The sequence below is a fragment of the Phaseolus vulgaris genome, chromosome 11, assembly GCF_051622355.1.
Source record: "Phaseolus vulgaris cultivar YP4 chromosome 11, ASM5162235v1, whole genome shotgun sequence".
Taxonomy (NCBI): Eukaryota; Viridiplantae; Streptophyta; class Magnoliopsida; order Fabales; family Fabaceae; genus Phaseolus; species Phaseolus vulgaris.
In genome coordinates this window covers 38,128,069-38,200,157 of record NC_143508.1, presented here as the reverse complement: position 1 = coordinate 38,200,157, position 72,089 = coordinate 38,128,069, and the positions used below count along the sequence as shown (strand labels likewise).

Here is a 72,089-nt window from a genome sequence, read left to right as displayed (position 1 = left end):
AAGTTTTACGAACCCGAACCTCCTTCCCCATTTATTAAGCCTCCGGGAGATAAAAACCTCCTTCACCCTAGCCCATTTTTGGAAGAGCTTAGCCATATCCACTTCTCCATACCCGTGGGGAAAGTTGGAAAAGAAAAAAGAGGAGAAGTTACTTTCCTGCGGTATAGCTCTATCCCTACCGATCCCGCGGTCGCCCCGTGCCTCGGCCGCCCTCATTGAGAATTAGGGTTTCAAAAGAATAAAATTATTAAATGAATTGATTTTGTTATTTTGTTCAGTTGAAATCACAGAGTCTTCGTATTTTTTTTTGTAGGTAGGGGACTATGTTTGATATCAATATGGGAGAATTTTTTCTCTAATTTGCACTTTTAAATATCTTGTAAAGTAGTAGATATTGAAACAATAACATTTTATGCCATCTGTTCCCATTTGATTGCTATTGATTCTACTCTTTTTGTTATAATATTTTAATGTACAATGTATTTAGAACTTTATTTGATATTTTGACTGAATTATTAATTCTTTTGTGTCTTGTAGAAATAATGAATCGTGTCGACCTAAAATCGACAAAATATTTAAAGCAGGTGAAACGTCAGGCTCTCAAGTGCCAAAAGGTATCACTGGAGGTACTTCGTGCAGGAACATCGTCCTCGGTCGTTGAAGTCGTGCCTCCTATGACAACCTTTCCTCTCTTTTTTTGAGGAAAGGGGTCATCCGGGCAAGACGTACTGAGTAGACACCATGTTTTAGTTAGTAGGCTTAATCATTGTATTCCTTTATTATTTCTATTTATCTCTATTTAAAGAGATCATTGTACTTGTAATTGGTGTGCAACAGGATATAATGTAAACCTAATAGTTGCCCGTGAGGATGTAGGTTGCAGTTGGCGACCGAACCACGTTAAATCTTGTGTTGTTTATTTTTTGCAGTTGATTCGTGATTGTGTGTATTGCTTTCGCGTGCATTTTTCCCATCAAGTGGTATCAAGAGCTTTGGTTCGTTTACACACTAGAGATCCAATCAGCAGAAATTAATCGACGAGACGTGAAAATTGTGGCGGCAGTAGCTGTTAGAGTTAAGTAGTGTCTAAGATCAAGAGGGGAGGGTGAATTGAGCTTATCAAATTTTCGCAAAACAATCTAATTTACTATGTAACAGAGGTGAAAAGAACAGATTGTTTTTACAGATGAATCTAGCACAATCAAAACATGATCAACACAGTTTAGATCAACCAGCGGCAATACCATAACCAAATTGATTAACTTTCTCAGTTTATAAAGTTGCAGTTTAAAGCACAAAATTAATCAATTTTTACTTAACATAAGCCATCTAGAGTAATGAACCAAATGTCACAGTTTAGTTAAAGGAACCAGTTCACCCTTCTTATCCTATTACAGATTCACACAGCAGCTTGATTTATGATTAAAGGATTGATTAACAAGTTAGAACAGCAGATTTAACCAGGTCCAGAATTAACAGATTTAGTTTCAATAGAACAGATTCCTTTCTTGACAGATTATGTGAAATTACAGAATTAAGTGCAAGGATGAGAAAAGAAACACAAGAGAATTTTTATACTGGTTCACTCATCAAGAGCTACGTCCAGTTCACCTCACTCCAAGGTGTAATTCACTAAAAACTGATACAATCAATTACAAACACACAGCAGTTCTTGAACCCTTCAAGAACTTTAACAATCAAGGCTGAAAAACACTATTCCAGCATACCTTGCACTCCAAGAAACCCTATCTAGAGTGACTAACACTCAAACCCAATACAAGAATGAATAAGGAAAAGATTACACCTGAAACTGTGTTGCAAGAACATAAACCAGTTGTTCTATTTGCTCCAGACAGTACCAACACCTTCATCCAGCACAAGGTTCTTCAAGAACAAGCTCACATGTATTTCACTTTTGAAAAACCTTTGCAAAACCTTTTCAATTCACTTTCTCACACACAAAATGTTGTATCTCTGTTAAACTGTGATTGTTCAGCATCCCTTTACGTGAGAAGGGCATTTTATTTTATAGAGACCAATTTCTAACCACTTTTTAAAAAACAGTTACAGAGCAGTTAGCAAAACAACAAATTGATTCTGAAAAACAACAGGTTAAAAGATGATAAAGCTACCAGCTCAGCTTAACTGAAATAACAGACTGAGCTGTACCTTTGGTGCCCTAACATAATTTCGAAAAGCCTTTAACAGAGAAGAAATAAACCGATTGCTTCTCAATAAAACAGATTTATTTTTGTACTGAATCAAACCATTTAAGAAAACTTTAAAAAGCTTTTCCAAAACCATTTAACCACATCATGAGCTTGATCTTACTACCTTGATTTGGCATCTATGATGGGTCATGCAGCAAAAAGCAACTTTGAATACACACAACCCTAAAGAACGAGATCATCTAAGACATATAGCAACCTACAAAGCAACCTAGCTAACATCTATATCAAACACACTAAGACTAGGTAGAAATGAGCTTCATCCATCTTCAACAGTAGTGTCCCAAAGTTAGGGTTTCGCAGAGGCGGCAGCAGCATCCCAAAGCTAGGGTTTTGCAGGGGCTGCAACAGCATCCCAAGGCTTAGGGTTTCACAGCTGTGCATGGAGAGACTCCCAGATCTGCTTCACAACAGTGGTGACCAGCGACGGTGATGGTGCGGAGCGCCAGTGCAGTGGGGACTGCGACCATGTTTGTTGGTGAGTGATTTTGGGTGGTGTAATTTTTGTGGTCTTGATTTAAAAAAAAAAGGATTGCCAAGATCTGAAATTAGTTGTACCGAGTATCTCGTCTAGTCATTTGAGATGGCAGAAGAAGGGAAGTTCCGAATTGAAAATTCGATGGTACAAATTTCAGTTGGTGGAAAATGCAAATTGAGGATTTTCGAGTTCAGTTACTGAGCACATCAATATGATCTTAGCCAGACTTATGTCAGTGGGCATTAAGTTCGATGATGAAGTTCAAGCTTTACTATTGCTATTGTCTTTGCCTGATAGTTACGGTTACAGCAGTTACCAGTTGATGTGAATGTAACTACAAGAATACATGATTCTTTGACATTCTTAGGAGCAACTTGAGCTGGTCATAAATGGCACCTTACTTTAGAATTGGATCAATGTTCTAATTCAAGAACTCACCAAGACTTAGCACCAACCAAGACTCATATGAAAGTCCATATATTGTCAAATGGAATCAAAACACAAGAAATGAAGAACAAGAATTGCAAGCTGGACAAAATTGAAATAATAAACTACTGCACCGAACAGAAACTAGAAGCAAGCTGGAAAACAGAAATTCAAACGGTAGAAATGAAAAGAAACAACAAACAAAGCTAATCTACCGAATGGAATTGAAAGAACATGAAGGAAGAACACTTATAGAAGGAGTTTGCTGGATTTTGAGAATTGGAAGAACACTTCACGCCACTTGGTTCCTTGATCCAAGATAAGTGATGGAGTGCCGCCACTTGAAGCTCACCATAGCTCACAAGATAAGGCAAAGGAAGAAGAAGACTCAAGACTCACAATTTCTCTCCAAATTTGAGTATAGTCTCTCTACTATAAAATTCCAATCTGAATTGTGAAGGACCTAAGCCCTCCTTTTATAGGAGTAAGGGCTGGTCATTTACATAGCTTATTCCCTAAGCTACCCAAAAAACTCCTAAGACCACACCCCCCTTACTAAGCTCACTCCCCAAGCTTCTAGAATTTGCTAAACTAAAGCCTAAAGATGCTTTTACAAAAGAGGTGTCTCATGTTTCCCTCTAAGCACCTTTCTAAACATTATTCTATATTATTTACAATTTAAAAGAAACTATAAAGAGAGATATTTAATATGAGGCCTATTATTTGAGAGTTTGTAGACTTCTTTATCTTTAGGCTTGATCTTCTCTTTGACTTCTTTTAATTTGTGAGAAGACTAGAAGGAAGAACTTCAAATGTGTAGGTGAAAATCCTCTTCCTTCATTAATAAAATCCTCTCCTAGTGGATATCCATCACCAGTTCAGCGGGATTTGATTGATTCACTTTTGAGAAGATTTGTGATCTCATTCTTGGCGAGGATGTCCGAAGAAGGAGTTATGGGGAATTATCTAGTGAATCGCTATATGTCATTAGAGGTAAGAGAAATATCAGAGATAGTGGGAGCAAAAACAAAAGAAGGAGTCAGTGAAAGATTCAGGATTGCTCAAGTGTAACATGTTGGAACTACAAGGAGGTGGGGCATTTCAGGAATCAATGCCCTAATGATAAATAAGTCAACATTGCAGAAGACTTCGCGGACGATGACTTTTTAGTCTGTTGCGTGGATAGCAGTGTGGATTCCTGGGTCATGGATTCTGAAGCATTGCAGAATCTTGTTATTGGAGACTTTGGAAAGGTAAGACTAGCGGACAACATAACTCTTGATGTTACGGGCATGGATGACATAGTGTTGAAGACACCAGTTGGTTTATGGACTTTGAAGGATGTCAGAGTTGTTCCAAGCTTGAGGAAAAGTTTGATTTCTGTTAGGCAGTTGGACGAATAGGGACATGAAGTGAAGTTCGGAAATCAGCAGTGGAATGTTGTCAAGGGAAATCTTGTCATGGCCTGCGGAAGAAAGAGAGGTTAGTTGTATATGGTCGGATTATCGTGTCTGAGGGAGTGACCATCCCAATTCAGAAGATAAACAAAGTCTGGTTCACAGAATCTCGTGGGCAGAAGAGGGTTGTCTTTACAAGAGAGAGACCCAGAGCCACAAGTCAGATTCAGGATGAACGAGCATGGAAAGGTTCAGGTAGACCAGTCAGAGGTACTTGTGGCAGTGCGAGCACGGGTTCTGCTTCAGCTGAGGTTCGTAGAGGACAGTGGGTTGCGAGAACCAGTATTCCAGCGGTTGAAACTTTTCCAGAAAATTTCTAGTTGAATATGGAGAGTGATTTTTCTCAGGTTGTTCTAGGATTCGGCAGTTCCTGTAAGTGGGAGTCGGTAGGAACAGAGAACGGGTCAGTGATTGACGTGTTGAAACTCTGGGGAGTTTTAACGAAGTCTTCAAAATGATTAAGAAGGCTGGTGGTAACTACAGGTGGAACATTGAGTTTCGTCGACAGATTATAGAAGTATATGTACACAGTTGAAGCGCAGGTGAACCTTGTTCCGTGACTTCAAGTGAAAGATTGTTGGGTATGAAGTCAAGACCAATTGGGTTGGGCTGACAAGACACCATGTACACAGTTGAAGCGCACAGGTGAACATTGTTCCGTGACTTCAAGTGGGAGATTGTTGGGTATGAAGTAAGGACCAATTGGGTTGGGCTGAGTAGACACCATGTTTTAGTGAGTGGGCTTAATCATTGTGTCCCTTTATTATCTCTATTTATCTCTATTTAAATAGATCATTGTACTTGTAATTGGTGTGCAACAGGATATAATGTAAACCTAATAATTGCCCGTGTGGATGTAGGTTGCAGTTGGCGACCGAACCACGTTAAATCTTGTGTTGTTTATTTTCTACAGTTGATTCGTGATTGTGTGTATTGCTTCCGCGTGCATTTTTTCCATCAAGACGTCCCAACCTAAAGCAGATACTAGGTCATCTTCCACATCCTCAATATTGGGCAGTCGTCTACATCTAGCCTATGTTGTCCAAATTAGGATGATGCCTGAAGAAGAAAGCATATTGGTCGTTATTGCGACGGATGACTTGGTAGAGGGGCTGACCGAGATGTTAAGTCGTTCCCTGGTGGTGACCCATACATTGGGCGGTGAACTAAAGAGAAACTCGGCCATTGTGGTGGCCAAGCTAAGAAAAGAATTGGTGGAGTCCTCTAGCTCTCTGAAATCTACTCTGGAGGCCAAGGGCACGTTGGAGGAAAAATGTAGCCAAATTAGTGTTGAGGCGGACGAGGCTAAGCGTAAAATCACAATGCTAGAAACCGAGCTGCAATTGGAAAAAGCTGACCAAGCAAAGGTTGAGGGGGAAAAGAAAATGGTGGCTGCAAAGTTGGAGGAATCTGAGGCTTTCCTCCTGTGCATTAGCAAAAATTGCTTTTCCAAGGTGTGCGTCAAGCTACATTTATCATGGTGTGCCAGTTGACGACGACCGATACGATGTTGACAAGGATGTAATGAACGGTAAGCTCATATCGGTCAAGGGCGACGATGAGGACGAGATTGAAGGCCAAGGCAAAAATCATGAAGATGAAGGTGAGCGCTCAATTGAATAGGTGCTTCGTTCTACTTAATGTATTTTATTCTTCTTGGAATTTTCTTGGGCCCGGGATGTGGGCATTGACCAATTTAACTTCTGCACTTTAATATATGCCTTTAACTTTTGCAACCATAACTTGAAATGGCTGTCGAGCCTTGAAGTATTTTGCAATGTTGGCTGAGTGTTATTAATAACTTGCAGATAATACATTAATAACGCTTGCCGAGCATTGAAATAGGTGGCATGGTCGTTGCCAATTGGATGGAATAATTTGAACTTGGTTAAAGACGTAATAGAAATTCCATCTAATCGATGTTTTGATTTTTGTAACTTGACGAAATTGTGGAAAACTGTCGATAATGGTTGGAGAGTGTGTTTAAAATGGACTAATGTTGTAATCAAAGTAAAAGTTCCCTCTGACTGATGGGTTGATCTTGTGCCGACCAAAATAGATGCTTCTAATTTAATAAGTAGTGTAGTATAAATATAATCAACACTAATCGGATTTATCGTTAACTGGCAAAACTACTAATCAGATTTATCGTTGTAGCATAGGCCGATGATTGTTGCTAATAATTAAGCAGCGACCTTGATCGTGTAGTGTAGTTGAGTGTTAATTGTTGCTAGTTGTTTAGCGTCTGACCTAACTGTGTAGGTGTTGCTCGATAAGGATTGTTGGTAGTTAAGAATTTTTCTCAATCGAATTGTTGATCGATAAGGATCGCTAGTAATTAAGCGGATGCCTTTATCGAGTAGTAGTCGTTTGGTCGATGAGGGTTGCTTGTAGTTAAGCAGTTGCCTCGTCCGAGCGGTTGATATAAGGGTCGCTAGTAGTTAAGCAACTGCCATTATAGAGTGATAGTTGTTCGGTCAGTGAGGGTCGTTAGTTGTTAAGCGATTGCCTCATCCGAGTGGTTTATTAGGGTCGTTAGTAGTTAAGCGGCTGCCAATATCGAGTAATACTTTGTGTTAGCGTGTAGTTTTTCGGTCGGTAAGGGTCGCTAGTAGTTGAGCGGCTTCCATTACTAAGTGGTACTTGTGTCAACAGTGTATAGAATATGCAAGATAAGAATATATAATTTTAAAGTACCTCGTTAAAACCTTCTCTGTCGAAAACCCTCAAGGATAAAACAACCGAGCGAGGAAAGAGTACACTGTCTTTATTTAGAATTATCAACTATAATAAAACTTGAGATGTGTGGCATTCCACATTCTCAGTACAGATTTACATGATAAAATTCTAAGTAATTAGCTTCGTCGGAAGAAATGTTTGAAATGTGGAAAGGACCTTCCCAAATACTTGAGAATTTGCCCTCATTTTTTCGGGCGTCGCTGTGCATTCACCAAACCAAATCTCCCTTCTGAAAACTCTGTGGTATCACCTTTTGAATTGTATTGCCTTGCTGCCCAAACCTTGCATGCTTCTTCCCTTATTCTTCTTTTATCTCTGAACTCGTTGATGAAGTCAAGGCTGACAAATAAGCTTTCTTTGTTGAGGTTGAGATCGAGTGTTTGACTTCGTAGAGAGGGTTCTCCTACTTCAACTAGGATCATAGTCTTTGTTCCATACGTCAAACTGTATGAGGTTTCCTGTGTGGTGGATTGTGGCGTACACCGATAAGCCCACAAGACCTCGAAAAGTTCTTCGGTCCACTTGCCTTTAATTGTGCTAAGTCTTTTCTTTAATTCATTGATAAATATTTTATTGGCAGCTTCGGCTTGGCCGTTAGTCTGAGGGTGCTCTACCGAACTCGTGATATGTTTAATATCGAGCTTCTCGTAAAATTCAGGAAGTCCTCGATTGAGGAATTGTCGGTCGTTGTCGGTGATGGTGACATGGGGTATCCCAAAACGGCACACAATATTTTTCCACAAGAAATTTTGAACATTTCGTGTTGTGATTGTTGCTAAGAGTTCGACCTCTATTCACTTGGTAAAGTAATCTATTCCAACTAGTAGAAATTTACATTGCCCCTTACCTGGGGTGAAAGGTTTGATGATATCCCTCAGTAAATTTGGCAATTAAAGTCTAATTCTTTTACTTCAAACTCTCATTTGAGCTGCCCGACAACGAGTTGGAAGTCACTTCTGCAAATAAGTTTTATGGCCTATATTTACTGCTAGATTGAGACCAGTTATAATAGATTCATACTCGACCTGATTATTCGATGTTTTAAAATCAAATTTTAAGGCATGATTCAAGGAGGATATCACCCAGTCCTTCGAGCTCTACTCTTGCACTGCATGACCTGCTCTTAGATGACCCATCGACATGCAAGATCTATTGAGAGTCTTCATCCTTGATCGGATGATGAGGGTTGAGCTTAACTGCAAAATTGGTCAAGGTCTGAGATTTAATTACCCCCTTGGGCTGATACTGAATCTGGTATTCGGATAGCTCAACGACCCATCCAATCATCCGGTCGGCTTCCCTAGAACCTTCATTATTGGATAGTTGGTCTTGACTATCATACGATGATTATGAAAAATACAAGTGCATCCATTGTGTTGTTATTACTGAGGCTAAGGCTACCTTTTCGGTCATCTGGTAATGTACCTTAGTACGTGGAGTACCCGACTGATAAAGTAGACTGGTCGTTCTTCCTATTCAGCCTCTTGTACCAGTGCTGCTCTGACCACATCTTCTAAGACGACGAGATAAATCATTATGGGTTTTGTAGCGTTCGAATTTTGAATAACGCGGGGAGACGCCAATAAACTTTTAATTGATGAAAAATCCCATCGCATTCTTCTGTCCATTGGAACTTAGTCACCTTGCGTAACAATTGTACGATGGGCTTGGTTTTCTTTTCCAGTATTGACACGAATCTGGAGAGAGTTGTTAGCCGCCCGATCAGTCTTTGGATTTCTTTGTCATTCTCAGGGCTATGCATCTTGGTGATTGTACTAGATTTTTCTGGGTTTGCTTCTATGCCACGGTGGGTAAGCATAAAACCCAAAAACTCTCCTTCTACCCCGAACGCACACTTATTGGGGTTAAGCCTCATGACGTGGTCTCGGAGCACTTGAAAAACTTCCTTCAGGTCTTGGACGTGCTGTTGGCATGAATTCGACTTGACTATATTGTCGTCCACATAAACCTCGACGTTTCGGCTGAGCATCCCTTTGAAGATGTAGTCCATCAAACTTTGACAGGTGGCATCTACATTTTTAAGGCCGAATGACATGACTTAATAGTAGAAATTGTCACAATCGGTCATGAACGTCGTTTTTTCCCTATCTCTTGGGTGTTGCATTTATGAGGCGATCAATTCTCGGTAGAGGGTAACAATCTTTCGGATAGGCTTTTTTCAAATCGATGTAGTCAGTGCGCATTCTCCACTTGTCGTTTGACTTTTTTACCATGACCACATTGGGCAACAAGGTGGTGTATTGTGCTTTCTTGATAAAGCCAGCTTTTACTAATTTCTCTAGGTTTTGTCGTGCGGCAACACGCTTCCCTTAGCCTATCTTTTGTTTCTTCTGGCGATAGGTTTAGCCTCCTTGTACATAGAGAGACGATGTGTGATGAAGTCCGGACTCACCCCGAGTATATCTGAAGTTGTCAAGCAAACAAGTCAACATTATCAATTAATGTTTGGCTTACCAGCTTGATGTCATCCAGTTTCAAGGATGTTCCCATATGCGTTGGATGTTCTTCATCTCGGAAGGGCAGCGGGGAAAGGTCCTCGTCAGGTTCAATGTGGGCTTCGTCGAGCCAAGGGTCAAGGTCGACAAGAGCAACCATATGTTCTCTTTTTGGAGAATCTCTTTCTCGAGATCGATCTCTGGTTGGCCCTCTAAATCCTGGTCAACATCCTCTTCTTCTAGCAGACCGTCTGCGCGCTGATGCCTTGTAAAGCAAACTGGTTGGTTCAACTTTTAAGCTTTCTACATAGCAATCGCAAGCCATCTTTTGATCTTCTTGGATCGTAACTATGTCACCCGCTGCTGATGGAAACTTCATTGCAAGGTGGGGAGTGAACACTATTGCCTTCAGGCAGTTAATGGACGATCGACCGAGCAATATATTATAAGAAGTATTTGCATTTACCATAAGATATATCATTTTTATTATTTTGCAAAGGTAGTTGCCTTCACCAAACATGGCGTACAAGTCAATGAAACCTCGCGTGTCCATTCGTTCTCCAGAAAATCCAACAATTTGGTCATCGTAGGGCTAGATTTTTTATTCTGGAATCCTTATTTTCTTGAAAGTCTTTCAGTACAGAATGTCGACTAAGCTGCCTTTATCCACCAAGACCTTGGTGATGGCAAACTTGTCAATCTCCACGGTGATGACCATGGGGTCGTCTTGAGTTGGGTCGATAGCGGTGAAGTCGTCATCTATAAAATTTATTGGCAGAATCCTCGATCGGTCCCCGGTGGTTATTGAGTTGATCGCCTAAATGGCCCGAAGGTGCTTCTTTCAGGTGAAACTAGAACATCCTCCTCCTGCGAATCCTCCAGCGATAGTGTTTATCTACCCCGCACTATGTTTGGGACTTCTGCTTTTCGCAGAAGGACTTCTACATGATTGTCCTTCCCTTTGATCGATGCTTCTGTGTGGGATCTTACCAACTATTGTGTTGATGACCTCACGGACATCGCGTCTCGAACGATCATTCCTCTAGGGCTCTCGCTCTGAGGTCAAGCCCGACGTATAGGGCTTTCGCTCCTTCTCCGTTGTTTGGTAGAGAGTTGGTCATTGTCAAAACAACGTGATCCTTCTCGTCCACGTCTTATGTATTGCTCTTTCCATTCCCTAGGAGGATACCTATCCCTTTGTGAGGACATGTATGAACTGTTGTTTGTTTGAACAAACCTTCGCAAAGTTTCTATCTTGTCCTTCAACACGTGACTTCCCTTGGTCATGTGGCCAAAGTTATGATGTTATCCATAGTGTTTAGAAATATAGATATTTCTCGAACTTTGCAATTGTTTTAAGGCCGGGAGTAGTTCGACCTGTAGGGCTTCATCCATGATTTTACACCTTGCAGCATTCAATGGGGTGTAGGTATGGAACCAAGGAACTCAGATTTCCCAGAACCTGTTAGACCGATAAGATATGGATCGGGTTCCCCTGTCTTTCTCCTTTCCTTTATCTCATCCGTTTTTTAGCCGAACACTTTTGTAGAAGTCACGCAATTCCTCAATCTGCATGAACTTAGTGGCCTGGTTCCGCAATTCATCAAGATTTTTGGTCGATCTCTTTATTAGATTGTCAGTGAATTGGTCGGGTCAGAGTATTGAGACCAAGTGATGCATGGCTATCTCTGGCATGAGGTTTCTGATGCTTAGAGAGACTTTAACGAATCACTCCATGAACGGACGCAAGGATTCCCCCTTTTCTTGTCGGATGTTAAGGAGGGCTATAGGCGACATATGATGCGGTTGGCTCATTGCATATTAAGTGCTAAATTTTGTCGTCAAGGTTTTAAAACTGTCCACTGAGTTTGGTGGGAGTTGGGTAAACCAATTGAGCGCACCTTCTTGGAATGAAGTGGGGGAAAACCTTACACCACACAACCTTGTTTGCTATGTAGAGATTCATCTGAGTCTTGTAAAGGTTCAGGCGCTCGTCCGGATCTGTGGAACCATCATAGAATTTGATGCTCAGTCCCTTCCATTTGGACGGGAGTTGCGCTTCCATGATTTCATCAGTAAAGGGGTGTCCTTTGGGGTCCTCATCATCATCGGCCGAGTAGGGTTGCTCAGTTCATCGGGAAGCTTGATGAGTTTGTGTCTGAGTCGTCATCTTCTCATAGTTTTGAGTGTGATTTCCCAATCGAGATTCCTTATTCTGTTCTTTCAGAAGGCGCACCCCTTCTTCATTCCTCCGTTGATCTTCGATGCCTTTTTGACACATCTCCTCCATTTGTGCCTAGAGTGTTTGAATTATTATAACCTGCTTTTCAGTGATCCAGTTGTGGTTAACTGTGTTACTCATTGACACCGTCATTGCTAAATTGGAAATGAATGTTAACTCAGCCCCACGGTGTAACATATCGGTCAGCTTCGTCCACCGCTTCGACGACTCAAACAAGGAAACAAGCTTCCTAGTCGAAAACCTCTTGGGAAGTTGGTCAAGAACAAAAAAGATTTCTTTATCCTGGATGTCATTGAGGACCTCGGCCAGGAGACATAACGTCTGGGATTCCAAGTCCTATGAAATGTGAACTTTGGCCTCCCTTCCAAATCATAAAAGTATGGTTTCTCGTCCGATTCGATAAAACATTAAAATACCTCTCCTTAAAGTGTTTATAGGACGAGGTGTAAGGACCAAAGCGGATGCTACCCGGATAGCTAGTCAAGGATAACCAACTCATGGGGGTAAGTGGACAAGAATTATAATCGAAAAGGAAGGATTGAGGAGTCGGTCTCAACCTGAAAATATCACAAATTGCCCTAAAGGCTTGAAGGGTTGCCCAGGAATTGGAATGTAATTGAGTCAGGGCAACGTTGAAGAGCATGTAAATCATTGAAAAAAGTAATATATACATAAAAAAAAACTTTTGAGGAGCATTCTCCCGACCGTGACAGACTCGGTCGGAGTGACTGCAACCAAGGCAGCGTCAGGTTTCAAAATGGACATTTTAGACAGAAAAACCATCTAAAGTGGTAGGACCTTTAAAGTAAGTAGCAACGTCTAATACGTGTAGGTCAACCCACTCGTAGTTAGGAATATCAGACGCAACACCGATCGGTTGGTCTGAATTATTTCTCACACTGCCATATGCGGAGTGAGTAGATTCAGAAGACTTAAGATTCACAATAGATCCAAAAGACTTAGTAAGGGAAGAAATTACTAACCTTTTTGAGTAAAAAACGGGAAAGACAAGAAATTGCTTGAGACTCGACACTTGGATCACACTTGATGAACTCTAGCACAAAAGATAAAACAACAAACTCATCATTGTTCACAAACACTTCTATTTATAGAACGTCAAAGAGGAGAGAGAATATGAAAAGTCACCTCTCAGACCGTTAGATCACTTCCCATCTGAGGGCACATAACGCTTGACATATGAACCAGCACAGATTAGTGACTGTTAGATCATTTGGATTGAACTGTGTCCACCAAACGACATATCAAAAAAGCACAAGTCACATCTCTGACAGCATTATATGCACCCAATAGTCACATCTCACCTCAGGGCACCCAATGGTCACATCTTGACTCTTCAGAAACTGGCGATGCTTCGAGTCTAGGGGCAAGTGTACCAGTCGGTACCGGAAGAGTTAGTCACTTGGTGACGGTGACCGACTGGCTGTGTTAAATCATACTTTGTGTTAAAATATATTTTTTTTTTACTTTTTCTCAACACCTCAAAATACTCAAATCCAGAATTTCAGAATTTTTCACCAACGACATTAATTTTCACAAACGTTTTCAACCAGCACAGATTCAGTGAAACAGAGGAAACCTATTATGGAATTAAAAACACTATTGAGAAACTTCAAAGACACAATGTGATGTGATTCCACTAGCCATATAGAGAAAGGTTCTTGACCTTCTTAGGAATCACCTTGAGTTGGACATTATAGAGGCACTTTTCTTAGAGTTGGATCATTTGTTCTAAGACAAGAACTCACCAAAAACTAGTACCAAATCCCAAACTCATTTGGATGAACCAATTTTAGTCAAATTGAACCAAAAAAGAGGAGAAACTAAAAGGAACCGAACAGAATTGAAATTAAAAGGCAAGAACAGAACATAGGTGCTGGAAAAACAGAAAAACAGAACCAAAAAACTCAAGAACACAAGACAGCATGAACAATTGAAAGAGAAGAAAGGAAGGAGAAGAGAGTGCTCATGAAGATGGAAGAATGTTGGATGATCTCGCCACTAGAAGTGTGGAATGCTCCTAGATGAGAGTGATGCCGCCACTTGAGGACTCCAATGATCCATCAAGATAAGACTAGAGAAGAAGGCTCCAAAAGCTCTCCAAAGTTCACTCAAAATTTGAGTAGAGTTTTCTTAGATTAATTCCAATCTGAAAAATACAAAGAGAGCACCTCTATTTATAGCCTAAGGTGCTGAAATATAAGCTACACAAATTCAAAAACTCCCTCCCAAAAAGCTTCTAGAATTTGCGCCTAAAACAAAGCATGAGGAAGGTGTGACCTCTTCCTTCACTTTGGCACCTCCTTTTCTACTCCTACACCTATCTACTAACACACCCCCCCTAAGACTCCTAACTAAAGACTAAAAGATGCTAAAACAAAAGAGGTTTCTAATGTTTCCCTCTAAGCACCTTCAACTAAAGAAATTACAAAAAGAGAAAATAAATGTCCTCTAGCTCCCAAAGCTTTGAACATGCTTCTTGTAATCCTTTGAGGTGGACTTTGACCTCCATGGGCGTCTTCTATTTGTGCCTCCACCTCCTCTTGATCTTGTTGATTGGCCTCCATGTCCTCTTGGGCTTGATCTCCATCACAATGGAATTGATGTATATGAACTTGTATAGATCTAACACACAAGCATGAACTCAAATCTGAAAATAAAAATGCACCAAAAGCTCAAATACAAAATTATAAAACTGCACTCAAATTAAAACAAACAACCAAATCAAGAAACAATCAGCACCACACAGATTTGTTGACATTTTAGGATGCACATGACTTTGACAAAACTGAATTGGATTCAAAAATTAAAATGACTCAACATAAAACAGTTTGCACCGATTAAAACATCAAGAAGACTCAATTAAAATGAAAATAGAACAGCACACACAATTAGGAACCTAAACACAAATTGAAATCCGGATTGCTCAAGAACAATTGAACAAAACAACCGGTTGAAATTTTAAGAAACAGCAGCACAATTAAAATTGAAATTAAAAGCAGCAAGACATTCAAGAACATGATGAAAAACACGGAATTAAGAACAACACAAAATTAAAATGAGGAGAAAGCACTTATCTCTTGAAGAACCTTGGCTCTAGATACCAAATGATGGAATTGTGCCTTCATACCGATTAGAATTCTTGAATGTTGAGTTGAATGGCGGAAGCTTCAATGGAGGAGGCGTGCAAGGAGGCTCACTTGGAGCTTGCGAATTCCTTGAAGGTGCATGATAAGTATGGATAGTGATTGGTTGGGCCATATCACTTTAGCTAGGTGAAGAAGAAGACTAAAGTGTTTATCCTATAGAGACAAGACGAGAGAGTGAGATTGGCTAGCAATTTGGGCAGCAATTCACTTATTCATTAATCTTGAAAATGGTTTGAATTCTGGCGCCTAAAATGAGCTCACATGGAAGGTGTGACATGGTGTGTAACATGTGCGCATTTTAGGTCTAAAGGACCGGCCTAGGTTAATTAAGAGTCTTCTAGAAACCCTAATTTAACCTAGGTTGGTTTTTAGATGCCTAATCAAACCCTAATTACAATTAAAAAAATACAAGTAAAATTCCTATTTGATGGAAACCAAGTAGAGGACGCCCAAGCCCATGACGCCCAAGTCCAAGAAGGGGCGCAAGCCCAAAGAATCACTAGGAGCATGGCAAGAGCTTTGGGAAAAGAGTGTCAAATGATGACTCTTCTTATTTCTCTTGTATAGTTGTAGGTGGTGTGGATATTAAATAAATAGGTGTAAATGTATTAGAGAGAGTCACATTGTCCTTGTGACTTAGTGGGAGGGTGTAGGAATAATATAGGAGGTGCCAAAACTAGAAAGGAAGTCACACCTTCCTCATGCTCTAGTTGGCGCCCTTTTTAGTGTCATTTAGGGGGAAATTTCAATTTCATTAGCTTCTCATTTCAGCACCTCTTAGTCTATAAATAAAGGTGCTTGCCTTTGTAAAATTCAGAATTGGATAATTGATATAGAGAAACTTTACTCATTTGGAGAGAGATTTGTGTGGGATTTGGATCTCCTTGCTTAGTCTCATTTTGTGAGCTTTTGGAAAGCTTCAAGTGGCGGCTTCCTTCACTCATCTCGGAACTCCATCACCAAGTGGCGTGAGCAACTCCAATTCCCATTCCAGCCGATCTTCAATCACCTAAGTCTCCTTCCTTTCATCTCCATTTCTGTTTTCAATCGGTAGCCTAGAGTTCTTAAGTGTTCTTCATCTTTTCACCGTTTAATTTTGTGTTCATATGTTGTTTCTTAAGTTTTTGTTCGGTGCTTTGTGTTCTTTGTTCAATTTTGATTTGTAATCTTGTTCCATGGATGTTCACAAGGAGATAGCACTCTTATTTGAGTTTGGAACATCATTTGGACGGCTATGTCTCCATTGATGATTCCTTAAGCTTCCTTGAGTCCAATTTTGTTTTCAACATTTTGTTTTGTTCTTGCTTTCCTTTCAATTCTGCCAAGTGTTTGTGATAAGGACATGGCACTCATTGTTCAATGAGTTTGGCTTCTCTCTTGGATGGCATTATCCTCCATTGAGATGACCTTAAGTCTCCTTAATGTTGTGTGTCTTGTTAAAGTGTCAATCCAACTCATATCACTATTCTATTTTGACAAGAAAATAAATTCTACTCTACACTTCATTTATGGCCTTTTGAAACATATATAGGAATGTTTCTCTGCCATCAGTAGCAGCATCCCAATCCTCTTGAATCTTCTTTGTCATAGCTCTAGTTGTTGGCCTTGATCTTCTATTTGTTGGGCTTGTGCTTGGGCCTCTTCCATCATGTGCTGGTTTTTGTGAATTGTATTTATTTGTTGTCTTGTTTTACTTGACATCATCACTATTTTTATTAATGCCCATGACCTTGTCTTGGTTTCTGAACAAGGTTACTCTCTTGCCTCTCATCTCTATTTTGAGGGTTGTTGTAGGTTTTGTTTTACTGTTTGTATTGATTATAATATCTAAACTAGATTTGAGAATAGTGGTTTGTTCCATATAGTTAGTTGTGTTGTTTAATAGCATTATAGCTTCTAAATATCAAATGTAGATTTTAGGAACACGTGAATTTGGTTTCAAAAGTTTCTTCCTCCTGGAATTTCTTTGAAAGCATGCATTGCAACCAGCGTTGATGCCATGTTGTTTATAATCCTTCCTAATAAGTGTCATATTTTAGTAATATTTCATATTAAAAGACAAACACTTTGATTTATGAATTTAAACTTTTTTACATACTTTGTGATTATAATATGAATAACAACGATTTATTCCCTAATTTTTGTTAATTTCAGGATTCTAGGGGAAAATGAAGATGAAAGGGTTAAAGGAGAATAAACAAGATTAAAAGGGAAAGTTGGAACACTCAAAACTCGCCTAAGCCAGAAGCACTTCAGAGGAACTCGTCCAAGCGAGCCCTATCTCGCCCAAGCGAGATCACTCTAGAGAAATTAGGCTTTTTCTCGTCCAACTGGCCTAAGCAAGTTGTAACTCGCCTAGGCGAGAAGTCACTTAGCCCAAGCCCAACTAGGTTAAATATGAGGCATGAGGCATAACCCTAAACATCATTAGAAGAATAGAAGGTGATAGAAAATCTTATAGGAGGCAGCTATTAAGGAGAAACATCCTGAATCTTCTTTTCTTGTTTTCCATGCTTGTAATGGCCAACATCAGTGGCGAATTATACCCTTTGGCATTGGGAGTAATATGTTCAAACTCTTATGTATTGAGGTGATATTTAACCATAATATTTTGTTCTTGATTGATTATTGGTATTGTCATTTTATTCTTAACACTTGTTTGATCATGATTTTGATCCTTAGATTTGATTCAAAAGTACTTATAAGCATTTTACCTAAATGATAATGTATAACATATTTGAATGTTAGGAATGTATTTGAAATGTTAATTGTTAACAACATCTGCTTGTAACGATAAGGATTTTTTGTAAATATGCGAGGAATCGATATTTAGGAGACTATCTTAAATACTTTTATATGCGAGGAATCGATATAAATGAATTTTATACGGACATTAATATCAATCAATAATAAAATATTATTATGTTTTTCAAAATACAAAAGAGTGAGAAGGATCAACCTAAATCCCCATTTTTCCAATTCAATCAAACAACTCTTTGTTTTGCTTTCTTTACATTATTTCAATCTCATACACAACAAACACCCAACAAACCTTTACTTATTGTTTTCTATTTAGTGAATCTTATACTTGAGAATTCAATTGTTCCTTGTAGGTTCGATATCCGGTCTTATGGACAAATTATTACTTCTAACACGGTACACTTGTCGTACAATAGTCATCAAGATTTTGGCACCATTGTTGGGGAACAATTTCATTTTTTAGTAAAAATTCCTAAATATTGTGAATATTTTAATTGATTTTAATTTTTTTTATTGCTTTAATTTTTTTATTTTATTTCTAGATTTGTTTTATTTTATTTTCAGATTTATTTTTGAATTTATTTTATTTTAGTTGTTTTCAATTTCATTTTTTACTACTAGTGAATCTTTGTGCTAACCCTTGAGTGAAAGTTGTCTTATATGATAGTAAGAGGTCAAATTCTCAAATACCAATTATTATTTGAATCAGAGATTGAAAAGTCAGCAAGAAGAAACAATGAGACAAAGAGAAAAGAAAATCAAGGAGACACTAGAGAAGAATCCTCAATCACTTCTTCCTTTCCCATTAATACTTTTTCAGGAAGAAAGCAACATGGCTGAAGAGTAAGCACCACCTCCTGGGAGAACACTTGGAGATTATGTCATGTAGTAGGGGCCAAGGCATTTTTCTAGTATCGCAATACCTTCTACCACAGAGACCATGGAGATGAAACCTGTTTTCCTTAGTCTTATCAGTACCTATCAATTTACAACAATGGACCATGGGGATCCCATTTGTCTACATTTTTTGAATTGGTGGGAACAATGGGCTTTCAATCAGATGATATCGAAAATGTCTATATACGTTTGTCTCATTTTTCATTGGCAAGAAAGGAAAAGAATGGCTCAAATCACATCCAAATCAGAGTCTCACTAGCTAAAAGAATGTAGAGGAAAAAATTTTACAAAGATTTCTTCCATTATCTCACTACATCAAAGCAAAGTCTGATATTTCTATGTTGAAAGAAGGATCAGATAAAGCCTTTTGTGAGACATGGGAAAGATTGAAGGTGATGTTGAGAAAATTCCCAAGTCATGGGTTTGAAGACATTTCTCAATTGAGCATCTTTCATAATGGTCTCAAATTTGATACCAAGATGCTTCTAGACGCTGTAGCTGGTGGCACAATGATGGTTGATGATGTAGAATAGGCGACAAGTATTATTGATGCATTGGCATCAACAAATTATCAAGCCTAACATGATAGGCAAGGTATTCGAAGAAAGGATTGGTAGAGTTGAGTACTTCAGATGCAATCTGGCTTAAAATAAAATTTTGATACAACATCTTGAGGCATTAACTGCACAAATGGATAAACTGCCACAACAATTACAAGTTGTGCAATCTTCTCAGAGTCAGAATCAACCAATAAGGTGTGATTTTTTGTGGAGGTGATCATCCAAATGGTCATTGTTCTTACAAAAATAATTCATCTGAAGCATAAGTAAGTTATATGGGCAACCAGGGAAGGCAAGGTGGTTTCTCCAAAAATAATAGTTATTCTCAAGGTTGGAGAAGCAATTAGAATAAAAAAATTGGATGGAAACAAGATAGTGCTCCATCTGACAAGCAAGGTCATTTCCAACAACAACAACAACCACCCTTATATCTTTCAGTTCTTGAAAGACTAAAAAAATTTGAAGATACCTTGGAAAAATGCATGAAAGCTACTCTGGCCAGTCAAGAGAATAATATGGTGGCAATCATAAATTTAGAAACGCGGGTAGGACAAATTGCCAAACAATTGGTAGAGAGACAGAGTGGTTAGTTTTTAGCCAACACATAGACCAACCGAGAGGAACAATGCAATGTAATTACAACTGAAAGTGGTAAAATAGCATGAGAAGAGGATGGTGATAAATTAGTTGTTGAAAAAGAAAGAAAATATGAGACTTAGAGAGAGAGAGAGATAATAATAGGATTAAGGAGGAAAAAGACAAAAAAGGAGAAAAAGAGTGAAAATAAGGAGAGATGTGTTCCTTTAAAAGAATTGCCATATCCTCAAAAAAGATAAAGAGAGAATTTTTTTTTTATAATTTGTATTCTAGTATTTCTTTTGCGGAGGCTCTGGAGGAAAGGCCAACTTGTGAAAAATATATGAAGTAGTTGGCAACAAAAAAGAAGAGCTTCATTGATGAAAAGAATATAAAGCTGGAGGCTAGTTGTAGTGTTATCATTAAGAAAAACTTGTCCCTAAAATCTAAAGATCCAAAAAGTTTTACTATCCCATTAACCATAGGTGTTTTCTTTGTGGACAAGGCTTTATTGGATTTAGGGGCCAGTATAAATTTAATGTCTTTAGCTATGCTGAAGAAAATAGGTTATTTGGAGATTAAACCCAAATACTTGGCAGACCCTTCATGAAAACAATTAGAGTTTTTATTGATATTGATGAGGGAAAGTTGAAAGTGAGAGCTCAAAATGACGAGGAAACTTTTAATATTTTTGGTTTGAAAATTTATAATACGAGGGAAGATTGCTTAAAGAGAGATGCAACAAAGGAAACCTTTTTCAGAAACTAAAGAGCAATTGGACCTCTCAAATTTATTTGAGAAAGTTTTACATCATCGCATTTCAAAAGCAGAGGACAAGAAGAAAGAGCTTGTTCCAGAAGTAGTAGAAAAGCAACTCCCTAATAAAGAGCCATTTACATCAAGGACGAAAAGGGAATACGAAACCCAACAAAAGAAATTATAAAGAAGGATGAATATAGACGAAGGCAACCAATAATGCTTAGAAGTTCTAAATAAAAATTTTGACCTAGAGGGTTGAAAACAAAAGGGTCAAGATTACGGATAATTAAAGAAATAAGGGTAGCAGGAACTATTGAACTTGAAAGCCCATATTCTAAAAGAACTAAAGTTGTAACTAGGAAATTGTTGCAACAAAGCGGTCGTCCACCTTAGAGAAAAAGGTGTCAAGCTATATGACATTAAACAAGCGCTTACTAGGAGGCAACCCATTATATTTTATTTTTTGCTTAGAGTTTTGTTGATAAATTCATGTTATTTGCATAAATTTCAAAAACATTGTGCAGGGAAAGTCGCCCAAACGTGATATAGCTCGCCTAGGGAAGTTAAGCAATTTAAAAAGGGATGCTCTCTGGAGTACTCTCGCCCAAGCAAGAAAAATCTTGCTTAGGCAAGATTCCACTTATACGATCTCGCCTGGGCAAGATATAGCTCGCTTGATCAAGTTTGACAGTCTAAAAGTACAAAATTAAGGACAACCTAACCCTTATATGCCTCCAGATCAATTTGAAGCTTATGTAGCTTGGCCTGGGGACATGTACTATTATTCCGGGATGCAGATCCAATAGATGAAGCATAACCATCTACAATTGTAGGAGAAGACTTTAATACAAAGCTGGATGAATTCTTAGAAAGAGAAGATTGTGCACAAAGAGCAAAACAAAAACATGGTTTTATCTTTCTAGTTTTCTTTTCTTTTCAGTTATTTAAGATTTTTGTCTTTCTAGTTATTTTTTTTAGTTGTTTATTTTTTTTTCTTTCAGTTGTTTAATTTGCTTGTATTGTTATTCTTGAATTATTTTCAGTTTTCATTTGATTGTTGTTTTGTTTTCTAGTTTTTTTTTCTTAAATAATAAGAACCACAATATTAAATTTGAATTGTGGAAAAAATATTAATCAAACTTTATCTTTGAATATTAAACAATAAAATGAATTAGACACAAGTTGGAAAAGAAAATATGATTGAATCCATATTCAAATGTAGTTGAAATTACATGAAAATTTAACAGGATGATTTATTAGAACATAGAATGACAAAACAATAAGGAATGAGACTAATTAAACAAAGTGAGTGTGTGTCTTAAACAATTTTGAGAGTTTTACTGATGAATTGAAAGTTGTTGTTGCTTAATTTTTATTTTATGTTACATCATAAAATAGCATGATGATGATTAAGGCATTTGTGTTAATTAGGAACCCAGGAATTTTGAGAGTTTTACTGATGAATTGACAGTTGTTGTTGCTTAATTTTTATTTTATGTTACATCATAAAAGAGCATGATGATGATTAAGGCATTTGTGTTAATTAGGAACCCAGGGTCAAATACCCAACCTTTATGTAAATAGAATTCATTTTTTTAATAACCCTTTGGAGCCAAGAATTTTTGTTATTATTGTAACCTAAACCTTGAATGATATTGTTCCCGCCGGCTGACCAGGAAAGTCTTCGTGCGTGGCTTCTACTCGCGAGCTAGGGCACCTTCGTCTTCAACTTTAGATTCCCGTCTTTCCCCGTTGCGAGCACCTGAAAAGAAATGGACAAAGGGGCACCCTCGCGGCGGTTTGCACTCCGACGGTCAAGTCAGCAAGCGAGAACATCAAAAGACACACCTCCGTATCGGAGCACCGTGAATGGATGCTCTGAAGGTAGTAAAATAACTGAATTACTGATTTCTCCCTAATTGCCTGTGCGTACAGTGGCTCCACGAGCAAGCAACGAGAGTGTGTGTAAAACAGAGTCTGGATCTCGTCTCAAACGCCTAAGGCCTCTTTTAAACGTCTAAAGCATTCAAAACATCTTAAAGTGCATTTAAAGCATCTTAAAGCGCATTTAAGGCGTTTAAAAATGTCCAACGCGTTCAAAATATTCAAAGCATTTAAAGCGTTTAAAGTGCTTTAAAGCGTTTGAAACGTAAACTGAAAAAAAACGTACCTTAGCAAACTTTCAGGGAAACTTATATACCTTGATGTCTGAATGCTTACTGCCATGTGTTCTTCTGACTTGATCGCTATTCTACGTGGATGGCCTTACAACACCGTAACCCAATTTAGGGATATTCCATCGTGTAAGTCCTCCTTCTTCGAAATGCATTTGGCGCAAGGGGTGACTTTCTGGGTGCCAACTCATGCGCCCTTGCCTCTAGTCACTCGCCCTGGGGGTGTATCTACCTTCCTCTCGTACGACGCACATGGTTCGCCCCTGGGCGTGGCCCTCTCATGGGTAGTATCTGTCTCAGGGGTCTCCCAGAGGTGGCGTGGGTACTTCACAAGTCAGGTTACTCCTCACTGGTACTAGGAATATGGCCTTGAAGCCACCATTCTCTTCTCTTATTACTGTTCTGAGGTACTGAGGCCCCTCGTGGTGTCGCCCCCTCCACGATCTTTCCTACTCGTGGGTATCGGGGGGTGACACCGTCGATGCCTTAACCTAGCGACGTCGATGCCTTAACCTAGCGATGCCTCATCCTGGCGACGCCTTAACCTGGCGACGCCTACACCTGGCGACGCCTCACCCTGGCAACGCCTACACCTGGCGACGCCTCATCCTGGCGACGTCTTAAGCGGTCAACCTGTTGACATTCCTCCCCGGGCTCCCTGGATGGGTCCCACCATACATTTGACTTTGGCTTTGACTTTGACTTTGACTTTGGTCAACGCCTGGGGACAGGACGGTACAGATATATTTTCCTACCCATTGGCATGTTTAAGGAAGTAAAAAATAGATGCAATACATATAGAAAAGGGAATGGTTGGTTCTAGTTGTTTTAGAGTTTAAATAATTCAATTATTGGAAATAGGAATAATTGATGCCTACTATTTGAGAAAAAAAAAGAAAAAAAAATCATGAATAATGATAAGTGTTAGATTTCAGTAATATTTTATATTAAAATAAAAACACTTATAGATATTAATTGATAAAATAAATATAAAATTACCCTTAATTTATGAATTTATACCTCTCTACATATTTTATGATTTTAATTTGAATAAGAACGATTTATTCCCAATTTTTTGTTAATTTCAGGATTCTAGGGAAGAATGGAGATGATTGGGCAAAAGGAGAAAACACAAAGCTAAAATGGGGGAGTTTGAACGCACCAACACTCACCAAAGCTCGCCCAAACTCGTCGAAGCAAGACGCCACCAGAGGATCTCACCCAGGCAAGATTACTCAAGTGATGTTGGGCCCTTTTTCGTACAACTCTCCCAAGCGAGCCCAATAATGCCCAAATGAGAAGTCACTTAGCCCAAGCCAATTAGGATTGAAAGGAAAACACCATTGAGTGAATTGTAATCAAATTGGGAGGATAAAAGGTGTTAAAAACCCTAGAGGAGGCAGCCGTCAAGGAGAAACATCCTGGATCTTCTTTTCTTGCTCTCCCTTTTTGTAACAACCAACATGTGTGGCTAATTCTACCCTTTTTGGGATTGGGAGTAATCTATTCAAACTCCTATGTATTAAGGTGATATCTAAACATAATATTTTGTTCTTGATTGATTATTGCTATTGTCATTTTGTTTGTAATGCTTGGTTTACCATGATCTCGAAATTTAGATTTGACTGGAAAGTACTTATAAGTTTCTAACCCAAATGATAATGCTTAACACATTTGAATGCTAGGAATAGATTTGAAATGTTAATTGTTATCAACGTCTAATCTTAACGACAAGAAGTTTTTATAAATATGCGAGGAATCGATATAAATGATTTTTATATGGGCATCAATATCAATCAAAGGAGACAATATTGTCATGCTAATCAAAATACGAAAGAGTGAGAAAGATGAACCTCAATCCCTATTTTCCTATTTGAAAAAACAAACTCTTTGACTTGTTTTCTTATTAATAATTGCAATCTTAACAAACTCTAACAAACTTTATCATTTTGTTTTCTATTTAGTGAGTCTTTTACTTGATTATTCAACTATTCCTTATGGGTTCGATATCTGTCCTTAGGGAAAAATTATTACTTCTGACAACATGGTGCACTTGCCGTAGAAAAGTCATCAAATAAGAAAAAAGAAAATAAGGAAAATTGTGAAGTCAAAGAAAATGGTGATTAGATAACACATATGTGTTGTAATTTGATTGCAGGTATGTTGTTCTTCTTTAAAATGTGCATTCTGTTATCTGAAATACTTTTTTGAAGCACAATCTCATTATAACCCTGTAAAAGAGCTTAACATTCACGTTTTTAATATGATTGTGATATGAAAATGAAGTGAAAAGTAATTGTGATTTGTTAGGATTCAATGAAAATAGAGAGAAACATTTACTTGTGAGTATATGAGAAGAAATTCCTTGATGAATTTCCGTTTTATTATTTTAGTTTGATCCTGGAAGTTGATTGTATCTATATTTTGCTATATTTGAAGTTGGAAGCAACATAAGTTTCTAATTTAATTTGTTGTTTAGTAAATAAAGTTGTTTTGATATTTAAATTCAAATATGATTTATTTATATTCATTTAGTTTGCTTGAGAACAAGCAAGATTCTAGGTTGGGGGGAGTTGATAAGTGTCATATTTCAGTAATATTTCATATTAAAAGATAGACACTTATGGACATTTATTGGTAAAATAACTATAATTTAACCCCTAATTTATGAATTGAAACCTTTTTTTACATATTTTGTGATTGTAATATGAATAAGAATGATTTATTTCCAAATTAGTGTTAATTTCATAATTCTGGGGAAAATGAAGATGAAAGGGCTAAAGAAGAATAAACAAGATAAAAAGGGAAAGTTAGAACGCTCAAAACTCACCAAAACTTGCCTAAGCCAGAAGCACTCCAGAGAAAATCACCGAAGTGAGCCCAATCTCGCCCAGACGAGATCACTCCAGAGAAGTTGGTCTTTTTCTCGTCCAACTCTACGAAGCAAGTTGTAGCTCGCCTAGGCGAGAAGTCATGTAGCTCAAGCCCAACTAGGTTAAATATGAAGCGTGAGGCATAACCCTAGACATCATTAAGAGAATAGAAGATGATAGAAAACCCTAGAGGAGCCCACCGTCAAGGAGAATCATCTTGAATTTTCTTTTCTTGCTTTCCATGCTTGTAATGGCCAACATGAGTTGCTAATTCTAACCTTTGAGATTGGAAGTAATTTGTTCAAACTCTTATGTATTGAGGTGATATTTAAACATAATATTATGTTCTTAATTGATTATTTTGATATTGTCATTTTATTCTTAACGCTTGTTTTATCATGATTTTGATCATTAGATTTGAGTGAAAAGTACTTCTAAGCATTTGATCTAAATGATAATACTTAACATATTTGAATGTTAGGAATAAATTTGAAATGTTAATTGCTATCAACTTCTGCTCGTAACGATAAGAATTTTTTATAAATATGCAAAAATTTATCAATTGACAATTTGATTTAATAATATAATACACATTTTTATCTATCTATCTATCTATATCTATATATATATATATATATTACGTAGAGTATTTAATTCATGTATAAAATTGTTTACACTTATTAAATTACTGTATAATTTATAAAATTTGTAAATGAGTGTTGAATTGTTTTACTTCTCCATGACATTTTAACAAGAAAAGATAATGTAGAATTGTTATTTTGTCAATAATGTCACCACTTTTATCATACAAACATAGATGAAAAATAACATAAGGAAACATTTATGAGAAATATAGCACAGAGTAAACAAATTGCAGAATACTCTTAAATTTATTTTTATCCATAATTAAAAGTAAAACACAGGGGAAATGTGGAAGGTTTGTGAATGGAAAATGACTATAAAATTCTAAAGTAGTGAACAATCACATAAACAATTCCAACAAATTCAAAATAGTAATTCTCTTTCCCATCATAACTATATATAATTATTTAGACAAACTTCTCATAAGTACTTCTAAGAAAAAAAAATAAGAAAAAATTAAAATAAATTATCCATAAGTGATCCTGCCGGTTGACTTAGCGCCAAAGCGTTGTCTCGTCACGAACCTCCTCACCAGCTTGACTCCACGTGCCCTTCAAGTTCACACCACAAGAGCTTCCTCAGGGAACCTGAAAACACAAGGTGGCGCCTCTGCGGCCGATGGCGCTCCGACGCTCAAGTCAGTAACAAGAACACCCAAAACTCAGAGAAAATATGCTCTGAGGAACCGTACTAAAGGCACACAACCCTAGCAGAATGAGCCGTAATGAAAACGTACCTCTGCAAATTCTGTTAAGTTTACCTTTATAGCTAGGTTTCCTCTCTCTCCAGGCCGTTATGCTTTTGGACGCGTGGCTCGCATCCAACCCTGCACGTGTCGCCATCGGGGCTGGGATAGCAGGTAGCGCCCAGCCCTACACGTGTCATCATCTGAGCCAGGGTAACTCGAGCGTCATTTCTCTATTGCACCCAGCCCTACGCGTGTCGTCATCTGGGTTGGTGCAACTTGAACGTTATTTCTGTGTAGTAACCAGCCGCACAACTAAGTCATCTACCCATGGAGCAAGCTAACACGCAATGTGCCTTAGAACACTACCTGACCAGGCGAGTATCGGGTGCAGCACAATGCACCATCTCTGTGATACCGCCTGTTTGTTAATGGCACCCTCCTTAACACTGCGCCATGAGTGTTCTCGGGCTGAGGAGACCTTGTCACAAACGAATGTCCACTCTGGGAATCCTGTCGCTGATAGGCAAGCTGTCCCCTTCAACCCACACGCCCTTCACGCCCTATGCTGGCGCGACAATCGCCTCACTGGAGTTGTACACTTGAACCTACACTTCTGGGCCTTCATCAGCTTCAACTGAGCTTGTCGGGGAATCCGGCGACGTGCTTCCTGCGGCGATATCAAGCTACCTGGTCGCCAATCGCCAAACACGTCGATGACAGACAAACCTGGCGACGACCGACCATGTTCATCGCAGAACGCCAGCTCCACGAACCGGCGACAACGCTCACCTCTGAACCATCCATCCTTCCCTTGCCCACGTGCTCCGCTGAGCACGCCCCACATAGTCACGTGCAAGCCACGTCATCATACCCGATGTCCTGGTCGTTACAATAAGTTAAAATTAATTTATATATAAAATACTTTATAGAAAACATTTCTTATAATTTATTTGATATTTTTTTTAACTTATGTATAATTTTATTTTAATTCATATAAAAAATATTTATTTTTTAAAAAAATACTTAGAATGAAATTTGTATAAATATATCCTTATTAATATTGTAACTTGTGATATGGAGGAGCTCAAAACAGTTGATTCATGTACTTTTGAAGAACATGAATCACTAACTTTCTGTAAACGCCTTCTATTGGATGATAACTGTCCCAAAACACATTCTGAAGCATTAGAACAAGTAGCATCCAAAGGATTGCATAGCACTGCAACCTCTAGTTTCCCCGTGCCACAGCAACCTCGGTCCAAACTTTAAAGCCTGTAATTCAACAACTCAACTTTAGATTTTTCTTCTTTTAAAGAATCATTACAAAAAACACATGCTGTTAGATATTTAACAAATTGATAAAAGTACATTAAAAAATATTAAAGATGTGAATTCTCATGAAAGAATGAATGAAACTAAGTTAACTTGGGATTACCATAATTTTGGTAATTCTGAATGATATCGAGTAGAGGGTTGTAAACATCAATGTAAACAATCCTGCTTTTGGAGGAGTTTTGAAGGGAATCATGTTCTTTGAGAGCTTGGAATTGAACAACTTGGCTGCATAATTGTACTTTTCTGAGCACCCTCTTACCAATCCTCCAGTCAGAGTTATCTGTGATGGCACATCCAATAGGTGGTGCACTCAGCACTCCAATTCTACGGGCTCTGAGATTTTATGGGTAGCAATAATATAATTAATAGCTAGATAGCAGTAGTGAAAGAAACCAGAGGAATATCTTTACCAGGAAGAAAAATCATCTTCAATGGATTGATCATCATCACCTAATCCAAGTGTAACTAGACGCTTTGCACCTGCAGCAAACACAACCATGTAAGAAGATATCTATGAAAAGACGATAACTACTTTACATTATAAAGTCTAATATACAAACTTCAGAATTTTACTAGAACGTGGTTTTATTAATATACACTTCAAAGGACTAATACAAACAAATCTACAGAAATATAAAACTTAATACGATAGCGTTTTCCTAAATTTTAAACAAATTACAATCATCTAATATAATTCCACCAGTGCAGGCTGGAGTCTATGTTACATATATCTAGAATTAAGAGACTGTAATAAGATTGCCTAATAAATGACTTATAGTACTTTTTGAAAGTTTGCTTCAAACATTATACACCAATTAGACATTTTGAAAGGCTTATCAAATACATTCAATCTATCAATGTAAGGCAGCATTCCACTAAGCAAACAGAAATAGCACTAGTAGTTTGACTTTGCAGCTAGGAAGGAGAAAATTAAATGAAACAAAAATAAAAGGCACAAATGAAAAGATGTACCAGGTTACTCAGCTTTGATCAACTACAATGATTCTATGCAATCGTAACGAGACAGAGAAACTATTTAATACTTTTGAAAATACGGAGATAGAATTATACACCTTGTTCAGTAAGTTCTCCATCCACAACTTTACCTATTTGTATCAAAAGAACGGCATCAGAAACAAATGATAATTTTTTTAGTTAAATAAAAAAAATCATCTGATTTTACCCTATTAAAATGCTCATTGTTTGGTACCTAGGCAAAAAACTCCATATTCAAGTTTTTGAAGACAAGTTCCCCTCTCATCTTTTCCCTAAAATTAATGTCCAATGAAACTTAGAATCATTTTAAGTAAGCCATATGAATGATGAAAATGCAAGGATAGAGCAAGGCCTAAGATGTAGAATTTATTTAAAAGTGATGTAACTATAAACCTTAGTAAACCATTTGTAGAATTTTGCAGCATTGTTTGTTGGTTCTCCGTCTCCGGCTCAACCACTTTCTCCTCCACCGCCAAACCACCGTCGTACGCCTCCTCCTTCTCCGTGCCCCATTCATCATCACTCGTCACCGCTCGGACACGCCACGCTAAAGTCACGAATTCGGCCGCCATCCTCGGCCTTTCGACGGGCTAGGTACAAATCCCGAGCGAAGGTGGTGGCGAAACAGAGGCTGAAGAGTTTGTTGAGGTGCGAGAGAGACACCATTGTTGAGAAAAGAGAACAGAACAGAACACCTAATTTTCATTCCAAACAACATAACAACTACCACAGTTTACAATCCAAACGTTCAAAAGTCTGAAAACACTCATAATAACCCAATCCACATCCATATTCGTAGCTTAGGGTTTAAGGAGACAACTCAATGAAATCAAATGAAACTCGCAAGCATTTTAAAGATTCAGATTAAGTAACAAACTAACTAACCTTATGCGAATTCTTTTGCTGAATTAGAAAATAGAAGCATGAATCAGTGTTGAGTGTGAGAGATTACAGTAAAATCAAGAAGAAAGAAGAAGATAAAATCATATTGTTTGTAATTTTAATTTTGAAGATATGAGAAGACAAATTTTTTTTATTATGTAGTTTGAAAATATCCATTGAAATATGAGATTTTTTTCTAGGTTACTACTATTTCAATAGACATTGTCCTTCAATACTTATTATTTTCATCTTGAACTTTTCTATGAGTAATTTTTTTTAAATAAAATAAAAAATGTATTGTGATTTTTGTTAACACTTTAAGCAACGCTTTTAAAATTGTGGTTGTTATACAAACTTTAGGTAACAACTTTAAAATTGTTGTCTTTATAAAACCATGACCTATTACAAACGGCCACGCTCACCTAGACCACAACTAAAAAACCGTCCCCTAAACTCTAGGCTACGATTTTATGCTTTAGGCCATGATTTTATGTTATTACCTAAAGTAATATTTATTGTAGTCTTAGGATTTCCACATGACATGCTAGGAATGAAGGGTATTTTGAGAACTCAATAGTCATCTTAGAAGTCTCCTTAGCTTATAAATAAGAGACTCTCATCTTGTAATTTCTAGACTTGATTGATATATGAATTTGTGTTTATGAAATTCTCAGCACATTTATCCAAGTCTCTTCTATGATACTCATTGCATTCTTAGAAACTCAAAGAAGTTGGCATAACCTCTTCCTTGCCCTTTGCACCTTGTAATCTCATGCCTAAACTAAGAACCATCATGACTATTCGGTGCTTCCTCCACAAATCTACAAGTTTTTTGCTGCCTCACATCAATCTACACTCAACACTCAAAAAGAATTCCATCATCTAAGAAGGAGCATGGAACGACTTCCATCACTTTATCTTAAAAACAACTTCAAGAAAGCTTCAAGATTCGTCCAAGAACTTGAATCCTTCCTTTCAAACTTGAATCACTTCACACACAAGCCTTACAACAACCTTTCGCAACCTAAATTCATTGCCTTACCCATTAAGAATACCTCTTCCACCATTAGGAGTTGTTTTTCTTATTCTAACATTGCCTTCAGTTTTAAATTTAAGAGTATTGTGAGAGCATTGCTCGCTAGCGAGAGGAGACCTCGCTCGGTTGGAGATTGGCTCGAGAGGGAGATCGGCGGTAAAACTTTAAAGTTGGGGAAAAATCTAGACGACGGGACACAGGAACAGATCCCCAAGGTGATAGGCATGCATCTGGACGCGTTCGCGTGGTCTGCCTCGGATATGCCAGGAATCGACCCCGATTTTTTATGTCATCGCCTAGCAATGGACCCCCAAGTCAGACCAGTCCGACAAAGAAGAAGAAAATTCAATGAAGAAAGGAGACAGGCGATCAGAGATGAGACGCAAAAACTCCTTGAGGCAGGCCATATCAAGGAGATACAGTATCCGGAATGGCTCGCCAATGTTGTATTGGTAAAAAAGAGCAATGGGAAATGGCGAATGTGTGTCGACTTCACAGATCTAAATAAAGCCTGTCCAAAGGATTCCTATCCTTTGCCGAGTATAGACGCCCTAGTGGACAGCGCAGCAGGGTGTAAGTTGTTGAGTTTCTTAGACGCGTTCTCGGGGTACAATCAAATTAAGATGCACCCCATGGACGAGGAAAAAACTGCCTTCATGACAGAACAGTCGTGCTATTGCTACAAAGTGATACCTTTTGGGCTGAAGAACGCGGGAGCCACGTACCAGAGATTGATGGATAAAGTGCTCGCGCCTATGCTTGGGAGAAACGTGCAAGCTTACGTTGACGATATGGTCGTAACATCCTTGGAAAAAAACCAACATATAGCCGACTTAGGGGAGCTGTTCGTTACGATAGCCAAATACAAGCTAAAGTTGAACCCCGAGAAGTGCATTTTCGGTGTGGAAGCGGGAAAATTCTTAGGTTTTCTCTTGACCGAAAGAGAGATCGAGGCAAACCCTGACAAGTGTGCGGCCATTTTGGCAATGAGGAGTCCTGCTACGGTGAAAGAAGTGCAGCAGCTCACGGGTCGGATGGCCGCCCTGTCGCGATTCGTGTCTGCCAGTGGGGAGAGGGGTCACCCATATTTCCAGTGCTTGAAAAGGAACAATAAATTTGTCTGGACGAAAGAGTGCGAAAAGGCTTTCATAAAACTCAAAGAATACTTGGCAAGCCCGCCGGTCCTGTGCGAACCCCAAGTAGGAGCGCCCCTCAGATTATACTTCGCCGTAACCGAGAAGGCACTGAGTGCGATGCTCGTCCAGGATCAAGATCAAACTCAGAAACCCGTTTATTTTGTCAGCAAGGTATTGCGGGGCCCAGAAGTGAGATATCAAGCTTTGGAGAAAGCAACATAGGCAGTAGTGTTTTCGGCGAGGAGGTTGCGCCACTACTTCCAGAGTTTTACAGTGTTGGTGATGACCGACTTACCTATCCAGAAGGTCCTGAAGAAACCAGATGTGGCTGGAAGAATGGTAAAATGGGCGGTAGAGTTGTCGGAGTTCGACATCAAGTATGAGCCCCGGGGACCGATCAAGGGTCAAATCTTCGCTGACTTCGTGGTCGAATTATCTTCTGAAACAGTGCAAAGCGCCGGGGATGGTTTTCGTTGGGTACTCTCAGTGGACGGATCCTCTAACCAGTTAGGCAGTGGGGCCGGGATAATTCTGGAAGGACCCAACGGCGTGTTGATAGAACAATCCCTAAAATTCGCCTTTAAAGCCAGCAACAACCAGGCGGAATACGAGGCTTTGATCGCTGGCGTTTTGTTGGCAAAGGAGATGGGAGCAAGGGTGCTGTTGGCCAAAAGCGATTCATTGCTAATCACAGGCCAAGTGACCGGCGAGTTCCAGGCTAAAGATCCGCAGATGGCAGCTTATCTGGAGTATGTGCAGGAGTTGAGGAAGTCTTTTGTTTCGTTTGAAGTAGTGCATGTGCCAAAGGAGCTGAACGCCCAGGCCGACTTACTAGCAAAGCTCGCCAGTTCGGGCAAGGGGGGCAGGCAGAGGACCGTCATACAAGAGACCCTGAAGACACCTCGAGCGTTCGTGGCAGACCACCAAGTTCTCCAAATCTGCAAGTCAAAGGAAGGGATGGCAAGAAGTCATAAATCCCTATCTCAGGAGACCTTGAGAACGCCAAGGGTTAGAGCGCATCCAGTGGGGGAGATAAAAATGACGCAAGTTTGCGCCGTCCACGAGCCGGACACATGGATTACGCCATATCAGCAATACATCGCAGATGGCTTACTCCCAATGGACTCGGCGGAAGCTAGGAAGGTAAAAAGGAACTCCAGCAAGTTCACCCTCATCGATGGTGAGTTTTACAGGTTTGGGTTCACACACCCCCTTTTAGTATGTGTGCATGGAGAAAGGTGCACGAGAATTATGACCGAGCTTCATGAAGGGATTTGCGGGAGTCACATCGGAGGTCGAGCCTTGGCAACAAGAACCATCCGTGCGGGTTATTATTGGCCGACAATGAGAGAAGACTGCAAGAGATATGCCCAACGTTGCAAGCAGTGCCAGGAGCACGCCGATTGGCACAAGGCGCCTCCGGAAGAGTTAAAATCAATCTACAGTCCCTGGCCTTTCCACACATGGGGAATCGATATCCTGGGACCCTTCCCATTGGCGATTAGGCAGATGAAGTATTTGGTTGTGGCAGTCGAATACTTCACGAAGTGGATTGAAGCAGAACCAGTAGCCCAGATCACAACGCACAAGATACAGAACTTCGTATGGAAGAATATTGTGTGTCGCTTCGGTGTGCCCAAGCGTTTGGTGTCGGATAACGGGACTCAGTTCGCAAGTCACCTGCTGAAGAAGCTATGCGAGGACGTTGGAACTCAACAGGTGTTTGCTTCTGTGGAACACCCGCAAACGAATGGGCAGGTGGAGTCGGCTAATCGGGTTTTACTAAGAGGTTTGAAGAGGAGATTGGAGAAGGCCAAAGGGTCTTGGGCTGAGGAAGTTCCCCGTATAATATGGGCATATCACACCACTGAACAGTCAGGAACCCATGAAACCCCGTTCAGCTTGGTGTACGGGTGCGATGCAATGATCCCAATTGAAATCCAGGAAAGCTCGCCGAGATTCCAAAACTTCGTGGCAGAAGACTCGAATGCAGAAAGGAGGATGAACTTAGACTTGTTGGATGAGGTCAGGGAGGAGGCAAGGGTAAAGGCCGAGGCGATAAAGAGAAGAGTCGAGCGCAAGTACAATTCTAGGGCAAGGCCAAGACAGTTCAGAGATGGCGGCCTAGTAATGAGGAAGGCCCACCCGTACGAGATGCAGAATAAATTGTCATCCAAATGGACGGGACCGTTTAGAATAACCGAAGCACTCGGGAACGGCGCCTATCGTTTGGAAACACTGGAGGGAGGGGCGATTCCTCGCACTTGGAACGCTACCCACCTCAAGTTTTATTACAGTTGAAACATTGTAAGTAGCAGTTAACTCAAACAATCAAGTGAAAACAGTTTTTCAAGGTGGCGCTCTTTTTCCCTGAGAAGGGTTTTTTAATGAGGCCACCCAATAAAGAAAGTTCGAGTTTATCAAAGTTTTCCCAGTTATTAAGCTTGCATGATTATCATTTTAAATAATTTATCAAAGTTTCCCAGTTATTGAGTTTGCATGTTTGTCATTTTAAGTTTTCAAGAGAAGACTTTGTCGTCCTTGTATAATTTAGAGCAGATTCAGATCGCATGCATTCAGTCCAAAGTTTTAAGACCTCATCGCCACCTCGCGATCGGAGGCAAAAGTATAAAGTTTTAAGTCCTCATCGCCACTCGGCGATCGGAGGCACTAGTATAAAGTTTTTTAAGTCCCCATCGCCACCTAGCGATCGGAGGCACAAGTATAAAGTTTTTAAGTCCCCATCGCCACCCAGCGATCGGAGGCACAAGTATAAAGTTTTTAAGTCCCCATCGCCACCCAGCGATCGGAGGCACAAGTATAAAGTTTTTAAGTCCCCATCGCCACCCAGCGATCGGAGGCACAAGTATAAAGTTTTTAAGTCCCCATCGCCACCCAGCGATCGGAGGCACAAGTATAAAGTTTTTAAGTCCTTGTCGCCACCTGGCAATCGGAGGTGAAAGTTAAGTTTAAGTCCTACTCGCCTAGAACGAGTATAGGCGAGAACAGAATAAAAAGTCCTACTCGCCTAGAACGAGTTTAGGCGAGAACAGATTAAGAAGTCCTGCTCGCCAAGAACGAGTATAGGCGAGTGTTCAGAGCAAGATGACAGGTATGTCCAGTATGAGTTAAAATCCGTGCGCCTAGTCCTTGAGCAGGGGTTAAGGGATTCCTTCGGGACGCCCCCTCCTCAAGTATGAATAGCTAGCCCCGGTACCAGAGAAAGTCCTCCTCACCCTCGAGTGAGTGCAGGCAAGATAAGGTTAAAAGCCCTCAGTCCATCCAGGGAAAAGGTAGCCCCTGGGCAATGTTGAGGCACCAGAGAAAGTCCTTCTCACCCTCGAGTGAGTGCAGGCAAGATAAGGTTAAAAGCCCTCAGTGCATCCAGGGAAAAGGTAGCCCCTGGGCAATGTTGAGGCACCAGAGAAAGTCCTCCTCACCCTCGAGTGAGTGTAGGCAAGATAAGGTTAAAAGCCCTCAGTGCATCCAGGGAAAATGTAGCCCCTGGGCAATGTTGAGGCACCAGAGAAAGTCCTCCTCACCCTCGAGTGAGTGCAGGCAAGATAAGGTTAAAAGCCCTCAGTGCATCCAGGGAAAAGGTAGCCCCTGGGCAATGTTGAGGCACCAGAGAAAGTCCTCCTCACCCTCGAGTGAGTGCAGGCAAGATAAGGTTAAAAGCCCTCAGTGCATCCAGGGAAAAGGTAGCCCCTGGGCAATGCTGAGGCACCAGAGAAAGTCCTCCTCACCCTCGAGTGAGTGCAGGCAAGATAAGGTTGAAAGTCCTCAATGCATCTAGGGAAAAGGTAGCCCCTGGGCAAGCTGAGGCACTAGATAAAGTCCTTCTCGCCGTCGAGCGAGTTCAGGCAAGATAAAGTCCTTCTCGTCGTCGAGCGAGTTCAGGCCAGATAAAGTCCTCCTCATCCTTGAGTGAGTTCAGGCAAGAACAGGATACAAGACCTCTTTGCTTAAGCAAATTGAGGCAAGTTCGAAAAGTTTTAGGTGATGACCTAGAAATACACATGTCACTTGGCAGATCAGGCAAGCGAGATGTCAGATACTAAAAATGACTCCCGCCTATTGCTCAGTAAGTAATTTTGTGTCAAATGTTATTGCTTTAGACTAACTGTTTGTTCAAGATAAGTTGATTTCCAGGAAATTAAGCATCAGTTCATGCTAAGTTAATTGGGTTGAGTAAAAACCAACCAAGTTATCAGGCGATCGCACAACAGGTAAAAGATAAATCATGAGCATAAGTTGACACGGTTCGAAGAAAGAAGTCATTACAAACAGGTTCGTTGCACATGGACAGAAGTCGAATATGTAAGTCTTTCAGAGTGTTTCTAAAGAAAATGTCAAATAAGAACAAATGAAAACGTTAGTCTGAGGGTACGATTTTGCCGTCTACCACTTCATGACAAATTGAGAACTGGGAGAGGTCCAAGTCGGGGTAAGCACAAGCGAACTGTTCCAAGGCTGCGCTAAACCCGGAAGTCAGAACGTTTGCGGCGTTGAGGTCGAGTTCTTCACTTTGCTTCTTCAGCTTTTCGTTCTCCTCAAGCGCCTGGGCAAGCTTTGTTGTAGATTCGCTCAGCTCTTTCTCTTTCTCGCTCAGTTCCTTGGCCTTTTGGTCCATGTCAACTTTGATTTTACCCAGCAGATCCTCCCTCTCAATTGACTTGGCCTCGAGCTCATCCACGTAAGCCCCTTTAGCTTTGAGAGTCTCCTCAAGGCCCGCTATCTTCTCCTGTTGATGCACGAGTTTGCCCTCGAGTTCAGTGACCTCTAAGAGTTTGGTGCTGAGCTTTTGGTCTAGTTCAGCGCTGTTTTTACGTTCGCTCCGCAACTCCTCCTTCAGAGCATTCTCTAACCGCGAAAACTCCAATCCCCGCATCGTAAGATCACGCTTAAGTTGTTGGACTTGGTCCTTCGCAACACCAGCTTCGGATTTATACTGGCCCAAGGAGTCCCTTAAAGCCTCGCCCATCATCTGGTGAAGGCGTTTCTCTACGCACTCGGTGGTCATAGCACTAAGGTAAGCGGCGTGGGCTTTCAAGACCTCCTCGATAGGGGCTGGAAGAGCAGGGATTGGAAGAGGAGTCGGGGGTTGGTTCTCGTCGCTGCCCTCATAAGTATGGACAACCAGGGGAACATCAGGACGCGGCGGCAACACGTCCGGCTCCACTACAGGTTGGGGAGACCGTTGAATGTCCGTAGTTTGCTCCGGAACGCCCCCAGCAGCTGAGGTGTTTGACGGCAAAGCATCCCCAGCACTCTCAAAGGGTGTAGAAACGCTGGGGAGATTTTCCGCATAATCTGGGCCCGTACTCTCGTTTGCGGGTAGCTCGGCGACGGTCGCCCTATTCCTTTTGCGGATAAGTCCATCTTCAGTGCTCTCGTCATCCTCCTCATCCGACACCATTATGGGATTCTTCCTCTTGGCCCTCTTTGGCGGCAGCTTCTTTCTCGAAGGGGCAGGAGGGGCGATAAGGGAAGATGAGCCCACGGGAGGAAGCTCGCCTCGGGCAACCGCAGCTTCCGCCACAGAATTCGGGACGGTTTGAGAGCCCGCGGCGAGTTTGTGGCGTTTGACTACAGAACGCAGCCTAGCCATATGATCCTTTCCCAGCATTGTGTCTGCACGAAGTGATCGATGTCCACAAATCAACACAATTACAGACACAGATAATTAGCAGTGCAAAGGTAAGCGCAGGATATGTAATGCGAACAAACTTAGTAAAGAAGTAAAACAGATTTGGCACAGGAAGAAAAATCCAGGTGGAGTGGGGGAATAGACCTATGTAAAAGTCTAGTTGACTCTCATAAAATACGAACTTGATGATCGAAGAGGTAGGTAAGGTAGTATTGGTCGAGGCAACTTCCTTCCAGAAGTGGCACAGGTCTCTATCGAGCTCACCCATTTTCTCTGGACTCCTGGCTTTCCGAAAGTGATCCTGAGAATCCTTTTTTCCCTTGTCAACCCAGTACAAGGGGAACCCATCGAGGAGTGTGGGACTCTGATCATTACAGCAAACACGAACGAACTTACCCTTCCAATCCTTATAAGATTGTTGGAAGATGGAAAGGATGGATCTCCCAGCAATCCCATTAAAGCTTACCCATAGGCGGTCCCCGGGGTTTTTGACCTCAAACAGAAATAAGAACACGTCTACAAAAGCTGGATGGCCTAAATGTGCGCAAACAATTTGGTATGCCCTGACGAACGCCCAGCCATTGGGATGCAGCTGAGCAGGGGCAATATCAAGCTCGGTAAGAAGCTCCCTCTCAAAGCGAGTAAAGGGGAACCTGAGCTTAACCTTCTTAAACACGGTTGCGTAAACAAAGCAGAAAGGGTGACCATCGTTGCCATTGCTATCAGTACAAACGGGTTCCCCGGGAAGACAAGGACGAATAACAACCTTGTCATCATGCTCCTTATGGAATGTCAGGTGGGTCTTATCTCTCAAGCGAAGAACGTCAGCCTCAGAGTTAATCGAGGAAGTCTCGTTCAGCAGGGCTGGAGGAGCCCAGGAATACAACAGTTTGTAATCAGGAATGGGGCGGACAGTGGCGTTAGTTTCTGGGGGAGTTGATTCCAGTTGGTTGAGGCGAGTGGGCGCAAGCCTCTGAGCCCGGTTTGAAAGGATGCCAGGATCTCTAGATGGGTTACGAGACGTGGAGGGGTTTCCTGACGAAGGTTGTTTGCGAGATTTCGAAGGAGGGTTTGGAGAAGGGGCGGGGGTGGCACCTGTACGAGCCATCGAGAACTGCAGGAAAGACGAAAGGAAAGTAAGAAAAGGAAGGCGGAGGGTTGCTAAAAGGAATGATTCGATTCGAAAAATAGGAAGGGAAATCAGCATGAACAACAGGGTCGTAGGAAGGGAAAGAAAACCTAAAGGCGCAGAAAAAAAAAGAAAAAAAAAAAAGAAGCAAGACAAAGAACAAACAGCCCACAACGTATGCGTCAAACAGTTAAGGGATGATGCAAGTTGGTCAAAATGCGGTGAGCACCAACAAAGTAATAAAGGGTTTACCTTTTTTATGATGGAAGGAGCGTACGAGGAAATGATGATTGGGGAGTCGAAGCGTTCAGCAGAGCGTATCGAAGGTTTGAAAGTAAAGCAGGAAGATAATGTAACAGTAGGGTGGCACGAGAAGTTTAGAATTTCGAAAGTCATGGGAAGCGCAAACGACACGAAATAACAACCATTGATGAGTCCACGTGTCATTTGATGAGAGGGGGTTGGTGAAGTGTCAAATCAGTAACCGGCGTGCGCATTAGCGCGCGAAGCCACGTAGATCGTCGAAGTTTAAACTTATCCTCCTCGAGTCGCCAAGGGCGATGACGTGATCAGGTAGTGCGAAGGGGCGGTCTGCAAAATGTACACGACCGCCGACGGGTCATCGTCAAACGAAGGGCTAGGCGGTCTGACGTCGCTGCGAGCAGTATGTCACTAACCGTCTCAAATGAGCTCGGGCACGATAATGCTGAAGGTTTGAATAAGAAAGCTCAAACGGGAAGGCAACCATCACAAAGGCGAAGATCGAGCAGAGCCATAAACAAGGCAATCAGAAACAGGATGTTTAAGGAATGGGAAACAAACGAAATCTAAGAAATTCACGCCGAGCGTAAAGGCGATATCGAAGTGACGTGCGCGGCATGACAAAGAACACAAGCATGCAAGATAATTTAAACAACATTCAGCATAAAGAAAAGTACATAACCAATGTTAGGGTTACAGACAAAGTTTGTAACATGTGCAAAATGGAATTGTAGTCCTATACACGTCCTAAATATCCACACAGAAAGCAAGAACACGTCACTCATCAGTGGCCCCAGGCTTCAAGCAGTGCGACGAAAAGGCCCCGTCTCCAAACCGCAAAGCCCTAGTCAGAAGAGTCCTCTGATGATCGTTTATCTTTGAACCTACGTGAAAGGAAGAAGTAAAGTATAGTAAGAGACATACGCGAAACAAGGTATTTCTGAGCGGAATCATAACAAGAAGCGGGAAGGTCATGAGAAAAGCCTCACACACATATATATCTTTTTAGAAGCTCGGCATTATACTCCAAGCTTATTAAGGCAGCCGCATCAAATCCTCCAACACCCGCCAGGATCTTGCAAGCTTCCTGGTCCCTTGAAGACAGTTTCTTAAGGGGTTTAGATTTCAAAGCTTTGGCGTCCTTTGTCCAGTACAAAGGAAAGCCGTCCAGGGCAGAAGGTACCAAGCTGGAGCAGCATACCTTAAAAAACCTACCTTTCCACCCTGTGAAAGTTTGCTGAAAAGGAGTCAAAAGAATCCTGCCAGGGACATTGCTAAGGGTTACCCACAGATTGTTTCTCTGCCTCTTCACCTCAAAGAAGTGAAGAAAAATGTCCACAGAAGGCGCGCACCCAAGGAAACCGAACAAAATGGCAAAGGCCTTCACGAAGGCCCAACTATTAGGGTACAGTTGGGCTGGAGCGGTGTTCATCTCCGTTAACAGCTCCCTCTCGAACCTGGAAAAGGGAAGGCGTACGCCGACGCCCTTAAAAACTACTTGATAGAAATAGAAGAAGGGGACCCCACTATTGGATCGTTCATCCCCGCACACCGGCTCTCCCATGGAACAAGGGAGCACGACGATGTCATCATCGTGCCTCTTTGCGAAGGCACGATGATCGTAGGAACATGCTTCCCCCACGTGCTCCCTCAGGGCCCTGGTAGAAAGTAAGCAAGAGTACTCGTCGAGTAGTTCGCTCGAAGCCCAGGGATAGAGATCCTTGTGACTCACTCGGGAGGAAGAGGGATTGGTAGACATCCTAGTGTGCACTAGCAGTAAAGAAACTGGAGGTCAAGGGTTCAGTAACGCAACAAAGGCAAGGGTCGCAAAGAAAGAACGTGGGGCAAGAAGTTCTTGGAAAGAAGGTGAATAGTGCAAGAAAGATACGAAGGAAGCAGAGACAATGAGTTGAGATGCGAGGTTTTCAAGATTCGAGCCTCATGATTGAAGCGGTAAAGCAAGCGCCTCATGAGTGGGCCACGTGTCGCGAGGTAAAGGTACGGATTAAAATGTCATTTAGTTCACTCAGAGAATGTCACATCGTCAGAGCCCTTGAGGGTACGTTGCGCTAGCGATACAGAAATTTCACGTCAGTCGATCGGAAGATGGCATGTCATCAAAACGCCGCAAGGGCAGTAGGGGGCAAGCTTTAGTCTTTTTGCTGAAAACAAGTTATCAGCTCAAGACTAGGGGGCTTGTGTACCGACCAGGTCATCGGGTATGATGACGTGGACAAGAGAGAGGTAGGTAGTCAAGAAGTCAACACAGTCGACGTATGTAAGGGCGGTGTGCTCTACCACTGAGTAAGCCGTTATCGCCGAGATGTGTCACCACCAAGATCATCGCCCATCGCCTAAGTAAGACACCGCCTAGGCAAGACATCGCCTAAAGAATCAACTCGCATGACGTAAGCATTTCACAGAGAGAGGGCCCACACGAGGGGTAACCCTAAGTTGGGCAGCGACGCTGTGGGTCCCTGTGTACAGAATAAGTGATCAAGTCAAAGGGGCACGTGGTAATGCCCACGTGCTCATTGAAGGTATCCAGGGAAGGCTGCATGCATGACACGTGTCCAATTAAGGGATTCGAACAGAATGATGGCGCGATAAATACAGCACTCAAGTTAGAGCCCAAGGGGCCATGAGGTTATACATTGCACTCCAAGATAAGGGAAGTCCATGGGCCAGATACGCTAAGATCCTAAAGATAGTGGCGCAAGGACCTTCTCCAAGGAACCCTAGATAATAGCAGGCAACGCAGAGGTAAACCCTAGTTTTCACTTATATATAGGGCGCAAATAAGCCCTAGAGAGGTACGTGTTTTTCAGTCCACAGTTACACGAGTTTAACCTAGTTCCCAGATAGACATACAGAGCGAAGACCCTAATTGTCCTTGACGGCGCATCCGCTGAGAATACAAGACAATTAGGGCAACACAGTTAAATCATACAGTTTCAGTCATTGAGATAATTATACAGTTTCTAGTATTTTGGTGTTTCTCGCTAGCTGACTTGATCGTCGGAGTGCAAACGGCCGCGAGGGCACCCCTTTGTTCTTCTTTTTTCAGGTACTGACAGACGAAGCAAAACGAAGGTGCCCTAACTCGTTAAGACAAGCCACACATAAAGACGACCCAGGTTAACCGGCCGGAACAATGATGTAATCATGTTAATTTTCAAGTAAAAAATACAGGACATAATTATAAAAAAATCAAAGTCAATTAGTATTAATTAATATTGAATGTACAAATAATATTGAAGTGTCTATCTATCCTAAATGCAAAATCCTAAAAAAAAACTAATGCAAATACTACACTTAATGCTTAAAAATGAGAAGAAAAAAATGCAAAAATAAATAAGTATAGAAAATAAAAACAACAATAATAAAATAAAAACAAAAAACATAAATAAATAAACAATGGCAGAAAAAAATAATAACTAAAAACATAAATATACAACATTAAATAGTTTATGTGAAATGAAACATACTTAATGACGAGAAGTACACAATCCAATAATGTTGGGACTTGTTCTTTTTGTGTGTCATGGTGTTTGACAATATGAACATTTTTTTGTTTGATCATGTTGTTCTCTTATGTACATATCAGTCCTTATTCAACTTGACTTAGGTCTCCCCTTTGACGTTATTTTCATGTCGGAACTTGGGCATAGTATTTGATCAGTGTATGTAGGTCAATACTCTTCATTTATGAGTTCCATCAAATAGTCTTTCGTAACATGCGTGAATATCCGGGAGGAAAAAAAGATCTGTTGCAATGTTGTTGTTTTTATTTTCTATATTTATTTATTTTTACATTTTTCTTCTTCTCATTTTTAAGCATTAAGTGTAACAATTGCATTAGTTTTTTTTTAGGATTTTGCATTTAGGATGGATAAACACTTCAATATTATTTGTGCAATCAATATTAATTAATACTAATTGACTTTGATTTTTTTATAATTATGTCCTGTATTTTTTACTTGAAATTGACATGATTACATTATCAATAATAATAAAAAAAATACTAATTTATGTTTATAGATTTTTAACTTTTATGTTGTTGTTGAGTTTAATTTTTTATTTTCTTTATTCTTAAAAAAAATTAAACTAAACATTTTTTATTTATTACTTTTTTATTTTTATTTTGTAAAAACTCATTTCTTTATTCATTAATTATATTTCTAATTATTTTAAACATTAAAAATACTTATCTTTTAATGTATTCAAAATTAAAATTATAAAATTAAAATTATTTTTTAATTTTAATTTGCTGAAGCCTTCCAATAGGCTTCTAATTATAATCGAAAATAATTAAAAAAGATAATAATAATTTTTTATAAAACTTTTGAACATGAGTATTTTATAGAAATATATAGTACGTATTTGAAGAGTGGTATTTAGAGTATGTTGCTTTAAGGAAAATTGAAATATCATCCTCAATTATAACAATTAACTTGGTAATATTTACTACAATTGTATCTTGAACAAAAATGAAATTTCATTATAAAAAAAGATATTTATTATTTTTAAAAGTTGTTAATTTAAAGAAGTTTTCCTTTTAGACAAATATTTGTTCTTTGACCGACTTGTTGAACAATCTAAAATGGATATTCAATCAACATGTAATTAATAAAGACAATAGTAGATCAACAATAATTTATAGAAGACCAAAGCTTCTAGTTACACGAACATCTTTTTAACTAATAAAGATTCAATGTGATTTTTCATTATTCCTCCTGCATTTGTATAGTTATCTTCATCTTTGTAATGCATATCGATCACACGTGCAAAGTTGACTACACGCATAAGAAAAGTCATTGGTACTTGAGTAGGAGCTAAGCATGCATCATTTATGTCCTTCCAAGCATTCTCAACTAACTTTTGTAGTTCTTCAATGGCACATTTCCTTGACACTTTATGCTGCTTCATATAGCAGGAAATGCTTGAAACAACATGTTCTCTCTGTTGTTCAAACTTCATAAACAAAAATAGAAAAATAAAAATGAATAAAAAAAAATCAATATTTAACAAAAACATATAGGATTTATTGAGATCTTACCAAATTATTATTAAGTTTACCTCTTTCATACTTTTTAAAGTTTTGCAACTGCTAACTCTAAATATAAGATAAATAAGATGTTTATTGTTAAACTCAAATTATAATTCTATTATTACTATTTCTTCTCGATATATTTTGTAAAATTAGGTGCATTTATCAATAGTCCCATAGAAAACTTTGTCACAATCTCTTTTCAGTTAAATTGATAGAAATTAATTAGTGTCTAGTACGTACCTCATCTCCGACAATGTCATCCATGATTCTACATATAGTTGTAGAAGCTGCAATAATTATTGGTTCATTTGTTGCCCATATGAGAACCTCCTCTGTTGTATCTTTCATGCCCAGGAAAGATAAAGTAATTAAGAAAGGGTAACCACTTGATATTTCTCTTACTTTCATGTACTCCTCCATTGTTGGAATGTGGTTGGTATGACACCATCTTCCCTCAGCCATGTGAGCCTGGACTAGTCTTTTCATCTAGCATTAAAGTACAAATATATAATATTGAGAAATTATTCCATACTCACTAGTGCAAAAAAAGGGTTTTACAATGTGTACAGATAACGGTTTAAGTTAGAGTGTCGTCTACAAAAATGCAGTGACAATTTTGAAAATAAGATCAACATATAGACTATAGTTCTAATTATAAATGTTGTCTATTTAAAACAGAGCATATAAACTACGATTCATGGCCAACCATTACCTATAATGGCCACTATAGACTATGATTTTTTAGGCAATTGTTGCCCTATATAGATTACGGTTATTAGGTCATAACCTTCGCTTATATGTTTTTTTATTTCCACTCTAGGCTTTTTCTTCTTTGTGCTTTCTTCTCCGCTACTTCCATTGTTGTCTTCTTTGTGACTTCTCTTTATTGTCATTGCTCGCATTCCTTGTAATGTGCCTTCCTTATTGTTTTTTATGTTAATTTTCATATTTTTTTGTGCTTTCTTGATGAATTTTTCTCTATTTTCAGTGTTGAACGAGTGCGTTCTCAGTTTTGAAAATGCTACTTGTGTTCTCTTTCCTGTCGTTGTTGTGCATCACCGCTGAAGCTCTTGAGTTCCTCTACAACCTCTATTTCTTTACCACAACCTTTGTCCACCATCTTGAGTTTGCACAACCTAAAGTCGTTCTCTCTCAAAAATTTCTCAACATCAAACTTGGATAAAAAAAAATAAGGACAAGATTGAAGAAAACATTTTAGGATCATGTAAGCTATAGGTGATTGTTCTATATATAATCATTGTCTTTAATGGTTTAATAGACTATGATTGTGTGGTCGTCGTCTATAATTCAAAATTATAGACAATGTGTACATAGATTACGAATCTAAAACCGTAGTATCATATGCATATTTTGGCAACTGCACATAGTAGTAGTAAATCCAAATTCCTTGTTTGGTCATTAAATAGGATTGGTGATGTTTTTAGATGAAAATTTATTTTTTTACACCATTAATATTGTACATAAGAAATATCTACTTTCTATACTCCACACACAATTCAAATTAGTTGGAAAAAAGATATTTAGTTTATATTTTTTATGCAAATACAAAAATAAAAAAATAAAAAAGAAATTTTGATTTAACTTCTTAGTATCAGTTGAATAAAGAATAAGAAAAAATTAATGAAACTATAATTACCTCTTTCTTGGCATACTTCATAAAATATACTTTTCCTTGCTTTCTCATCTCTTTCTCAATTTCTTCATAAACATCCAAAATTGCCTTATAACATAATTGCATGTATTTTGGCAGATCAACCAAGCAACAAATATCCCACCTGCAAGTCTTGAGAAAGTTATCTTTGATATATTGGAAGAATTATGCTAAATATATACTATTATATGTCATTTTGATGTGTCGAACCTCTCAATTGCACTGGTGAAAAGCTCAAGTTCTTCAATGGTTCCATAAGCATCATAGAGGTCATCAATGATGGAGGCTAGAGCTATTGCTTTTGTTGTTATCCATCTATAATATTGTGGTTCAAAGTAGACCCCCAAAATCCAAAAACAACATTCTACGATCCTATCTCGTGTAAAAGGTAAATTGGTTGATACATTTAAATCTTTAGTCCACCATCTGCATCACAAAAAATTGCACTAAGATTCCAAAGACAAGAACAAAAATCTTTAACTAATATTCATTGAATTATGCAACGAAAGGTAAATATGTGTGAGGAAGACATTACCTGGTTAGACTGCTGACTTCTTTCAAATGTAGCTTCTGCAACATATTAAAATCTAATTTTGCAAATGTTAACAATTTTTCATCATGAGATGGATCTTCTTCGTAGTAAGACATATAATATGTTGCCTCCAATCTAGGCAAACCTCTTCGAAGTGATTGTTTTAAGCTATGTTGCACTCGTGCCACATGAGAACAACTTAATTGGGTGGTTATAAACTTCGTTAACTGCTCGAAACTGAACTTATGTGCTTCTTCAAGCATATCTTCTCCATGACATCTTAGTCCTGCTGCTTCATACAAGCTTAACATTCCTTGAATATCATCATCTAAACTTTCCTTAAACTTTCCGGTTTGGTCTTGGAATTTACAAAATATACCTGTTTAATTTATAAACATGTGTTAATTTCAAGATATTTATTTGATTATATAATTATTATAAGGGATGCTACCACACAACCAACTTACACAAATTAAAATCAAACTATTTACATAAGTTGGTTTGAGTCACCCTATAAATCCAATCTTAAAAGTGAAATTTGTTTTGAAAAATAATAATTGTTTGTATAATTTAAAAGAAATTAAAGCTTATTTTGGATCAAATTATATTTATTAGTGGTTAGAAAATTTTGATAACCAAGAAATATGCAAAATCCGATGTATTTTTCTTTTTTTTTTTCAAAATCTATATACCAAACAAACTTGGTAATATTAATAATATTAACAAAAAGTAATGAAATATACCTGTGATTCATATTCCACTATGGAAAAGCGAGAGAGAATAGAATTGTAACCAAGAGTTAGAGATAATGATTAAGAGTGGGACCATACTTCCTTACCCATAATATTTATAAGTCATATTTATAAAAATGTTGTCTTTTTATTTCTATAATTGAGAAAAGACCATATTTTTATTGGTTTAAGCAACCCTTATTCTAATATAGTTTATTCATTACTAAAGACAACACTTTAAAATTGTGGATTAAATATAAATAGTTTATAAGTCATGGTCTTTAGTAGTTCATATGTACACACTTAAAAAAAAGTGTAGTCTTTTTATGTTTAAAAAACACTTACATACAGGTGGACTTAGTGTTGCATAAGACAAAAAAAATGTTATAATTTAAAAAATGTGAATTAAAGTAACTATATTTTAAAAGTCGTTTTCTATATTAAAAACAACTTTAATTAAATATAATTTAAAATACTCATAATTAAAGATTGCATTTTATTATTTTAAGTCATAATTTTTAATTTATTTTTTTCTTCCTGAAAAATGTTATTTATAATAATTTATTAATCATATTTATAAAATTATAATTGTTTTACTTTTTAGAACACATTTATACAAGGTGACCAAGTATTGTGTAGTCTAAAGTAAATAATAAATGATATAGTGAGTCTATTTTTATATTTCTCTTACATATTTAACTTCATCCTTACTTTAGTTAAGAAACTCATTATTTTATTCCACTACTTTGTCCCTCAAACCACGTTTTTTCAATAGTTAGATTTTTAGCCAAAATTATTAAACTTTACAAGTTTTTCTATTCTTCCTTTTCTTTTGTTTAAAAAAATTGTAGACACGCATCCTACCTCATGGTCTGTTTCAAACCAACTTGAACTTGATTAACTCATTTATGATTCATCTGCCCAAGAAAAGCTCAAAATTTGATTGGAGCAAAGTATTTAAATTTGTTTAGACTTGTTTGTATATAGTTCACTCGACTACAAACAAAGACATCCATGATGTGATGATGCAATGCAACTAGTACCAAAGTAGCCCAAAGAGCAAACTCGAAGAATAAATTTAGTAGCATCACAAAAGAAGTTATTGTTTTTGAAAAAAAAATTGGTTAAAAGTTGATGAACACATACTTGAAGAAATGCGGTATCCATGCTGTCTGAGCAACCTAAAGAGTAGAGCCGTATGGTAAAGATTATCACTATGAGCTATGATATTATTGTCCTTTGTTGAAATGTCATAAATTTGACAAAGAAGAGTGTCAATTTCGTGCTCAAAATGGTAAGAGACACCCAAACGTTGGACATAATCAATGAAGTTCAATTTAAAAGAGAAATTGTTATGATCAATAGGTGAGACAAGGATCTTCATCACGTCCTCTTTTAATAGTTTAGCTTGTTGAATGTGGCTATCACTTTCCTGCATGAAATAAATTAAATGTAAAATACATGATTTTAGCTAAAGAGATTGAAAATGAAAAATGACATACAGCGAAAGTAGGAACGTAGGAAAGGAAGCGATCGCCCCAAATAGAAGGATGAAAATTTGCAATGGGTCGAGTGAAAGGAGATTTTGCACCATTGGCAGAAGTTGGAAGTGATAAGCTTCCGTTAGACATGGTTTGTTGCATATAATGTAAGTGACTTTTTGGTGAAAAGGAGGTGTATCTCTTAGCTTTCAAATGTTGAACAACAAACAACCCAACCTCTTACATTTATAAGAAACCAAAGTTATTTGGAGAAGGTAGTGAGATAAAAGTAGCCTCATTTATGAATATCTATAAATTTAGTGTAATTTTATAATATATCTAAACCTTTTATTGATCTCCACTATTTTACCGTAAATATTTTTTCCCTTTTTTCATTAACTGTAACTCCATATTTATGTCTAATTTTAATTCTACCACGTGAACCATGAGTCATGAAACTTAATAAAAATTAACGTGATATAATTTATAATCTATTCATATTTGAAAATAATGTTTTTTTCTTATCAGCAATTTGAAAATAAGGTTGATACGAAACTGTTGATAATTAAAGAAAGAAATTAGAAATTAAGAATTTTATCTTCAAATATCTATAAATTTAATGGTCTGCACTATTTTCGTAGGAAACACGTTTCTTTCGCATGGATTTATAGTGTATGTTGAAAAAGTACATGCGAAAAATGCAGACAAATATATACATCAATGACTTGGACTCCTTTATTTTGTCTAATGTCCCTTATAACAATATCATTCACTAGCCCACAAATAAATGAAGTGGTGGCTCCTAATTTTGGGTCACTTGGCAGAGACTCTAATATTTTTACATTTTCATTTGACAACCAATAATATTATTATATTATTTTAAAATTTTATTTATTTTTAATTTTATTAGATAAATATAATAATTTATTATTAAAAGAAATTGTAAAAGAAAAGTGAGAGAAAAAGACCGAGTGAAACAAATTCTTGTTTTTATTCTCATCATGCACATATAAGATATAAGTTCATGATATCATTTTATTTTGTTGAATCACTTACTATCATAAATTTTTATTTTATTAAGGTAACTAAAATCTTTGTAACTAATTAGATATTAATTAATTAATTATCAATTTAAAAATTAGTTTATAAATTTATAAACTATTTTAAATATTAATAACTTTTTTAATTTATAAAATAATATCTAATTTAATTAATATAATATTTTTTATTTTTTATTTTTAAAATTGATTTTTATTTAACAACTTTTTAATAGTGATTCTTAAAAAATACTTAAATTGTTCTCTAATACTCGTGGTTGTGAAGTTTACTTACAAGTTCTAACTCATTTTCTATCCTAGAGGGATATGAGAATTCAAATAAACAACTTCTTTATCATTGACTATAAGAAAACAACACATTTTTAAACTAATAAATTAGTTTACATAGAATTCTTTTTATTAAAAATAAGTAAAATAAATTAAATAATAAATTTTAAGAATAACTCATCCCTTATATACAGGTTTAAAATTCAAATTTAATTTTTTTTAACGTACATACCAACTTAAAATGAGTTTAAACCCTCTAGAACAGAAATAAGCAACCAAGTAGAAATATCATACATAATTCGTATTCTTATCACTTACCTTGCAAAATTCACAAAATTTTAAATAGCTATTATATTAAAATATTAATTGTATTTATTTCACATAATAATCCATATGAGTAACAACTTTAAGAACTAAATACCTTTTTTCATGAACTTGTATAACTCAATTATATATAATGTAAGTTGTTTAGTATTTATATGATAGTCATTAGTGCAAAAATGACTTATTTCGACATTACATTTAAGACGTTTTTACGGTCAGACACTGTCTGTCCCTCAAAACGTGGTGACATTTTTTAAATTAAGTTTTTCTAAGAAGACGACTATTTAATTATGTTGTCTTCTTACTGTTAGAATGTATGGCTTTAAACTAGAGGGGGGGGTGAATGGTTTAAAGAGGGTTTTCGCAAACTTTTAAGTCAAGAATGAAATTACTTTGAGAAACACTTGAATCAGAATTCAGTTTTCAAAAACACAAAGCAAATAAGCACAGCACCAGAAAAACAATCGGTTGTTTATACTAGTTCACAAATATCAAAACTGAATTTAAAGAGATTAAGGATAGAGAAAATGCACACAGAGGTTTATACTGGTTCACTCTAAACCCAGAGCTACATCCAGTCTTCTCAGAAACCAATGGGGAAACCACTAAGCAATCAACCCTAGATTACTTACAACACAACCAAAGAAGTGACCTTGATCCCTTCAAGACACACACTCCCTTTGGTCCAGCACAACAACACTAAGAATGTTGATCTGGATCCCCTCAAGAACACACAACACTTCTCAGCAAACACACAAGGTTTCTTTCAAAGATACAAAGGATTACACTTGTTACAGAACAAATCTGAAATCAATACAAGATGAAAATCCTATCTCACACTCTTTGATCAATGCAATCTCTAAGCAATTCTCAACTTTTCAAAATCTCAAAACTGTTAAAAACTCAAATCTGTTTTTCTGTATTTAATCAAAGTTTTTGTTTGTTACCAAATCTTAACAAACTATTCACTGCATTTAAAGATTGGTCAAAGCATTAAAAACTGGAGCGTAAATAGTTAGAAAATCATTTAATGCTCAGTCAAAGCACAAAACAGTTTTCTGTTATGGTCCCAAAACAAACAATCGGTTGTTTCCACGAATCAATCGGTTGTTTTGGTTTGACAGCAAGTCAACCATTTAAAAACAGTTTTCAACCTTTCTAAAAACACCTAAGTATAAAACAATCGGTTGTTTCGACAAAACAACAGGTTGTTTTTCACTTAGTTTGAAAAACACTTTTCTTTTAAAATGATTGAGAATGCTTATGCTTTGGATTCAATCAAGAGTGGATTATACATAAAGTCTACCCCAGATCCTATCTAAAAGACAACTCAACAACAGCAAGCACATCTAGCCTTCATCAACCTTCAAAGGGTTTGAATTCTTCAAAGCTTGAACACACTTGGTTCAACACTTACAACAAAATGTGATGTAAGAAGGCAACTATGAGGTAAAGTCACCCTATCGGTACTAAATTTTTAATAAGAATTTAATTATTTTGAAAATTTAAAATTATTGCTAATTAATACAAATACTTTTTAGACCCCTTTTTTTCATAATCCCATTCTCATAATTCAAAGACCACTTCTTGGTAGGCCTAGTTTGTTAATTAAAAAGATGAAGCACAAAAAAACAATGTCTTTATAAATCAAACTAACTTGAAGTTTTTAACTAGATTGATGGTTATTAAAATAAAATATTTGGGATGAAGATAAGGGAGTTGAGGATTAGGAAGTAAACTTTGGAAAATCTAACCCTTCATAAAATACTATAAAATGTAGATGCAATATTTTTTTCCTTACAACTCTTAATCTTATTTTTCTAATTTTGTTCTCCTTAAAAGTTCATCCAAAAACACAGATTTTTCACATAAAAAAGTTGCATATGTATGATGTGTATCTAACAACATAGTTTATGTGTCGATAATAATGTTATTTTGTTTCACATCATTACCACTTAACATCGTTCGTGTCAATTTAATATAAGGGATCAAATTGCTTACTTTAAAAATTTCAGAAAAAAATGACTTTTTTTAAAAAACTATTAAAACAAATTGACTTTTGACTCTTAATGTAAAAACAAAAAAGTAATTTAGCATTTTTTACATTGGAGACTCATTTCCTCCTTGTGTGTCGGATTCAGTTGGTCAATACGATGATTATTGGATTTCTAGCTTATAACTTTAATATGTATAAATGCCCTATTTCACTTCTTAACCAAGTTAAGCAGTGATGTCTAAATTTTATTTGGACTGGTGATATTCTGAAAAAAGGCATAGTGATATAATCCAAGAAGACAAACAGATGACCAAGGATTCAAGAGACAATTCACACAGTCAACAGTCATCTCAGCAATCAAGTCAAGGCCCCACCAAAGATCTGACAAACCTTACCAGAAGAAGAACGGGGCATACACTAGAACATCAACTATTCTTTCTTCTGGTCTTCTTAAAAGTAAAAACATGTTGTAAATAATTTGGGCTCACTTTTGGGGTCCAAATAGTATAATAGGCTAGAGTAGGTTCATTTAGCATAACAAGGGGGTGTATTTATCACTTTAGCTTGTGCCTAGTCCATTAGGGTTAGAATATAGCCCTAACTTCTAGAAGTTATGCCTAAGGGATGGTTTTGACCATGGTTAACACCCTAGGCAGTCCCTCTCCCCTTCCTTTTCTACCTCTCACTTATCTTGCCCTCCAAGTTACTCCTTCCTATTAAATGGTGCCTTCCTCCATGTATTTACACATTGAAATTTTAAGTAAAGAAACTCTATTTGAGGGAATTGAGATTCAGAGTAATCCTTTTTATCTGGGTCTTATCTTGGGTGGGCAGTATCCTAAGTTGCGACTCTAAGTCTTATATTGAGTGAGTGACATCTCAAATGGAGACTCTTTCATCACTCATCTTGGAGTCCCTCTGCTCCAAGTGGCGTGAATTCACTTTCTCATCCATAAGTTCTTTTCATCCCTTCATCTTTTTCCTTCTTTATTCGTTCCATTATCCATTTCCATTTCATGTTCTTTAATGTTCCTTCCATTCGGTCATTCTTTATCATTTTAGTCTTGTTTCGTTTCCTTTTTCATGTTCTCTTCAATTCTGCACCTTTGCATCATTGTCACCATATTATTGTGTTTTTCTCTTTGTCCTTGTCAAGTGAACATTGACAAATAACCACTTGGTTAAGTTCGTGTCCAGTGGGGATATTCTTAGGGTCCGCACCTTTAAATTTCTAAAATCCAAAATCTAAACAAAAGTGAAACCTTTAAAATGTGCAATCTAAAATCAACTCACATCACATAGTCACCGTGAAATGGGATACAATTTGTTCTCTCCTCTTGAGAATGGAGGTTTGAAGATTATTCATCTTCATCATGACAATAATGCATATATTCTTAAGTTTACTTGGAACTTTGCTTATAGCAACAAGCCTTGGTCTTTTCTGTAGGTTTCTTAAATTAAAAGACGAGTTTAGAATGGTTTATAGATCCTCATCTCTGTAGCTTGGAATTATGCAGTTTTATTTTACTATACTTGATTATACTTCTTAGACTGTTGGTACATGTTCTTTTATTAATTTATGGAAATGATAAATGGTGTTATACTACTTCTTTAGCAAATATTGCAGGGTAATCTGATGGTGCTAGCATTCCGGATACAGTCTCTCAGTTTTGGACAAGTTGAGATTGGAATATTCTCTTATCTTTACCGCAGATGCCTTATTCTTTTAATCATATCATGGTTAGGGAGGAACATGATATTCCTAATTGGATTCTAGATGAGTCTGGTCGTTTCATTCTTAAATTGGCTAGGATTTTTTCTTAGAACCAGAAGTTTCTTGTGGTTGGGCTAAATTCATTTGGTCTTCATCTATTTCGCCTTCCAAAACTTTAGTACTCTGGAAAGTTTTTCATAGGCGGATTCCTACAAATCAACATATTCAAAATAAAGGTTTGCATATATGTTCTATGTGTACGCTTTGTGAAAAGCATGAGGAATCTATTTAGCATTTATTTTTTGAGTTGGGTTCGACAGATTTTTCTTACTTCTCTTTTCTCTAATAAGGATGATCTTCTTTCTTTTATTAAGAGTGATGGTAGTCCTTTGGCTAAATTGATTAAGCTTGCTATGATAACTTTTTCTATTTTGAAGATATGGCGTATGAGGAATTATGCTAGATTTCAGGATAAGGTTGAGGTTTCTAGGACTATTTCAGTAATTAAAGATTTAACTTGTCTAGTGGAAAATTCGTCTAAAGCTTCAATGAAGAATGATATGTTGGATTTCAACATGATTAAGTTTTTTGGTATTAATCGTCGTAGTCATAAAGTTCTTTGTCCTCTTCCTATTAGATGGAAGTTTCCTTCATCAGGATGAGTTAAAATTAACACTGATGGGGCTGCTAGGGGGTATTCTGGTCTTGCTACTTGTGGACGTATTTTTCGTGGGAGTATGGGGGAGTTTATTGGTTCTTTCTCTGCGTTTCTTGAAGTTCAGACTGCTATGGTTGCTGAGTTTTATGGAGTTATACATGCTATGGAGGAAGCTCAAAAGATGGGGCTTACTAATGTCGAGCTTGAATGTGATTCTGCTTTGGTTTGTGTTGCGTTTACTGCTAGGACTAATGTTCTGTGGATGTTTCATAATCGATGAAATACTTGTCTTAATTACTGTGGGAAAATCAAGTTTAGGGTCACTCATATTTTTCGTGAAGGGGATGCGTGTGCTGATAAGTTGACTAATTTAAGATTTATTCATAGAATCATTTCATTGGTATAATAGGCTTCTATCTAGTTTGTTCCTACAGTTCTTTATGAATAGGTATAGTCTACCTATGTATCGTTTTTGTTAACATATGGGTTTTAGTCTAGTTCCCCCATATTTTTGTATTTCCATTTCTTTTTCTTTTTTTAATAATAATACTTTTTTCATGTGATGACATATGATTGTTGTTACTTGAAGTATCAATCTAGCTCAGATGTCAAGTTGTATAGTGATTCCTAATATGAAAACTTTTACAAAATAAAAATAAAAAATATAGGTTTATTAAGCGAGTCGACTGATAAAATTACTACTTTAAGAAAAAAAAATAGAAATTAAAAACTCGAAATCCAATTTGAATTTCAATAATAAATTATCAAATTATACGCAATTATTGTATGCAATATTGCACGATATTGTACCCAATTATATGTAATTAATTTAATAATGATAGAATCTCATGACGAATGGATCCCTGCCTAATTAGATTGTAATTTGGAGAGAGAAAATCTCCCTACACTGGTATATATTCCCTACACATGAAGTGATGTAAATACACACATAAGAGAATAAGAAATATCTTTTTTTCTTACCATTTTTTATATATCATTTTCTTATATGGTATCAGAGCACCGATCTTGGTGCCCTGACAGCCTCTCCATTTTTATCCCCTAAATAAAAGATCATGTCTGGCAAAAAAGGCATCAGTAACGATTCCGATAGAAATCTCGTACAAGGCTTCAGTGCCGAGCAAATTCAACAATTGGCAAAAGCTAGAAACCTCGTACAAGACTTCAATGTCGAGCAAATTCAGCAATTGGCAAATGCTATTTACTCGCTCAACAATAAGGGTAAAAGTGACACGTTTATTAGCTCTGCAAGTCTACTTGTCCATAACTCGTCTTCTAATTCTGCTTTTACGAAACCATGGATTTTGGATAGTGGAGCAACCAATCACATTGCATCTGATTCACAATTTTTCACACACACTTCATCATCATTTATTCCAAATGTTAATCTGCCCACAGGCTCAACTGCATCCATCTCATCTACAGGCACAATTAAATTCAATGACAAAATCACTCTCAAAGATGTTCTTTGTTTTCCTTTTTTTAATTTAAATCTCATGTCTGTTAGTAAGATAACCAGTTCACTAAATTGTTGTCGTTTTTATTCCACATGGTTGCGTTTTGCAAGACTTGGCTACTGGAAGGATGATTGGCTCGGGTAAACAACACGCAGGCTTATACTATATGTCCCCTCTTCCAAACCAAGCCCACGCATATCAAATTTCGACCGACCCCGATTTATGGCACAAGCACCTCGGACATCCTTCTCCGGCGTGTCTACAACTTGCATCTTCCTTACTACCTATCAGTTAAAGTCTCATTCTCATTCATAATAATTGTAGTATTTATCCCAAAGCTAAACAGACAAGGCTACCCTTTCCTTTAAGCACAATAAAATCTCATTCTCCATTTAATCTATTGCATTGTGACATTTGGGGTCCTCATAAAACCTCAACTCATTTTGGAAAACGTTTTTTCTTACTATAGTCGATGACTATACTAAATATACTTGGTTATTTCTTATGAATAACAAGTCTGAAACCCAACATCTCTTAGAAACATTCATTACTTTTGCACAAAATCAATTTCAGGCATCTATTAAAACCATCCGCGTTGACAACGGATTGGAATTTATTTCTATGCGTAATTTTTTTCTCAAAAATGGTATTGAATGTCAACGCACTTGTGTCTACACTCCTCAACAAAATGGAGTAGTAGAACGCAAACATATACATATTTTAAACACAGCACGAGCCCTCCTACTTCAGTCTCATTTACCATTAGAATTTTAGGGGAATACGTTTTAACTGCCACATATATCATTAATCGTTTGCCAACACCTTCACTAAAAATTAAATCACCTTTTGAGATGCTATATAATCGCCCACCTTCACTTTCTCACTTAAAAACTTTTGGTGGCCTCTGTTATGCAACTGTTGTTTCACCTAAGCAAAAATTTGATATGCGTGCTCGACAGTGCATCTTCATTGGTTATCCTCTCAATCAAAAAGCATACAAATTATTTGATATAGATGCAGACACTTTTTTTACAAGTCGGGATGTCATCTTCCATGAAAGTGTTTTCCCATTTTGCCAACAATCCCAGTCGCAATCCTCACCTCCATTACAAGGTATTTTGCCCACTATTGACATTGACTTACCCACTCCTATCCAACATTCACTCGATCAACCTTTTTCTCCTACTCGTCACAATGCACCTGAACCTCTAGCAAACCAACCTTCTTCTCCTACTCGTCATAATGCACCTAAACCCCCATCAAACCAACATTCTTCTCCTACTTGTCACAATGCACCTGAACCTCCAGCAGACAAACCTTCTTCTCCCACACCAGGAAGTCTAGCCCCCATTACTGAACCTTCTCCAACCGACCTTTCTATTCGACGATCCAGTCACACATCAACCCTACCTTCCTGGCTTCAAGATTACGTAACGGGATCCCAAGCCAATCATTCGACCACTGCCCAAGACTGGCCGAATGGAACCAGGTATCCTATGCATCATTTTCTTTCTAATTCACGATTTTCTTCTACACATAGTGCATATCTTGCTAACATCACAGCCACCAAAGAACCTCACACTTATGCACAAGCTATCCTTGATCCAAATTGGCAAAAAGCAATAGACGAAGAGCTTTCCGCCTTGCAGCTAAATCAAACGTGGACCTTGACACTGTTACCCGCTGGGCAGAAACCCATCGGATGCAAAGGGGTCTATAAAAAAAAGTACAAATCAGATGGCAACGTTGACAGATATAAGGCGCGCCTTGTCACAAAGGGGTACACTCAGATTGAAGGTGTCGACTACTCTGAAACTTTTTCACCAACAACAAAATTAACAACTTTGAGGTGTCTCCTCACCATTGCAGTAGCCAGAAATTTGTTTACTCACCAGCTAGATGTGCAAAATGCCTTCTTATATGGCACATTGCATGAAATTATTTACATGGACTTGCCACCTGGGCATCATCGATAGGGGGAGAACATTGTATGTCGACTCAACAAATCCTTTTATGGTCTCAAACAGGCATCCCGGACATGGTTTTCAACATTTTCTCACGTGATTAAATCTATAGGATTTCAACCGTCCAAGACAGACTACTCTTTATTCACAAGACAAAATAACACATCATTTACTGCCATTTTGATTTATGTGGATGATATTCTTTTGACAGAAAATTATTTGACAGAAATTCAGCGTGTTAAAGATTGTCTATTACAACAATTTCGCATTAAAGATCTTGGAGACTTAAAATATTTTCCAAGGATTGAATTTTCCCGTTCCAAAGTTGGTATTTACATATCACAAAGAAAATATGCGCTTGATATTTTGCAGGATACAGGACTCACAGGTGCTCCTCCAGACAAATCTCCAATGGAGCAATACCTAAAAATCACACCAGACGATGAAGAGTTATTAAAGGATCCATTCAAATACAGGCAACTCGTGGGACGACTTATATACCTCACGGTTGCTCAGCCTGACATAGCATTTTCGGTTCGGACCCTGAGTCAATATATACAGGATCGACGGAAACCTCATTGGGATGCCACAATTCGAGTCCTAAAGTACATCAAAGGATCACCGGGACAAGGATTGTTATTGCCATCCGAAAACAATCTGACATTGACAGCTTATTGCGACTCAGACTGAGGAGGTTGTCAGACAACTCAGAGATCAGTATCTAGGTATTGCATTTTTCTTGGTTCTTCTATTATCTCATGGAAGTAAAAAAAACAGACAAACGTATCAAGATCATCAGCGGAAGCAGAATACCTGTTTGGTTGCGATATCTATTGCAGGATTTAAAGGTGTCATGTAACTTTCCAGCTCAACTTTTTATGTGACAATCAAGCGGCATTACATATAGCAAAAAAACCTAGTATTTCATGAACGCACAAAACACATTGAGATAGACTGTCACATTGTGCGAGAAAAATTACAAGCCGAGATAATCAGTCCTTGATGAGAATAAAAAAGATGTTGTTAATAGGAAGAATGGACAAGAGTCAAAACATCTAAAGTTGTTCTTATTAGTATTTTCAAAAGATGAGGCCCAAGCCCAAGAAGCCCAAACCCAAAAAGGCCAAGCTAAGAAGCCCAAGCCCATCCATGAGGAGCAAGGCTAGAGCATTGAGTGAAGAACATCATTTAATGAATCTTGTAATTTCTATTGTTTAGTAGGTATGGATATTAAATAAAATGTGTGAATAGTTAGGGGGGTGTAGACGCATTTTAGGAGGTGCTGAAAATAGGAAGTGGATCACACTTACTTCATGACTAGGTGGCACCAATTTGCATTTGAATTTGGAGGGAACTTTGAGTTTCATTTGTGTTTCATTTCAGCCCTCTTCTATTATAAATAGAGAGGTTGGGCTCTTATAAATTCAGAATTGGATAATTGATATAGAGAAACTCTACTCATTTGGAGAGAGATTTGTGTGAGATTTGGATCTCCTTGCTTAGTCTCATCTTGTGAGCTTTTGGAGAGCTTCAAGTGGCGGCTTCCTTCACTCATCTTGGAACTCCATCACCAAGTGGCGTGAGCAACTCCAATTCCCATTCCAGCCGATCTTCAATCACCTAAGTCTCATTCCTTTCATCTTCATTTCTGTTTTCAATCGGTAGCCTAGAGTTCTTAATTGTTCTTCATCTTTTCACCGTTTAATTTTGTGTTCATATGCTGTTTCTTAAGTTTCTGTTCGGTGCTTTGTGTTCTTGGTTCAATTTTGATTTGTAATTTTGTTCCATGGATGTTCATAAGGAGGTAGCACTCTTATTTGAGTTTGGAACGTCATTTGGACGGTTATGTCTCCATTGATGATTCCTTAAGCTTCCTTGAGTCCAATTCTGTTTTGTTCTTGCTTTCCTTTCAATTCCGCCAAGTGTTTGTGATAAGGACATGACACTCATTGTTCAATGAGTTTGGCTTCTCTCTTGGATGGCATTATCCTCCATTAAGATGACCTTAAGTCTCCTTAATGTTGTGTGTCTTGTTAAAGTGTCAATCTAACTCGTATCATGTGGTATCTAGAACTATGGTTGTGTGCAAAACAATTTTTGAGTTGCTGGACACTTTGATTCTGTTTTGTGTTAGTGATTCTGCTTTTTCTGTTTTTTGAGTATTTCTTGCTGTTTTAATTGGTACAATTCATTGTGCTTGAGTCTTTTTAATTTTTGAATCCCTACTTGTTTTGTCTAGTCATGTTTTTTCCTATAATGTCATCAATTCCTTGTAGTACTTTTCTTGCTATCTTTGGTTGATTGCTTTTATTTGAGTACAAATTTTGGTTTCTGTTTTTCTTGATCCTTTGGTGCATTTTCTTTTTAGTATTGAGTTCATGCTTGTGTATTAGATCTATACACCACATGATACGAGTTGGATTGACACTTTAACAAGACACACAACATTAAGGAGACTTAAGGTCATCTCAATGGAGGATAATGCCATCCAAAAGAGAAGCCAAACTCATTGAACAATGAGTGCCATGTCCTTATCACAAACACTTGGCGGAATTGAAAGGAAAGCAAGAACAAAAATGAATGCTAAAAACAAAATTGGACTCAAGGAAGCTTAAGGAATCATCAATGGAGACATAGCCGTCCAAATGACGTTCCAAACTCAAATAAGAGTGTTATCTCCTTGTGAACATCCATGGAACAAAATTACAAATCAAAACTGAACCAAGAACACAAAGCATACTTGACAAAGTCTTCTTTAACTTGAGTTTGATTCTCAACTCCTGTTCTGTTTCTTCAAAAATATGCAAAAGTGCCTTATAACCTAATTTCATATATTCTGGTAGATCAACCAATGAGGAGATAACCCACCTGCTAATCATTGGAAAGTTTACTTTAATTTTGTATAAAGAATAAGATTAAAAGAGACTACTATATCCCTATAAGAATATTATTAAATAAAAATCATTTTTAGAAAATAAAAATAATTAATTATTATATTAATTAAATTAAATACTATTTTAGAAATTAAAAAAAATATTAATATTTGATATAATTTTTTATTATTAATAAATATTTATTTATAGTTTTTAAAATTATTATAGATATTTTTAATCTCTTTCTTATATAGTTTTCTATTTTAAAAATGTAAAAAAATGCACTATAGTATCGTTCAAATTAACTTAATTTTGATGAAGTAATTTTCATTTAGGTTGTGCAATAAAAATTTCTAAATTTAAATTTAATAAAAATTTACAAATTGGTTTGAACTTATCTTTCTTCTAAACTTGACTACATGACATTTCTATAACACACGTGCAATTTCAATATGTTCATGGAATCAGTTCTACAAACCGGAACATGAGGTATAATGTATTAATTTTGTTTAACGACGGAAATTCTTTAGGATAAATTGGGTTGGAGTATCCCAAAATATCCTTTTTTTATTATTTTTTTTATAACAAGAAACAGTGTTATAATGAAAAGTGTAAACACAAATGAGGAATTAAAGATGAACGTGGTAAGATCATACCTGATGAAATACGATATCCTTGTTGTCTAAGCAAGCGGAAGAGCAAAGCAAGATGATGAAGATCATCATCTTAACTTACTATGTTATTCTCCTTTGTTGAAATCTCATAGATTTTATGCAATGCTTCATCAATTTCATGTTCAAAATGATAAGAAACACCCAAACACTGGACTAAGTTGATGAAGTTTAATTTGAAAAGGAAATTGTTATCAACATGATGAAAACATACAATCACTAATACTTGAATTTTCTCTAAAAAAAACACTTTTCTTCGTGTATTTCTCTTTCTATTGTATTTCTTTATGCGGTGTAAAGAGCATCCTATTTATAGGCTTTAGGAAACTCTTCTAGAAAAGTCTTCATTATGGTCTTAGAACTCCACTAACAACATAATAAAATCTATTGCCAACTTAATTGTTGATTTGTTGTCAACTTGAGTCACAGTTGCACCTAGTTTCTTTAGCTCCATCTTGCTCAACAAGTTTCTAAGCCATATCGCATGACATACACACCAAGATGCTGCCACATATTCAGTTTCACACATCAATAACGTCACGATCGGTTGCTTCTTTGAAAGCCAAGAAAATGTCGTGTTGTCCATAAAGAATACATATCCCGATGTACTTTATTGATCATCTATGTCTCCACACCAATCACTGTCAGAGTAACTCACCAACTTGTAATCTTCTTCTTTTGAGTAGAACAATCCAAATGATACAGTACCTTGAATGTACTGTAGGACTCTTCCAATGTGAGTAAACTGGTTCCTCCATAAATCGACTTATGATGCCGACACTTAATGAAAGATTCGACCTCGTGCATATGAGATAATGAAGGCTTCCTACCAAACTCCGGTATCTACTTGCATCGATTCTCCTTCATTGAACTTTGAGAGTTTTGCACCTGGTTCCATTAGTATTGATATTGGGTTAAACTTTTCCATCTTATACTTCTTCAAAATCTCTTTTGCATATGTCTTCTGTGATATACAAAAATACTCGTATTTTCTTGTCTAACCTCCAAACCAAGGAAAAACTTCATCAATCCCAAATCTGTCATCTCAAATTCTCGTCTCATTGTGCCATTAAACTCTTCTATCATCTCATTATTGTTACCCATAAAAATGAGATCATCAACATAAAGAGCAACAAATATCATGTTACCTTCACTGTTCTTTACATAAAGAGCATGCTTGTAAGGACATTGCTTGAACCCATTCTCGTTGAAGTATGTATCGATATGAGTATTCCATGCCCGTGGTGCTTGCTTCAACCCGTAAAGTGCCTTCTTCAATTTTAGCACTTTATTCTCTTCTCCGATTTTAATGTACCCAGGTGGTTGTTCGATGTAGACTTCTTCTTCAAGAACACCATTCAAGAAAGCCAACTTGACGTCCATTTGAAATATCGACCATTTAAATTGAGCCACTTGAGGAATGAGCAACCAAATCGTCTACATTCTTACAACGGGAGCAAACACCTCATCGTAGTCGATTCCCTCCTTTTGTTTGTATCCCTTCACAACGAATCGCGCCTTGTACCTCTCTATCTCGCCTTGAGCATTCCTCTTTTTCTTGAATACCCACTTCACACCAAAGGGTTGACTTCCCTCTGGAAATTTTGTTAACTCCCATGTGTTGTTGCGGTCAATCACTTTAATCTCCTCATCCATGGCAGTTTTCCATTTCTTGTCTCGCACCGCCTCTTCAAAGCTGATATTTTCTACATCTGGAAAAAGACATACAAGGTGTACCTCATTTCTCGAATCATACAAATCTTGCAAACTTCACATTTTAGGTTGTCATGGTTCATCTTCATCATCGGTAGTTTCGGAATTTATCTTGTCGGTGCAACGACTGATGATTCTCCAACTTCAATCATAACCTCTGCAGAATTGTTCCAATCCCACTTGTTTTCTTATTCTAACATCACGACTCACCATCACCTTCTTGCTTATCAGGTCAAGGATCTTGTATTCTTTTGTCTTCTCATCATACCCAATAAAAATATACCTTTTTCTTTTGTCTTCGAGCTTCGTTCTTGTTTATCTGGTACATGTGCATAAGCCAAACTGCCAAACACTTTGAGATTAGAAACTGTCGACTTTTGTCTGCTCCATGTCTCTTGTGGTGTTTGATCATCTAACTTCACATGTGGACATCAGTTTTGCACATAGATGGCGCATTGCACAGCTTCCGCCCAAAATTGCTTTGGCATCTTTTTGCTCTTAAGCATTGATCGAACCATGTCGAGAATGGTTTGGTTCTTCCTCTCGGCCACACCATTGTTTTTAGGAGTGTACAATGCGGTTAGAAATCGCCGTATGCCTTGCTCTCCATGAAAGTCGTTGAAGTATACTCGCCACCTCTATCGGATCGTACAATTTTGATTTGTTTATCAGTTGCCTTCTCGACCATCACTTTGAAATTTTTGAACACCTCGAATGCCTCAAATTTTTCTTTCAAAAAATAAACCCAAGTTTTTCGTGAGAAATCATCGATAAAGGTAATGAAATACCTTTTAGCGCTGAAGATTTTTGGAGTAATTGATCCACATATATCAATATGAATCAATTGGAGAAGTTGCTTAGCCAAATATTCAGCCTTCTTTGAAAGCGAGGTTCTCACATGCTTGCTGAGCACACATTCTTCACATACTTTTCCCTAGTAGTTCATGTTGGGTAGCCGATGCACCATATTCTTCTTCGCTAACTCTTTTAGGCCACCATGATGTAGGTGACCAAAACGGAGATGCTACAACGATGCCTTATCTTCTATGTTGACTTGCAAACATTTTTCTAGTATGCTTCTCAAATTCATCTTGTACATCTGATTTCTTGCCATCTCAATTCGAGCAACCTATTAAAAATATAGAGTAACTTGTCTCCGTGAGTTGCCCTATACTTAAAATGTTGGTCTCGAGGTCTATTACGTAATAAACATTTTGGAGTGACCCAATTAAGCCATGTTTTTGTAAGTAGCAAACAGTACCTCGACCTTTGACCTCCACCTTTGATGCATCTCCAAATGACACATGACCATCTTCAATCTTTTGCATCTCTTTGAATAGGTACCCATGACCACACATATGGTTGCTTGCTCCCGAGTCGAGGTACCACAAAGTGGCATTGTTAATGTTGACTTCATTTTGAGCCATCAAGAGAACACCTTCATTCGTTTCGTCTTCCAAGGCTAGGTTGGTTGTCTCTTCTATCTTTATATCAAATCGAAAATCTTTTGCAAAATGCCCCACTTTACCACAATAATAACATTTTTCGGAGTTACAATCCTTCACATAGTGACCATATTTGTGACATTTGTAGCATTCGCTGTTGGAGTAATTTGATCGACCACCTCTTCCATGGCCACATCCTCTTCCACGCCAATTTGGTTGGCTCGACTGTTCCTTCTCCTTATAGTACCCTTCACGACTGATGCCTTTACCACCGCGACCGTTTCCACAATTTCCACGGTCACGCCCTCTACTTCGAGAATTTTGATGATAGAGTACCTTTTCATCTTTGATCGACGCCTTGGTTTGAAGTGCTTGCTCGAGTGTTTCCTCATTTTTCTTCTTCTTTCGTTGCTCATGTGCCTCGAGGGAATCGACAAGCTCATCAATTGTTAGCGTCTTTAGGTCTTTTGACTCTTCTATTGCGCACACAATACTCTCAAAATTATCGGTTAATGTTATCAAAATATTCTCTACAACACGTGCATCGATCAACGTTTCACCGTTTTGGTTTAGTTGATTCACCACAGTCTGTACACGCGTGATGTAGTTAGATACACTTTCTGACTCCATCATCTTCATGCTCTCCAACTCGCCACGAAGAGTTTGTAGACGCACTTGTTCAACTCGGTTGGCTCCTTTGAACACCTTTTTTAAGATGTCATATGCTTCTTTTGAAGTAGTTCCACTGACAATCTTGATGTGAGTTGATTTTAGGATTGTTCATTATTGGTATTTTATGCATGAAAAATGGTGAGAAATTTAAGAAGATCCCCACTAGACACGAACTTAACCAAGTGGTTAAGTAAGTGTGAAGGTTCACTTCACAAGAGCAAAAGGAAAAGATAATTATAAGGTGAAAATGATGCTAGAATGTGCGGAATTAAAGAACAAGGAAAGGAAACCAAATAGAATTGCCGAATGGAAACAAGGAAAACCAAACAATAACATGATACAAAGAGTAAAAATGGAATGAAAATGGAAAATAGATGAAGGAAGGAGAAACCTTATGTGATGGATTTGAGAAGTGGAACATGCCACTTGGAGTGTGATTGGCCTCCAAGATAACTGATGATAGCTGCCACTGGAGAGCTCTCAATACTCACAAGATAAGACCTAAATGCTAAGAGGAATTCAAACCTCAGTACACCTCACACAATTTGTGCAGAGTAACTTTTCTTCTATTAATTTCAACTTGTAAAATACACTAGGTAGACCTCCTATTTATAGGTGAAGGAGCCTAGGAGAACAAGCTAAAGGGGTAGAATGGGAAAAGGGAAAAAATGGGCAACCTTAGGGTTTTACTAAGTCAAACCCGCATCGTAGGCTTGTCCTTTTAGAAACTAGGTCAAAATGCCTTCCAAAAGGGCTAAGAACAAGCTAAAATGCTACCCACACCCCTTATTATGCTAAAGACACCTTATTCTAGCCTATCTTTGCTATTTGGACCTCTAAAGTTAGCCCAATTTATTTACATAACTTTTCTCTTGTGGAAAAGACCAGAAGGAAGAACTTCTAATATTCTGGTTCATAACTTCTTTTTCGTTGATGCTTTCTCGAGGTTTGGTGGGCCCGACTTTGAGATGACTAACCTTTTTGTGAGGTGTTTCATGTGTCCTTAGTCATCTGCTGGTTGCTTTGGTTTGTATCAAATCTTCTCAAAGCCCAACTCATCAATCGCTCAAAACATGTATAGTGTCGCCTTATCCTTTGATCGCATCTCTTTCAACGCCTTGGCTTGAGTTGTCGTATAACCTGTAGTATCTGTTGGTTCCTCGAAACCTTTTTCGACCACCTCCCATGCATCTTGAGAACCCAGAAGATCTTTCATTTGAATGCTCTAGTTATCATATCTAGTCGCCTTCATTAACCATGGTAGCGGTATTTGACACGTCACATTTGCCATTGGCTTTTGATACCAAATTGAAAAATAGACAACCACTCAGACTTGGATGTTCTCTAAAGAAACACTCTTCTTTTATGTATTTCTCTCTATTGTATTTCTTTATGTGGTGTATTTTACAACTGAGAGAGCATCCTATTTATAGGCTTTAGGAAATTCTTCTAGAAAAATCTTCATTATGGACTTAAAACCCCACTAACATTATAATAAAATCTGACTCACAACTTTTGACTTTTCATCTATCAAAACTCTCATTCTTTTATTTTCTAGTAACTTCTAATTTTAAAACCCACAAACTAACATTTAAAACTCACATTTAAAGATGATGATACTATTGAAGAGATAGAAAAGCATGGACCCCCAATGAAGGTTATGTGTTTTCTTCCCATCATTCTAAGGATGAAGCGTTTGTTTGCAAACCTAAACGATGCCTAGAATCTTAGATGGCATGCAGATGAGAGCAAATGTGGTGGCATGTATTCTCATCCAACTGATTCTACTCAATGGAAGAAATTTGATGATGAGTTTCAGAGTTTGGTAAAGAATCAAGAAATATTCGACTTGGTTTAGCTATAGACGGAATAAATTTGTTTGGTAATATGAGTATGAATCACATCTCATGGCCTGCTTTACTAGTTATTTACAACTTACCTCTTGATTTGTGCATGAAGCGAAAATACATAATGTTGTCTATGATGATATCTGGTCCGAAACAACCAGGAAATGACATAAATATTTATTTAAGTCCCCTAATTGAAGATTTGAAGTTAATGTGGGATTAGGGTGTTGAACTATTTGACGGATTTGCTAATGAAACTTTCAAGATGCATTCCATGTTATTTTGCACCATCAATGACGTTCCTGCATATGGTAACTTATCAGGGTATATTGTTAAAGGTCATAAAGCATGTCTAATATGTGAAGAAAACACCGCTTGATGTGATTCCAATAGCCACATAGAACAAGATTCTTGACACTTTGAGGAATCACCTTGAGCTGGAAAATGTAGAGGCACTTTCTTAGAAGTTGGATCATAGTTCTAAGATCAAGAACTCACCAAAACAAGTACCAAATCCCAAACTCATTTGGATGAACCAAATATTGTCAAATTGAATCAACAAAGGAGAAGGAAAAGAACAAACCGAACAGAATTGAACTTCAAAACAAAAGAACCGAACAGAATTTAAAAACTAAACAGAAAATAGGTGCTGGAAAATTAAAGGAACCGAAACAAAAACAACTCAAAACTCAAGGCAATAAGAACAAATTGAAGAAGAAGAAAGGAAGGAGAAGAGAATGCTCATGAAGATGGAGGAATGGTTGGATGATCACGCCACTAGAAGAATGGATGCTCCTAGATGAGTGTGGAAGCCGCCACTTGAGGAAACCATGGTCCTTCAAGATAAGACTAGAGAAGAAGCTCAAAGCTCTCCAAATGCTCACTCCAATTTTGAGTATAGTTTCTTTAGATAAAATTCAAATCTGAATTTTACAAAGGAAGCACCTCTATTTATAGCCTAAGGTGCTGAAAAATAGGTGGGAAATTTCAAATAAACTCATTTGAAATTCCCACCAAAAACAAGTCACATGGGAGGTGTGACCTTTTTCTACTATGACACCTCCCAAAAACTACACCTACACCTATCTACTAATACACCCCCCTAAAGGTCCTATTTAAAACCTAAAAGATGCTATAACAAAAGAGGTTTCTAAGGTTTCCCTCTAAGCACCTTCAACTAAAGACACTACAAAAAGAGAAAATAAATGTCCTCTTGCTCCCAAGGCTTTGAACATGCTTCTTGTAATCCTTTGAGGTGGACTTTGACCTCCATGGGCATCCTCCATTTGTGCCTCCACCTCTTCTTGAGCTTGATGAGTGGCCTCCATGTTCTCTTGGGCTTGATCTCCATCATACTCCCCGAGTTGGAGAGAATTCGACCACGAATTCTGGAGACCTACAGAAAAAGGAGTTAGATCGCTGACATTAAAAGTATGACTACCTAAGAATGTATCAGGCATATCTAACTCATAAGCATTGTCATTAATCCTCTTGAGGACTTGGAAAGGTCCATCCCCTCGAGGCATTAGTTTGGACTTCCTTTGAGTAGGAAAACGATCCTTCCTCAAGTGAAGCCAAACCCAATCGCCCTCATCAAACAACAATGCTTTTCTCCTCTTATTGGCAAGTTCAGCATACTTGCCAACCTTCTTCTCAATTCTCTTCTTGATGTCTTTATGCAAAGTTTTCACAAAAGAAGCCTTTTCATCCCCATCTTTGCACAAGACATCGTCAAGAAGGGGAATAGGAAGAAGATCAATAGGTGTTAGGGGATTAAACCCATAGACCACCTCAAAAGGAGAATGGGAGGTGGTAGAATTTACTACTCGGTTATATGCAAACTCAACATGGGGTAGTAAATTCTCCCACACTCTAGGATTCCCCGAAATAAAGCATCTCAATAGTTGTCCCAAAGTTCTATTTACCACCTCGGTTTGACCATCGGTTTGTGGGTGGCAAGTGGTAGAAAATAAAAGCTTAGTTCCAAGCTTGCCCCACAAGGTCTTCCAAAAGTGACTCAAGAACTTAGGATCTCTATCGGACACTATAGACCTAGGAATCCCATGCAAGCGAACCACTTCTTGGAAGAAGAGGTTTGCAATGTGGCATGCATCATCCACTTTGTGGCAAGGAATAAAGTGAGCCATTTTTGAAAAACGATCCACTACCACAAAAATGGAGTCCTTTCCCTTTGATGTCTTGGGTAAGCCTAAGATGAAATCCATAGATATATCTACCCAAGGCATTGAAGGGATAGGAAGAGGAGTATAAAGACCATGGGGATGCATTTTAGATTTAGCTTTGCGGCAAGCTATGCATTTATCACACAAACTATGAACATGTTTATGCATATGAGGCCAAAAGAAATGTTCATGCAACACATCCAAAGTTTTAGCAACCCCAAAATGTCCCATTAAGCCCCCCTCATGAGCTTCTCTAACAAGAGATAATCTAATAGAGCATTGGGGAACACAAAGACGTTTTCCTTTAAAAAGAAAGCCATCTTGAATAAAAAAATCTTTGTGTCCTCCCTTAAGACACTCTTGATAGAGGAGAGAAAAATCAAGGTCATCATGATAAAGTTCCTTAATGTGATCAAAACCAAGATATTGAGAGGTTAAAAGATTTAGCAAGGTGTATCTTCTAGAAAGAGCATCCGCCACAATATTTATTTTGCCTTGCTTGTGTTTGATCACATAAGGAAATTGCTCAATGAATTCCACCCACTTAGCATGCCTCTTGTTAAGTTTGTTTTGGCTTTTCAAATATTTAAGAGATTCATGATCACTATGTATCACAAACTCTTTGGGAAAAAGATAGTGTTGCCAAGTAAACAAAGCCCTAACAAGTGCATATAATTCCTTATCATAGGTGGAATAGTTGAGATGACTTCCCTTCAATTTCTCACTAAAATAGGCTATGGGGTGGCCCTCTTGAAGGAGAACAGCCCCAATACCTATGCTTGAAGCATCACACTCAATCTCAAATGTCTTAGTGAAATTAGGAAGGGCCAAGATGGGAGCATTAGTCAATTTTTCTTTCAAAGTATCAAAAGCATTTTGTTGTGCTTCTCCCCAATGAAAGACCACATCCTTTTTCACTATGTCATTGAGTGGTGCGGCAATGGTACCAAAGTTTGGGACAAATCTTCTATAGAAAGAAGCAAGCCCATGAAAACTTCGGACCTCATTCAAAGATTTCGGTGTAGGCCACTTTTGAATGGCCACCACCTTGGTTTTGTCCACATGGACCCCTTTACAACTCACAACAAACCCTAGGAATTCTATATGATCAAGAGCAAACATACATTTAGCAAGGTTAGCATACAAATGTTCCTTCCTAAGGGTTTCCAAAACTTGCCTAACATGCAACCTATGGTCATTCAAAGATAAGCTATAAATGAGAATGTCATCAAAGTAAACCACAACAAACTTACCAATGAAAGGTCTAAGAACATGATGCATGAGGCGCATGAAGGTACTTGGTGCATTAGTTAAACCAAAAGGCATAACTAACCACTCATATAAACCAAAGTTGGTCTTAAAAGCCGTCTTCCATTCATCACCCGGTTTGATACGGATTTGATTGTAGCCGCTTTTAAGATCAATCTTTGAAAAGATTTTTGAACCATGTAATTCATCCAACAAATCATCTAATCTAGGTATGGGATGCCTATACTTAATGGTTATGTTATTTATGGCCCTACAATCCGAACACATTCGCCATGTGCCATCCTTTTTTGGCACTAAGATGATAGGCATAGCACAAGGACTCATGCTATCTTGCACCCACCCTTTTTCAATCAAAGCCTCAACTTGTTGGCGAATTTCCTTGGTTTCACTTGGATTGGTCCTATATGCGGGACGATTTGGTAAAGAAGAGCCCGGTATCAAATCAATTTGGTGCTCAATCCCTCTCAAAGGTGGAAGGCCATTTGGAGGATCTTGAAACACATCTTTGAACTCTTCTACCAAATTTTCCAAGCAATGAGGACTATCAACAAGTGTTTCTATGCTAAGAGTTCTAGGGATGGCTAAAAAAAGAGGATGATGAGCCACTATTTCCCTTTCAATGTCACGCCTAGACACAAGGAGTGTAGGCTTAGAACTCTTATCTTTTTTATCTTTTTTATCTTTTTCACTCTCCCTCTTTTTCTTCATGATAACTTGGTCCTCATGGACTTCTCTTGGAGAGAGAGATTTTAAAGTAACCTTGTGACCATGGAATTCAAAAGATAATTTGTTGGTAAAGCCATCATGTAAAACTTTTCTATCAAATTGCCAAGGCCTTCCCAAAAGAACATGAGTGGCTTCCATGGGCACAACATCACATAATACCTCATCTTTGTATTTTCCAATGGAGAAATGGATGAGGACTTGTTTATTAACAATTATTT

At 37.9% G+C, this 72,089-nt stretch overlaps 1 protein-coding gene and 1 long non-coding RNA gene across 6 annotated transcripts; both read right to left on the bottom strand.

Annotated features, from left to right (window-relative positions):
* Positions 1-27,170: 27,170 nt before the first annotated feature.
* On the bottom strand, positions 27,171-30,470 carry LOC137831127 (uncharacterized). 5 transcript variants are annotated; one of them, XR_016517799.1, is made up of 8 exons: positions 30,339-30,470; positions 29,847-30,148; positions 29,668-29,725; positions 29,531-29,563; positions 28,868-28,937; positions 28,558-28,790; positions 28,253-28,394; positions 27,171-28,001 (listed from the first exon to the last, which is right to left on the bottom strand). It is a non-coding gene; the product is annotated as an uncharacterized LOC137831127 (long non-coding RNA). The 5 variants fall into 5 exon arrangements; XR_011084346.2 differs by lacking the exon at positions 27,171-28,001 and having other exon boundaries at positions 28,245-28,394; positions 29,641-29,725; XR_011084345.2 differs by lacking the exon at positions 27,171-28,001 and having other exon boundaries at positions 28,245-28,394.
* Positions 30,471-44,157: 13,687 nt separating this feature from the next.
* Positions 44,158-49,236, bottom strand: LOC137824580 ((-)-germacrene D synthase). Its single transcript, XM_068630247.2, has 7 exons — positions 49,038-49,236; positions 48,682-48,967; positions 46,808-47,183; positions 46,483-46,698; positions 46,258-46,396; positions 44,841-45,086; positions 44,158-44,521 (listed from the first exon to the last, which is right to left on the bottom strand). Exons 1-7 carry the CDS (start codon positions 49,176-49,178, stop codon positions 44,228-44,230), a joined length of 1,698 nt encoding a protein of 565 aa, XP_068486348.2. The 5' UTR covers positions 49,179-49,236; the 3' UTR covers positions 44,158-44,227.
* Positions 49,237-72,089: the final 22,853 nt, after the last annotated feature.

Coding starts and splice junctions, on each gene's coding strand:
- LOC137824580 (XM_068630247.2), bottom strand. CDS start 49,178: ATGCAACAAACCATGTCTAACGGAAGCTTATCACTTCCAACTTCTGCC. Junction 48,968..49,037: donor CCTACGTTCCTACTTTCGCT/GTATGTCATTTT, acceptor TATTTCATGCAG/GAAAGTGATAGCCACATTCA. Junction 47,184..48,681: donor TGGATACCGCATTTCTTCAA/GTATGTGTTCAT, acceptor TAAATTAAACAG/GTATATTTTGTAAATTCCAA.